Here is a 72,089-nt window from a genome sequence, read left to right on the forward strand (position 1 = left end):
TTATTTTTAAATTTCACACTTGAAATTTATCTACCTTTGAACATCTGTTATCTTACATCACCACTTATATCTCGCCAGAGGAATGAAGCATGTTTGGAGACAGAACAGTTCTACATTCTTAGCATAGGAGAGATTAGGAGTGAGATTAGTGTTAGCTGTTCAGGGATAAATGATAACTGCCATCTTCCTTTCTTCCAGCAACCAAGACTTTTAGTTTATCCTTTTGTCTATAATAACCAAGATTCTTCCCCAAAGAATAGGTTTGAGTAGGCATCTCCCTTGGTTATTTCTGTAGGTGGGATGGGGGTGGGACTATAGGAGTGGAACACTTAATTTCAGAGTTTTTCTGGGTATAGGTTAGTTTTGCTGATATGTTCCCTCTTTCCTCCTTTGTTATATGAGATGTCTTTCTTGTAGGGAAAAAAGTAATGTAATGTAGTGTAAAAATGAAACAAATGCAAAAACAAAAGATGATACAGTTTCATTTAAAAAAACAGTCAACACTTTGTCTTCCCTGGCGTGGACAAAGTTTATTCACTTTAAAGAAGCCTCTAGCCTAGTGGGAGGAAAAGTTATTTCGAAGTAAGAAAGAAGTGATGTAAAGAAGATGGCATGAAGAATTGTGCTGTGATGGGAAGAATGGAAAAAACATGAGGGAGTATAGATAAATGCAAATAACTATAGTCTAATATCATTTTACATTAAAATAACCTCACTATGCAATGATCAAAAATTGTATAATTGCTATTGTAGAGCAATAGAATGCTGAACTTGGTGTAGACAGACTTGGTTCAAATCTTACCATTGATGTATAACTGATAAACCACTTGCCCCTCACAGAATCTCAGGTGAGGAGATGGGGTGGGGGACTTGGACAGAACTCATCTAGTTCATTCTTTACCTGAACAAGAATCCCCTCTCCACTATATTCTTTGAGACTTATTTTTCTCTTATCTGTAAGATAGAAATAATATTTATATAACCTACCTGATAGAGTTGTGGCAATCATGTTTTGCAAACCTTCAATAGAATTCAATGAATCCATGATCTCATCTACGTGAGTATTTCCTCCAGTCATGCCAAATCATCAATAATCTATTCCTCCCCATGCTGTGGGGTTTGTGTCAGTGCTCCTCCCCACTCCCACCTACATCAGTCATTCATAAGGTTCTGCCGAAAGCACAAGAGACATTCCTCGATATTTTTCATTTCCTGAGTGCCAAAATAGCACTCTCACTACCCAGTTAGTCCACCCTCTTTCCTGATTAGACATTTCCTAAAAGATGACTTTTTAAAATCACTTCTTACACATAAGCCATCTTTGGAAATATTCTAAAGCTTACTTAAGCACATGATTTTTTTTCCTACTAGCCTTTGAGTAACCCATAAATTTGGTTCTTCAGTGATTACAGTGTTCTCTGACTTACAAGCATTTAGCATCACTAGATTAAAATCAATATTAAAAAAAATTGCATCACAGAGAAGCTTGGACAATTTCCCACATGCATTTGAGTTCACTGTATTCTTCCCATTCATTTCTGGGCTCAATTCACTGCCCATTTGCTGTGTTTGGTGAATATACATGTGTTGATAAACTGAGTCAAAGGAATGTTCGTCCAGAGTATTTTATAATCTGAACAAGAGAAATACTTCATGTGTTTGGCTTTTTCTTCTTGTACTGTTAAATAGATCTTTTCTGAGTGGTTGTGGGTATTGTTAAGAAGGCTTTATGGAATTCTAATGGAGCGCCTCACTCTCTATAGGAAATGTTTCTCCTAATTGGACTCTGATCTGGAAATGATACAGTACTTGCATACAACTTTGGTGAACATTTCTCTACCCTTATCTTTAGCTTTATAGGCATGTGCATAATAAAGCATTATTCAACAAACATCTTTCTCTCTATCATGGAATTAAATTTTTTTCCATTTTTGTGAACCATAATTGAAGGCCATTCCCCAATTGAAGGGTATTTGCTTTGTTTTAGCTATTTCGTACAACAAAAGGTGCTACTATGAATATTTTTGTATATTTAGGACCTTTCGTTTTGTCTTTGACTCCCTTGGTATATATATTAAGTAGTATCATCTCTGAGCCAAAAAATATAAATATTCCTATAACTTTTAGCATAATTCCATTTTAGCATCATATGAGCTGTTCTTCATGTTTCCTTTTCTAGATGTTCATTAATATCTGTAGTAATACATTAGAGAATTTTTCCAAGAATCAGTCATGCCTGTTGGCATATAGCTTGCAGATTCCACTTTCTTTTTTTTTTTTTGTCTTTCAAAATTGGGACATCTATTCCTGTGACACTACTGCCATTCTCCATGATCTTTCAAAGATCTGACAGCAACTCAGGAATCACATCTGTCAGTCCTTTTTTAGTAATTTAGGAAGTAGCTTGTTTACACCTGTTCACTTGAACTCAATGATGACAGGTTTACTCTTATCACATGTATTCTCACTCATCTTTCTTTGGATTTAACTCCATATTAACTATATTTGTTTTAACCTTTCCAGAAAAAAATATTTAAAAAATAAAAATTGAGAAATTCATTCTTTTTATCATTATATCTTCTCATCATCACATCCATCCAGCATAATGGCTCTATTCCTTCTTTGAACCATTTATCATCCACAAGGCATCTAAAAAAATCATCCACCAGTTGCTTTAATATTGATCACCTATCTCACCTTATGCTTCACCATCTCAGGATGTATTTACCTCACAGTGGCCCTGCTCAGCAGATAAGTATTCTAGACCCATCCCCTTTGTGATGTGATTCCTGACTTGCTGTCAGATCTTTGAAAGATCATGGAGAATGGCAGTAGAGATACAGGAATAGGTGTCCCAATTTTGAAAGAGAGAAAAAGAAAGAAGAGAGTGGAATCTGCAAGCTATATGCCAACAACTAATCTTAACTACAGTGATCATGAATACAGAAAGACTATCTTTAAGATAACTGTAATCTCCATAAAAAAAAAAAAGGGAAAGGACCTACATGTGCCCTTTTTGTGGTGGTAAAATATTGGGAATTGAGGGGATGTCCATCAACTGGGGAATCGTTGAACAAGCTGTGGTATATGAATGTAATGGAATACTATTATGCAATAAGAAATGATGAATAGGGAGATTAAAAAAAAACCTGGAAAGACTTATACAAACTGACGCAAAGTGAAATAAGCAGAACCAAGAACACAGTGTGCACAGTATCATCAACACTATGTGATGATTAACTATTAATGACTCAGCTGTTCTCCGCAACACAATGACCTAAGATAAGTACAAAGGACTCACAAAGGAAAATGTCATCCACATCCAGATCAAGAATGGATGGACTGTGAATGCAGAGTAAAGCATATCTTTTCACTCACTTTATTCTTTTTTGTGTGTTTTTTTCTCTTTTGATCTGTTTCTTCTTTCACAACTGTGACTGTATTTTATGTTTTACATGATAGCACATGTATAACCTATTTCAAATTGCCTAACATTTTTGGAAGAGGGCAGGAGAGAGAAGGAAGGAGAAAAAATTGGAACTCAAAATCTTGTAAGAATGAATACTTAAAATTGTCTTGACGTGTAATGGCAAAAAATTAAATACTATCAAAAAATTAAAAACATAACTGTAATCTCACTATTTTAGGCAATGGTATAAATTCTGCCCAAGATACTTCTGACACATCAAAAGATTCACAAAAGTAAGACAGGCCTAGACAAGGAAAGAGTACTAGAATTGAATTTAGAAGACCTGAGTGCATGTCCTGTCTTGACTACTTATTAGCTATGTAACTTGTAGCAAGTCAATTCATCCCTCCTAGCCCTTGGTTATATTCTCAATTATAAAATAGGGATAAAAATACTTATTTATGTCATGAGGCTGAGAGAATCAACTTATAAATTGCATATGAAAATGCATTGTAACCATAAAGCTCTAAATAAATGCAAGCTATTATTATTAAAGCTCTCAAAATTTCAGTGATGGTCCCTCATACAGCAGAGAGGTAGGTCAGATGTAGAAGCAGAGGATATTTCCAGAGCATATAGGGGACTTGCACACTAAGGCCAGGCCAAGTAAGCAGACAGAAGCTTCAAAACAAATAAATAAATAGCTAACATTCATACAGAGCTTCAAGGTATATAACTTTCAGGCTTTTATAGAGAGTTTTCAGGCTTTACAAATATCTCATTTTGTCCTTATATCCATCCTTAACATCCTCATTTTACAGATGGGGAAACTAAGGCAGAGAGAAGTTAAATGACTTGCCCAGGGTCACAAAGCTTAAAAGTTTTGGAGACTGAATTCAAACTCAAATTTTCCCGACTATGGGTACAGCACTTTATCCTCTCGTCACCTAGCTACCTCAAAATGGTACTTCCAATCATTGAAGGAGAGAAAGGAAAAGGTTTTGGTGAAAGATCATATTGAAGAGGAGGGACTATGAAATTTCTTTGCTTGGTGTTCAAACCGAAATCACATCGTCTGTTTATAAGTACTGATAATATAAAAATTTTGAGTCTTAGAAAAAGTCAGCCCTAGTTTTGCAGTAGTACTCAAGGAATGTTTTTAAAATGATGTAAAGGGAGACTTCTAGCACATTAGATTCTCTTAATGCTTTATAAAAAGACAGAGACAATAATTGTATAGGATGCAAAGGTAATTATCCATACTGAGATCATGGATTGATTGAAATGCATAAGTACAGAATGTTAGCTCTGGAAGAGACCTCAGGGAGCATTAAGTCCAGCCCATTCAGTTTATGGATGAGAAAGCTGAGACTGAGTAATTTGCCTGAGGCCACACAGGTATTTAGTGTCTGAGGCAGAATTCAAAGAAACCCAGAACTTCTTGACAATAAATCCATTAAAATTATTAAGTATAGAAGGTTCTCACTAGAAGGGGTCTTAGGGATCATTTAATCTAGCTGACTCATTTTAAGGGTATAGAAATGAAACTCAGAGAAGCTAACATCACAAAACTTTTTAACTTATGGTAGTGTTGAAATTAAAATCTAAGTTTTCTGACACCTGGTCATGTGTTTACAACAATAATCCCCAAATCATTAAAGTATATATTATTTTTCCCATGAGTTGCCTCTGCAACTTGTTGGTCCACTTTTAATAGAAGCAATGAAACACTTAACAGCAAGATTTTTATTTAATTTCATTATTATTTAATTCAAATACATAAATTATATGTGTGTGTGTGTGTGTGTATGTGTGCGTACACACACACACATATATACACATATTTTATTTCAGGGCAGCTAAGTGGCTCAGTGGATAGAGCACCAGGCCTGAGAGTCAGGAAGACCTGAGTTCAAATCCAAGCTCAGACACTTACCAACTGTGCTACTCTGGGCAAGTCACTTCACCCTGTTTGCCTCAATTTCCTCATCTGTAAAATAAACTGAAGAAGGAAATACCAAATCAATTCAGCTTCTCTGCCAAGAAAACCCCAAATGGGATCCCAAAGAGTGAGACACAACTAAACAGCATTTCTTATTATACTATCTTTATTTATTATTTTAATCAATTCATTACTATTGTTTCAAGAAGTTCTGAGCGTACATCCAATAAATCACTCCTCCCTTTATTATTGTTTCATTTTTTCATCTTCGTTTTTTTTCTTTCTTCTTTTTTTCTTCTTTCTGAACACTGGGGTTTTGTCTTTTTACTCTCTATTCATGCAAGTATCCTGCTAAGAAGACATCAGACTAAGCTCAGGAAACTTGGCAGCTCCTCATCATGGGCCTGGTGCCATGGCTCATGAATGCGTAAACTGTTAAATCATAAGATCAAAGAATGGAAAAAAGCTAAGTCATATCCCTCAGTGTTCCTCGCAAGCAAGCATACAGGAATGGCAATCACTGACACAGAAATGTGCCAGCTCAAATCATTTCACAAAAGCATCATGTGCCACCACTGTGGGTTAATTAGATTATTTCCTTTTATGGACTCAGAATCTTAGAGTTGGCAAGGCCCTCAGAGGTCATGGTCATAAAGCTGGAGTGTGTCTTCTGTATCACTCAATCCAGTCTCCTCATTTTACAGATGACCAAACTGAGGCTCAGAGAGGTAAAATGAATTTTCCAAAGTCACTCATTTAGTGTGTGGCAAAGTCAGGAACAAATTTGGAGTGCCCTGATTCTTAGAACAGTGCTCTTTCAACTATATTAAAGCTACTTCATTATTTTGTGATCCACCATTTTCCTTCTATTTCTGTTAAAATCCAACTCTTGAAAAGGTCAGTCAGTTTCTATAGAGCATAGCTGAATGATGAGATGACTCCTAGTCTTGCTAGGCACATGCTCCTTTGTTTGGTAGGACCCCACCGAACTAGGAGACCTAATTTCTATTTAAGAGCATAAACAGAATCCAGTCTGGATGGGCCTTTATCTGGAGGAGGAACCTACCTATTTTTGGTCCCTTCCATTAGAGGTCAGGGCAACTCAGTTTATGAAGGAGAAAACTAACTAGAGAAGTAGGGATAGAGATGGCTTTCTCTGCCCAGATGCCTCAAGGCTGGATTTTCATTTGTCAGGAGAGTTCCCTTTCAGAAGTCATTTAAGGAATTTCAGGGTCTCCTTTGACATCTTTGATTACTGAGAGAAACAACTGGCCATCAATTAATTGACTGTCAGCTAGCCTAATTAATACATTGATTATTAGTTATCCAGAAACTCTGTCTCTTGGGGTATTCATTTGTCACATTTGTAGAGCATTAAAACAAAAATAAACCTAATAAAGCAATAAGCAGGGTAACTATATCTTGCTAAAAGATGTCATAGACAATGAAGTAGTAGACATATATTCACCAGACTGCGTAGCATCCCAATTCTTAAAGAAAAAGTTCAGTGAGTTACAGGAGGAAATAGTAAAACTATACTGAGAGATCTCAACTTTCTCTTCTCAGAGATAAATTTAACCATAAAATAAATAAGAAAGAAGTTAAATAGATGAACAGAGTTTTAGAAGTTAGATATAATAGACCTCTGAAGAAAATTGAATGGCAATAGAAAAGAATATAACTTTTTCTCAGTTGTATGTGGCAGTTTCACAAAAATTAACCATGAATTAGGGCATAAAAACTTCATAAAAATGCAGAAAAGAAGAAATACTAAATATGCTCTTTTAGATCAGAACGCAACTAAAAAGTAACTAGAAACTAAATAATCTAACCTAAAAGGATGAAAAGGTCAAAAAACAAATATAGAAGTAATCAATTTAATTAAAGAGAATGAGAACAATAAAAACAATATTCCAAAATTTGTGGGATTCAACTAAAACAGTACTTAGTAAAAAAAAATATATAGCTCTAAATGCATACATCAATAAAAGAGAGAAAGAGTAGATTGGTGAATTATGTATGCAATTCAAAAAAAACTAGAAAAGAATAAATTAAAAATTCCCAATTATACATCAAAATGGAAATCCTAAAAATCAAAGGAGAGATAAACAAAATTGAAAGTTTAAAAAAAAAAGCATTGAACTAAAAAATAAAACTGGGAGTTGGTTTTATGGGGGAAAAACAATAAAAAAAAATAAAAGGTTAATTTGATTTTAAAATATAAAAGAAGGAAACAAAATTGCCAGTTCAAAAATGAAAAGAATGAATGTACCATTAATGAAGATGAAATTAAAGTAATTATTAGGAAGTATTTTATCCAATTATATGCCAGGAAAACTGACAATCTAAGTGAAATGGATGAATCTTTACAAAAACATCATTTGCCCATATTGACAGAAGAATAAATAGAATAGTTAGATAACTCTAAGTTAGAAAAAGAAATTGAATAAGCCATCAATGAATTCCCTAACAAAAAATTCCCAATATCAGTTGGATTTACATGTGAATTCTACCAAAAATTTAACTATCTGAAAAAAATAAGATAAAGAAGGAATCCTATCAATTTTTTTATGACACAAATATAGTTTTGATATTGAAACCAAAGATAGCAAAAACAGAGGTGGGTGGGTGGGGGGACAGTAAACTGTGGTCCAATTTCCCTAATGGATACTGATGCAAAAAATTTATATAATATATAGCATAGAGATTACAACAATATATCACAAAAATCATACATTATGACCAGATGGAATTTATACCAGGAACGCAGGGCTGGATTATTATCCATATTAGGAAAACTATCAGCATAACTGAAAAATATATCATATCATATCAGTAACAAAAACAACAAAAATCATATGATTATTTCAATTTATGCAGAAAAAGCTTTTGACAAAATGCAACACAAACTTATTTAAAACATAAAACACTAGAAAGTATAGGAATAAATGGAGCTTTCCTTAAAATGATAAATAGTATTTATCTAAAACCAAAAGCAAACATTACGCATAATGACAATAAGTTAGAAACTTTCTCAAATGATATCAGGGGTGAGGCAAGGCTGTGCATTATCACCTCTGTTTTTTAATATTGTATTTGAAATGCTAGCTATAGCAATATGACAAGAAAAAGAAAAGAATAAAAAGGAAGGAATAAAATAGACAATGAGGAAACAAAACTATCACTCTTTACAGATTAGATGATGGTATACTTAGAGACTCCCAAAGAATCAACTAAAAAAACTAATTGAAACAATTAACAATTTCAGCAAAGTTGCAGGTTGCAAAATGAACACACATAACTCATCAGCGTTTCTATATGTTATCAACAAAACACAGCATGAAGAGATAGGAAGAGAAATTCCATTTAAAATAACTGCAAATATTATAAAACACTGGGGAGTCTACTTGCCAAGACATTATATGAACACAATCACAGAACACTTCTCATAGGTAAAGACAGCTCTAAAACATTTGGAAAAATATTTAATTGCTCATGGGTAGGATGAGTTAATGTAATAAAATGACAATTCTACCTAGAAAAATGTGCCTTTTCAGTACCATGACAGTCAAAGAATGATTTTATAGGGCTAGAAAAAATTATAACACAATTCATTTGGAATAATAAAAGTTTGAGGATATCAATGTAACAGTTGATAAATGGTCAAAGGATATAAATAGGCAATTTTCAGGAAATTAAATTAAATGCAAATTAAAACAAATCTCAGGCTTCTGGGAGCCAAGATGGCGGAGTAAGCAGTAAGTCACTCTCATTTTCCCTTATTGATCTTGAAAAACCCAGAAAATACTGGCCCAGGAAAAATCCTGGAACAGTAGAGCCAGCTGAAGGATGGGGTTCTTTAGCTCATGAGGTTAGGAGGATTCACAGGAAAGGTCCCTCTTACTATGGCTGAAGGGGACCAGTACAGGATGGGAGGTGTCCCAGCAAGCCAGCAGCAAGCAGGAGATCCTGAGCCCCAGGAAGGTAGAGCAGGCAAGCATCAACACCAACAGCAGACCACCCCCATGCCCACACCCCAACCTACACACTTTAGTGTAACACTGGGGAAATACAGAAAAACCCCACCTGGCCTCGGTACACACCAGCCACCACCACCAGCTCCAGCCTAGCACCAAGTAAGCTACAGCCTCTACAGCCTCCAGTTGCAGAACCTGAAACCCCAGCACAGAAAGCCAATAACCAGGCCCTAGCCCCTAGCATGAGAAGTGTGGGACAGTGCCCACTGTGACCCAGAAGTAGAGATCAACTTTAAAAGCCAGGAAGAAGGTAAACACTGTGAGTGAAAAACAACACAGAAAAACTAAAACCATAGATTCTTACTAAGGGGACAGGGAAGATCAAAACACAAATTCAGAAAAGGGATAGCATTGTCAATATACCCACATCTGAAACCTTAAAGGGGAATATGAACTGGTCTCAAGCCCAAAAAGTCTTCTTGGAAGAGCTCAAGAAGAATTTTAAAAGTCAAATAAGAGAGGTAGATGAAAAATTGAGAAAGGGAATCAGAGGTATGCAAGACAGAGTCAATAGCTTGTAAAAGGAAAGACAAAAATTGACTGTAGAAAATGAGTCCTTAAAAAATGCAACTGGCCAAATGGGAAAAAAAAAGTACACTGAAGAAAACAACTCCTTAAAAAGTAGAATTGTCCAAATGGAAAAGGAGGTACAAAAGCTAACAGAAGAAAACAATTCATTAAAAATTAGAATTGGCAAGTAGAAGCTAATACCTCTATGAGACATCAAGAACCAGTCAAACAAAATCAAAAGCATGAAAAAATGGGGAAAAAACATAAAATACCTCACTGGGAAAACAATTGACCTGGAAAACACATCCAGGACAGATAACTTAAGAATTACTGGTCTACCTGAAAGCCATGATGAAAAAAAGATCCTGAACAGCATCGTTCAAGAAATCATTAAGGAAAACTTCCCTGAGGTCCTATAACCAGAGGGTAAAATAATCATCAAAAGAATCCACTTAAAATCTCATAAAACAAACCCAGGAATTATATAAACATGATTACAAGACACTTTTCACACAAATAAAGTCAGATCTAAATAATTGAAAAAAAAATATCAATTGCTCATGGGTAGGCCAAGCTAATATAATAAAAATGACAATTCTACCTAAATTAATTTACTTATTCAGTGCCATACCAATCAAACTATCAAAAATTATTTTCTAGATTTAGAAAAAATGATAACAAAATTCATCTGAAAGAACAAAAGTTTTACAATATCAAAGGAATTAATGAAAAAAATGCTAGGGAAGGCGGCCTAGTCATAACAGATCTCAAATTGTATTATAAAGCAGCAATCATGAAAACTACTTGTTACTGGCTAAGAAATACAGTGGTGGATCAGTGGAATAGGTTAGGTATGCAAAACACAGTAGTCAATGACTATAATAATCTACTGTTTGATAAACCCAAAGAACCCAGCTTCTGGGATAAGAATTCCCTATTTGACACAAACTGCAGGGAAAATTGGAAAATAGCATGGCAAAAATTGAGCATAGACCAGCATCTTATACCACATACCAAAATAAAGTCAAAATGGGTACATGATTTAGATATAAAGGCTGATATTGTAAGCAAAGTGGGAGGGCAAGGAATAGTTTACCTGTCAGACTTATGGAGAACAGAAGAATTTATGACTGAACAAGAGATAGAGAATATTACAAAATGCAAAATGGATAATTTTGATTATATTAAATTGAAAAGTTTTTGTACAAACAAAGCCAATGCAACCAAGATTAGGAGGGAAGCAGAAAACTGAAAAGAATTTTTACAACCAGTGTTTCTGACAATGGCCTTATATCTAAGATATGGAGAGAATTGAATCAAATTTCTAAGAATGCAAGTCATTCCCCATTTGATAAATGGTCAAAGGATATGAATAGGCAGTTTTCAGATGAAGAAATTAAGGCTATTTATAAATGTATAAAAAAGTATTCTAAACCACTATTGAGTATAGAAATGCAAATGACTCTGAAATATCACATCACACCTATGAGATTGGCTAACATGACAAAACAAGAAAATTATAAATGCTCGAGAAGGTGTGGGAAAATTGGAACACTAATGTATTATTGGTGGAGTTGTGAACTGATCCAACCATTCTGGAGAGCAATTTGGAGCCATGCCCAAAGGGCTATAAAACTGTGCATACCCTTTGACCCAGTAATACAACTTCTAGGGCTGCATCTCAAAAATATCATAAAAATGGGAAAAAAAAACCTACATGTACAAAAATATTTATAGCAGCTCTTTCTGTGGTGGCCAAGAATTGGAAATGGAAGGGATGCCGATCAATTGGGGAATGGCTAAACAAGTAGTGGTTTATGAATGTAATGGAGTACTATTGTGCTATAAGAAATAATAAGCCGGCCAACTTCAGAAAAACTGGGAAGGAATTATACGAACTGATGCTGATGCTGAGTGAAGTGAGCAGAACCAGGAGAACATTGTACACAGTAACAGCCACATTGTGTGATAGCTGACTTTGATAGACTTAGCTTTTCTCAGCAATGCAAGGATCTAAGACAATTCCAAAAAACTCATGATGGAAAATGCTATCCACATCCAGAGAAAGAACTATGGGATCTGAATACTATTTGCTCTATGTTTTTGTTTTGTTTTGTTTCTTCTTTCTCTTGGTTCCTCCCATTCATTCTAATTCTTCTTTACAACATCACTAATGTGAAAATGTTTAATAAGAATGTATATGTAGAGCCTATATCAGATTGCACGCCATTTTGGGGAGGGGTAAGGGGAGATAGGCAGGGAAAATTTAAAACTCAAAAATTTATGGAAGTGAATATTGAAAAATAAAAAATAAATAACTTAATTTAAAACTTAAAAAAAAAAACAACTCAGAGGTACCACCTCACCATCAGATTGGCTAATATGACAGAATAAAAAAATGACAAATGTTGGAGAGGATGTGAAAAAATTGGGACACTAATGCACTGTGGCTGGAGTTATGAACTGATCCAAATATTCTAGAGAGAAATTTATAAATTTATAGATATAAGAGCCATTCCCCAATTGATAAATGGTCAAAGGATATGAACAGGCAGATTTCAGAAGAAGAGATCAAAGCTATCAATAGTCATATGAAAAAATGCTTTAGATAAGTATTGATTAGAGAAATGCAAATTAAAACAGCTCTGAGATGTCACTTCACATCTTTCAGATTAGCTAACATGACAAAAAAAGGAAAATGACAAATATTGGAGGGAACATAGAAAAATTGGGACACTAATCACCCACATCGTGGGTGATTTATGAACTGGTCCAACCATTCTGGAGCACAATTTGGAAATATGCCCAAGAGGATATAAAACTGTGCATACCCTTTGACTCAACAATACCACTAGTAGGTCTATATCCCAAAAAGATCAAGGAAAAAGGATCTCTTTGTTCCCTTAATTCCCAATCATGGAAGAGATGATAGATATTAATTCTCCTAAGTCACATATGAAGGAAAGCAGGAGAGGGATAGACGAAATATTAGGAAAGGGCAGAAGACATGCTATGCATGCTCAGTGTCATAGATTGGAGGGAAAACCCTTCAGGCATGAAATAAATGGGACCAGAAATTCATCTGGGGCCAGTACTCCCCAAGAAGTTATTCAAAGTAGTTATCTTGCCCATCTAAACTCTGTTATGTCCCAACATTAAAAAATTAAATTTATCCACTAAACTAATGTAGGAAATCAAACAAATACAATAGAGGAAATCCTAAAATCAAACAGAAAAATGTATGAAATTGTCAAAAGAAAACCAAAGCTCTTCAAACAAATATAACATGAAGGAAAATCAAACACTCAGCAAGTGAAATGGACCGTGGATTCCTCATACAATAAGAGCTGTCAGAATCATAAAAAGAAAAAGAAAACTCTTAACAGAAGAAATTAGAAATCAATTTAGGATAGAAATCTGATATATCAAGATTTCTTTTAAAGCAGATTAAGAAAGATTAAATGTTACAAGGAATTTCTCAAAAGAAGAAAAACGCTGAGAGAGAGAATTGGAATATAGGCAAGTCAAATCAAGTCAACAAGTCTTTATTAAGTTCTTATTACGTGTCAAGTAGGGCAGCTGGATGTGTCAATTGATATAGTGCTGTTCCTGGAGTCAGACACTCAATACCTGTATAACCCTGGGCGAGTCATTTAACCTCTGTTTGCCTTAATTGACTAGAGAAGGAAATGGCAAACCACTCCAGTATCTTTGCCAAGAAAATCCCATGGATAGTATTATGGGGCCACAGGTGAGGAAGAGTCAGACATGACTAAATAACAACAGCACTGTGTCTAAGGCAATATATGCTAAGTACTAAGAATGCAGATAGAAGCAGAAAAACAGTCTCTGCCCTCAAGCTTACATGATAATGGGGATGAGGAGAGCCAAAATAACATATAAAAGGGAGTTGAAAAGGGAAGGTGGTGAAGGGGTGAAGCTACTTGGCCAGGGAATGGTAGAGAAAGTCAAGTAGACATAAGTCAGCAGCACAGACAGAAAAGGAATGTACACATGGTTGATCTGGGCCTCCTACGTAAAATAAGAGTTTTTGGAAGAAATGAGTCAACCAAAGGAAAAAGGAAGGGTATTTCCAATGTGAGTAGTCCAGAGGTGGAGTGAGCCTCAAGATTGAAAAGGTTTCAATGGCATTGCAGACAAAGTCCTATGAACATGAGTTAGTAATGCAGCATTACTGCTGAATGAAAACAAAAATATGAAGTGGAAGGGGAAAATAGCCAGGAGAGAAGCAAAAAGCAAAAATCAACAGTGACAAAGAGCACATGAATTACACTTCATCCCAGTGATGGACCTTGAAGACAGGATATACACAGATAACTTAAAGATCATAGATTTCTTTAAAAGTAACTCACTATATACATATTAAAAAAAAAACTAAATACAATCAGGGAATAATGCACGAAAAAAAACCATGTAGAACTTCTGAATACAGAAAATAAAAGCATTGATCAAGAAAATCTATAGATTGTTATTATAAAAGGGGGAAAGAGAATGTTTCAAAATGCCAGGGATATAGTGGTTAAATTTAATGGTTTCAATAACATACAATAAATTTGGCAAATATCCAGTAAAAATACTTTCAAAAATTAAGGGAAAAAATGAGAAATATAGGAGCTCAATAAAAACTAAGCTGCATACATTAGCCATTAGTAGAAAAAAAAAGATAGATGCTCACCAAAAGAGAGGTGTTTGGATCCCTTTGCTTCTTCAAAATCCATCTGAAGCCGATTATTCAATTTGAAAATACCCAAACAATAGCAGAAGAAAAGCAAGTACATTAATTAAGAGAAGATTAAGTAATGAAGTCAATTCTCTCCTCTTAATATTTAAAGAAATCAGGAAAAGAGAATCTGGGGAAATTGAGTTGATGTACCACAGACTAAATTATTTGACTTCACACCTAAAGCTTTTTTGACAGGGACACAGAGAGAACAGATGTCTAGGGTTTAGCCCATGAGTCAGGAATTAAAATTCAGAAGAGAAAGAAAAGAAAGAGTAATAATGAGGAGAAATGCAATGAAGAAAATATTCATTTTTTTTTACTTTCTAATATAAATTTATTTATTTTTAGTTTTATTCACTTCCATAAGTTTTTGAGTTCCAAATTTCTCACCCCTCCCCCCACCCCAAGATGGCATGCATTCTGAATACCCCTTCCCCTGGTCTGCCTTCTCTTCTATCTCTCCCCCTCCCTTCTTTTATCCCCTTCCCCCTCCAACCTCCTGTAGAGCAGGATAGACTTCTGTACCCCCACTTCCTGTATTTCTTATTTCCCATTGCACGTGAAAACATGTTTTTTTAAAATGTGTGTTTTTAAAACTTTGAGCTCCAAATTTTCTCCCTTCCTCCCTCCCCACCCACCCTCATTGAAAAGGCAAGCAACTCAATATAGGTTGTACATGTGCAGTTATGCAAAACACTTCCTTAGTAGACATGTTGTGAAAAACTAACTCTATTTCCCTTAATCCTATCCTGCCCTCCCATTTATTCTATTCTTTCTTTTGACCCTGTCCCTCCTCAGAAGTATTTACTTCTGATTAGCCCCTTTCTCAATCTGCCCTTCTCTCTATCACCCCCTTGCTCTCTTGTCCCCTTCTCCCCCTATTCTCCTGTAGGTTAAGACAGATTTCCATACCCAATTGAATGTGTATGTTATTCTCCTTAAGCCAAATCCTATGAGAATAAGATTCCTCATTCCCTCTCACCTTCCCCTGTTTCCCCTCCACTGTGAGAGACTTTTCTTTTCTGTTTTTTTTTGTGTGATAATTTACCCCATTCTACCTCTCCCTTTCTTCTCCAAGTATCATCCTCTCTCATCCCTTAATTTTATTCTCCAGATATGACCCCTTAATCTTCAACTCACCCTGTGCCCTCTATCTATCTATCTATATATACATACATATAATTTTTTTCCTTCAACTACCCTAATACTGACAAAGTTCTCATGAGTTACAAATATCATCTTTCCATGCAGGAATGTAAACAGTTCAATCTTAATAAGTCTCTTATGATTTCTCTTTCCTGTTTACCTCTTCATGTTCCACTGGAGTCCTGTATTTGAAAGTCAAATTTTCTGTTTAGCTCTGGTCTTTTCATCAGGAATGCTTGAAAGTCCTCTATTTCACTGAATGACCATTTTTTCCCCTGAAGGATTATACTCAGTTTTGCTGGGTAGGTGATTCTTGGTTGTAATCCTATCTCCTTTGCCCTCCGGAATATTATATTCCATGCCCTGTGGTCCTTTAATGTAGAAGCTGCTAAATCTTGTGTTATCCTGATTGTGTTTCCACAGTACTTGAATTGTTTCCTTCTGGCAGCTTGTAATATTTTCTCCTTGACCTGGGAACTCTGGAATTTGGCTACAATATTCCTAGGAGTTTTCCTTTGGGGATCTCTTTCAGGAGGAGATCTGTGGATTCTTTCAATTTCTATTTTGCCCTCTGGTTCTAATATGATAATTTCTTGAAAGATGATGTCTAGGGTCTTTTTTTGATCATGGCTTTCAGATAGTCCAATAATTTTTAAATTCTCTCTCCTGGATCTATTTTCCAGGTCAGTTGTTTTTCCAATGAGATATTTCACATTGTTTTCTAATTTTTCATTCTTTTGGATTTGTTTTACAGTGTCTTGATTTCTCATGAAGTCACTATCTTCCAATTGCTCTATTCTAATTTTTAAGGAAGTATTTTCTTCAGTAATCTTTTGGACTTCCTTTTCCATTTGGCCAATTTTTCTCTTTAGGACATTTTTCTCCTCATTGGCTTTTTGGACCTCTTTTGCCATTTGGGTTAGGCTATTTTTTAAGGTGTTATTTTCTTCAGTATTTTTTTGGGTCTCCTTTAGCAAGCTGTTGACTTGTTTTTCATGATTTTCTTGCATCACTCTCATTTCTCTTCCCAGTTTTTCCTCTACTTCCCTTACCTGCTTCTCAAAATCCCTTTTGAGCTCTTCCAAGGCCTGGGACTGATTCATATTTTTCTTGGAGGCTTTGGATGTAGGAGCTTTGATTTGTTGTCTTCTTCTGGTTGTATATTTTGATCTTCTTTTTCACCAAAGTAAGATAATATAGTCTGACTCTTTTTGCGCTGCTTGCTCATGATCCCGGCCAATTACTTGAGTTTTAAACTCTTTTTAAGGTAAGAATCTGCTTCCAATGTGGAGAATGTACTGTCCCAAGCTTCAGGGGTTTGTAGCTGTTTTCAGAGATACTTGTAGGGACCTGTAAATTTTCAGTTCTTCCAAGGTGGTATGATAAGGGGCGAGGTGTTTACTCCTTTCCTGGCCTGTGAGCACAAGTATTCCTTTCTGTCCTGTAACTGTGAGGAAGGGTTCCTCTCCACAGCCACTACAACTCCACCATGCCAGTGCTCCTCCTCATCCCAGCACCTCCGCCCAGAACTGTGACCCAGATCCACACGCAGGCAAAGCAAGAGATTCCTGCCTCAGCACTGGCAAAGAGATCCCTGCAGTCCCTCTGGGATCAGCCACTGGATTCCCCCTCAGTCTGTGGGCCAGAAGCTCAGGAGGTAGCTGCCCCCCCCCCGGGCCATGCTCTTGGGGAATGGAACTGAAACCCTGCCTTCCTCTCTGACCACCGACAGAAACAGACTTTTCCCACTGATCTTCTAAGTTGCCTTCGGCATTCATGGATTGAGGAGTCTGGAAATCTCCACAGCTGCCCACGATTCAGTCCTCTGAGCCCTGCTCCAGGTTTGCTGCAGCCTGCACACCCACGCTGCGCTGTGCTGTGCTCCCAGCCCAGCGTGATACACCTTTCTGATCAATCATCCAGGTTGTTTTGGGCTGGAAATTTGAATCACTCTGTCTTTTTGTGGGTTCTGCTGCTTCAGAATTTGTTTAGAGCCATTTTTTATGAGTATTTGTAGGGGTTTGTGGGAGAGCTCAAGCAAGTCACTGCTTTCACTCTGCCATCTTGGCTCCGCCCTGAAAATATTCTTTAAAAAGAAGTTCGATAAATGATTTTTTAAAAAACTTGTTAAAAAAAATTGGAAGTAGAGGAGGAAAGGAAAGATTTGGAAAACTCACTTGAAGTGGCCAGGAAAAAAAGAAATAACAAAAGAAGTGGAGGGAAAGACTACTTAATAAATTTAAAAAAAACTAGAAATGAACAATATACATAAATTAGAATAACTTGGAATAGGATAGGTAAATTGAAGGGGAGTGGGGAAGCCTGTCAGTATTATACTAAAGAGGACTAATCATAAGGACAATATATATTACCTTAAAAGAGGAAGGGGATTTTAAAAAAATCAATGCAAAATTAATTAATTAGAGGGCTATTCTCAATTAATTTGGGGATGTTTGACCGCTAACTAGAAAGAAAGGGTGCTGTGAGCTCAGCAGTATAAAACGAATGATTAGGAGAGTGTTAGGTAATACGAAGTTAGAACACAGAATGACTGTGAAACATTGTGGTGAGGCAAAGGTGCAAGTGTGGTACCTTAGGTCCCATCCTCATTTTGGCCAGAAAGAGGTTGAGAAAGAAAACGTGGTGATCATACATTCAGGAGTGATAAATGGAGAATCGAGATGAGGTGGAGTTTGTTATGGAATTCCTTTATCTGCATAGTTTGCCATAGGTATCTGGTGGGGGCAGTGGAATTAAGGGACCAGGGGGAAGGGGCTTGTTGATATGATCTAATGACCTAGTTGCTACGACAACCCAACATACTAACATACTCACATAGCATGAGTTGGCATGGTATGAAAAATGATGAGAATTGTAATATAGTATAACTTGTGGGCACATCTGAACTCACCTCCAAGTTTTTATATCCAAAAGATAGTGTGTGTGTGTGTGTGTGTGTGTGTGTGTGTGTGTGTGTGTGTGTGTGTGTGTGTGTGTGTGTGTGTGTGTGTGTGAGAGAGAGAGAGAGAGAGAGAGAGAGAGAGAGAGAGAGAGAGAGAGAAGGGAGACAGAGGCAGAGGTCATTAGTTAATCGGCTCTGTGAAAAATACTGAGTATTTGTTGCTCCATCTCTTCTCTCTCTCTCTCTCTCTCTCTCTCTCTCTCTCTCTCTCTCTCTCTCTCTGTGTGTGTGTGTGTGTGTGTGTTGTGTGTGTGTGTGTGTGTGTGTTTTTCCTTTGGCAGTTGATTTCTTAGACCAAAGTATTAGACTTTCTATTGTCCTTACTAAATTTCATCTTATTCTAACCTTCACAGAGCTTTGGGGAGCCAGGAGAGCAGGAGCCATGTGGACAAAGTAGTATTGAAAGGAAAATTCTTTGTTCAGCCTTTGACCCTGATTAAGGAGGCAAAACTCGAGACAAAGAATTGAAAGGAGTTTATTAAAATTACTCAAAATAGCAACATGTGGATGCACTGATCACCAGAGATCTCCAAGGGCTTCAAGATGGAGCCAGATTTTATGGATAATTTTCATGAGATAAAGACATTTTTGGGTAGGTCCAAGTCAGCCAAAGGAAATGTGATATTGCATCTCAGTTGCTCCTCAGCTGCCTATATGTGATGTTTATCAGGGGCAAACAAGTAGGGGTGACTTGCTAAGTGACGAATAGTCACACACAAAAGTAACACAAAAATACAGACTGACTTGTGTCTGCTGCAACACTGATTGACAACCAAGGTGAGAACAATGGATGACTGAGTCAGTATAACTTTGAATAGCAGGAATAACCAAGTTAGAACTAAAAACATAAATTGATCTCCAATTTGAAAAGTAATAAGATGCAAATTTAGAAAACACAGTTAATTCAAAATAAATACATTAACCTGAGTTACACAAACCAAAGAGAATGTGAAAATGGGCTCCAAATTTATCATTAATTATAATTCAAAATGCCTTGTATTTTTTCTTCTTATATACTGAAAGGTTTATGTGCAAATGAAATAATGATGAAAAAAGATAGAATACTGGACGTAGACTTCGGAGAATCTGAGTTTGAGTTCAGTCTCAGGCACTTCCTAGCTATGTGACTTTTGGCAAGTCACTTGGTCTCTGTCTGCCTGAGTTTCTTCACATGTAAGATGAGGATAATAATGTCACCTATCTCCCAGGATTGTTGCGGGTATAAAATGAGATGATATTAGTAAAACACTCTACAAATTTTAGAGCACTATTTAAATGACAGATGTTATATTATGAAGAACTCTGGACATCATTCATAGAATCACAGAATTTCAGACCCGAAAAGTACCGTAGAGCTTTTCTGAAGACAGAGAGTCAGATTCCTTAATTTTATAGAAGACAGAACTAAAGTCCTGAGAGATTTATAATACAGGATTTCTTTTAGGCTACATAGGCAGCAAATAGCTTAACCAGGATTGGAACCCAAGTCCCCTCATTCTAGTCCAGTGTACTTGTAGCTGCATTGTGCTATCTGTTACTGGACTGGTCAACTATTGGATCATTTGTGATCTATCAAATTCAAGGAAAAGAGGATCATGTCTTAGTATGTCTTCCTGAGATTAGGTACTAGAGTGATATAAATAACATTTGATGTGTGATGATTATAAAATCCTCTTCCTCTTTTTCCCCATTCCCTCCTATCCAAACAACTGTGGAAAGACAAGTCAAAAATGTATAAACAGTTTATACTGAGATGCTCAAAGGGCAATTCCCTCAATGTCGGTTGAATGTGTTTTAATTGGCTTCATGAAATCCAATCAGTATTGTTGATGGTTGTTCATTTGGATTCATGAGTTGAAAGAATCATATGTGTTCGTACTGTTTGTGTCTGCATGCCCTGTAGGTATAATTAGCTTTTCTCATTTGAAATATATGCAGTGTTTGAGCAAGCCAAATGAACCACTGTGAGCAATCATTGCTGACTACAGAAAATACTGCTTGCTAATGAAACACTTATTTATTCAAATACCAAATTCTGTCCAAGCGTGTCCACAATCACCTTTTTTTCTGGTCAAAGGCTGAGAAACTTTGAAGTGGCTCCAAAAAACATTAGATTCCAGGAGAGTGTCTGCCATATTCTTATATTTTTACAGCAGATTTTTTTTTCTCAAGACACATTTTGCAATAGATGATTAATGGTAAATGAATAGTTGACCTGATCAAAGGAGGACCTGAGGATCACAAGGGTCCTGAGAATGACAAATTGGCCTCCTAAGCAAGTATATGTCTGGGATGGGGAATGCCTCCTATTTCTTCTTTCTTTTGGAATCAATCAATAAGTGAATAAACATTTATTAAGTGCCTACTATGTGCCAGGCACTGTGCTAAGTACTAGGGACACAAAAAGAGGCAAAAGACAGCCCCTGCCCTCAAAGAGCTTCCAATCTAATGGGGGAGATGTCACACTAACAAATACATACAAAGCAAGCTAGATATGGGATAAAAAGCAAATTATTAACAGAGGGAAGGCATTAAAATTAAGAGGGGTTCAAAAAGCTTCCTATAAAAGATGGAATTTTATCAGGGAAGTCAATACTTGGAATTGAGGAGGGAGAACATTCCAAGTACAGGGGACAGCCAGAGAAAATGCCCAGAGCCAAGAGATGGAGTGTTTTATTTGTGGAATAGCCAGGAAGCCAGTGTCAATGGCCTTAGAACAAGGTCTTGTTAGTTTTTGAAAAGCAGGTAGCACCATGCCCTACTCTAGTGCCTAAACAGCAAGGTATTAGCTAATGGAGAAATTGTAGCAGAAACAGCAGCAGAGGCAGATCAGCTGAAGGTAATGAGTCAATATATATTTATTATCTGTTACATACCAGACTCTGTGCTAAGTGCTGGGGATACAAAGAAAGGCATATGACAATCCCTGTTCCTCGAGGAGGGAGATAACACATAAAAAGAAGCTGAAAAGATAGAAGGAAGTCCCTGGCAGGGAAAGAGGAAGTACCATAGCCTAATCTAAGAAGGTAAGAGGTTCAGAGTTGATATTATCTTACAGAATGATAAATTTCTGGAAATGATGAAGTTCAGGAAAATAGTCAGGTGGGCCCTAGGCATCAATCTGTTCATCTTCTCAGGGAGCCCCACTCCAAGCATCTCACACTTCAGGGTTTGCTGTGGAACTGAATTTAGCCGTAAGGAAACCAGAGATCCAGGCTTGTTTCAAAGGCAGGGAGTTTTGGAGGGAAGGGGGTGTACCCTCCCAGAAGGGATCTCCCTCTGGTGCCATTGAGCCCAACAAATACACTACCGAAAGAAATCCTCTCCACCAGATCTGCCAATTGGTCATTCCAGATTGTTTCAAGGCCTGGTCTCACTCTGCAAGAACTCCCAAGGAAAAAGGGAAAAGGAAAAAAGGGAAAAGTTCTCTTGGCTAGAATGTTTTCCCTTCTGTCAAGCCTAAAGTTCAGTTCTAGGCAAGGGCTTGGACCTCCCCCTCCCTCTCCCAGCTAGGAGTCTTGACCTCTATACGTTTGACTGCCTTCCTCTACTTCATACACTATGAACACATGTGGTCAGTATGCTGGGAAGCTCAGTGAAATGCAGGAGGCTGGCACCAATGCCCTGGACATTCATCTCAGGGCCTCACCGTTCTCACTTGTGCCACAGGATGGACCTTTACTCCGCCCCAGCAGATACTACCTTAACCTCCTTGATATCTGCTTGAATGACCTTTCCTCTGAACTTTTGAGTGGTGACATAGCCTTAAAGAATCCCTGAAATTGTAATATCAATCAATCAATAAACATCTATTAAGAGCTACTAAAAGGCAGCTTACTAAAAGATTCAGTGGATAGAATACGAAAACTGGAGTCAGGAAGACCTAAGTTTAAATCCAGCCTCAGACACTTACTAGCTGAGCAAGGCAGTTAACCACTGTTTGCCTAAATCCATTGGACAAGGAAACGGCAAACCACGCCAGTATCTTCACCAAGAAACTCTATAGACAGTATGGTCTATGGGGTCATGAAGAGCTGGATAATACTGAATGACTCAACAACAACATTGGGACCCTACCATGTCCCAGGCACTGTGATAAGTGTTAAGATGCAAAAAGAGGCAAAAGATGATCCTTCAAAGGAGCTTAGTATTTAATGGGTGAGATAACCAGCAAACAAATATGTACACACATACACACACACAGAGTATGAATGGTATTTATGTATACTGGAGAAGGAAATGTTAAACCACCAAAGGATATTTGCCAAGAAAACCCCATATGGGGTCACAAAGAGTCAGCCATGACTGAATGACTACAATAACAACAAATGTATCAGATATATATATATAAAAAATGTGTGTGTATGTATATTATATATGTATGTATGTGTATGTATGTATGTATGTATATATAATCAAACTATGTACAGGATCAATAGGAAACAACAGAAGGAAGGCATGGAATTTAGAGGGATTAGGGAAAGGCACTGGAATTTGGGGGTTCCTATAGAAAGTGGGATTTCAGTTAATATTCCTTAGAGGTTTAATTTGGGGTTTCTTTCTTGTGGATTCTTTCTATTTACACTTTGCCCTCTAGTTCTAAGAGTTATGGGCAGTTTCAATCATGATTTCTTAAAATATAGTATTCAAGCTTTTATTTTTGATTTTTAGGTAATCTGATGATTACTAGATCAACTTTCCTTAACCTTTTTTCCCCAGATCATTTGTTTTTGATATACTGATATTACATAACTTGTATTTTCTTTTTCAAATCTTTTGACTTTTTTAACATTTCTTGAAATATCATGGAGCTGTTTTCTGTTTGTCCCATTTTAATTTTCAGAGGTTTATGTTTAGGATAAGGTTTATCACCATCTTGTTGTAAGACATTAATTCTCCTCTACATGCTCCTATCCCTAATTTTTCATTTTTTTCTTTCTGACTTAAATTCTTCCAAGTCCCTTTCTGGGTCTTCTGGCCAACACATAATTTTCTCTGAGGTTCTGTTTGGATTTATTGCAGAGTTACTTTTTCTGGACTTCTTTCCATTTATAGAACTTTTTTCCATTGTGTTATAATTTTGTTTTCTGTTTATTCATATCCCCAGCCTCTGTTTCTGAATTATGGACTTATGCTTGTGTTAAGGTCTGATTCTGTGCTCCCAGATTATGTGGATAGGCCCTAACAGATCATGAGTTTTGTGACTAAAACTAGGCTCCATTTTATGTGGGAATTACCTGGTCTTGCCTCCTGTTATGGTTCAGGCCTAGACTGCCTAGAAGTTGGGTTGAGTCTTAGCTGCATGAGTTGGGCATAGATTGTTTATTTGCAGGGTTGCCTCAAAGCTGGGTCAGTCTCTTGTGGTTGAGAATGAGGTCCCTAGGTCACCACTCATAAATACTACCGGTGTTTATCTGGTCCCATCTCCTGCCACTGATGAATTAAGATGCCAATTCTCTGCTTGCCATTCAGAGTACTGGTAAGGAACCTTTTCTTATGGAGGATGGGGATGAGGACCTTAGGTCCTCCCTCCCCTTCCTCCCCCCTCCGCCAATACACTGCTTGTTATGCTAATCTGATCTATTCTCTTGCTGTGACACTAGGATGCATTGCATCCTTCTACCTCCCCTGGCTTGTTTCCATTCACAGCTTCCAGAGAATTCTGGCACTCTTTGCGTTTAATCTTAGACTAGATGCAAATAGTTTATAGCTGATGCTCTTTAGTTTTCTCTATTATTGTTCATTCTGGTGCATATTAAGAATTTTACTGAGGTGTTTGGACGGGGGTACTCCTCAAAGCTCCAATACTGCCATCTTTCTACAATAGTCTTTAGCCAATTACCTAAGAGAATGTTGGAAAATATCCAAAATAAAAAAAAAATCCTTTGAATCAAATTAATTTTAATTCACTCACATTTTAAAAATAAATGTATGTTCTAGCATATTTTGGGGTGAGATGAGGGGTGGGGAGCTTCCCATACTGGTGATCAGTTGTGAAATCCAACAATAATGTAGGATGTCAGAGGTGAAAAAAAACAAACAACCCTCCCCCCATTTGAACACAGTAAACCTAAAGAAACATTAGAGCACCTTGATTTGCAAAATTTCTTATTATGTAGTATAATAGTTTGTCCCAACACACCAGCTCAGGTTTTGTCTTGAGCCTTAAAATGAAGGATTACAATATGAGACACACAAGATTAGTTGTAATTGACCAGTGGTCTGTGAGGCAACAGATCCTTACATTACCAAAATAATGTCCCTTGCCATAACCACAGGAACTCCAACAAGAGAATAACTTGGCCAAAGAAAGTATTCAACGAGGGGTAAAAAAGGTGAGGATGGTCTAAGTAGCATTACAAAATTTATTTACCAACCTCAGTGATATTCTCATATTATTCAATGTACATGGATGAGTTTTCAGAAAAAGATGACTAGCTAAATAATACATTTTATGGGAAGATGATTCGAAAACTGGCGGATCTTTTGGGAAATATGATATCAAACTACTGATTTAACTTCTTTCTTTTTAAAACATGTTCTTTCCAATTTCTTCCACTAATGTCCTACTCCATTATGTCATCCTGGTATAGAAATGGTCATTGTTTACCTTTTTAAAAATAAATTATTTTTGATATCTTTTATTTTTTTCACCACCCATATTACAACTATTTCTCTCCCCTCTCTTCTAACCAGATCCAATAACAGTACAATTAATATACCTATTTTCCTATTTTCATACAGCCCCTCTAACATTTGCCATTTCCCTTTTTTGTCAACTTTGTCAATCTAATGAATGTGAGGTAGAATGAATGTTTTAATTACTCCAGAGTTATATATTACTCCCCTTTAGATACTCTATGGTCTGGCCAAACTGGATCCTAACTGATCCTGACACTTAACATTCTATCTTCCATCACCATGCCATTTCAAGCATGAAGGGGCTCTTCTCTATGTGTGTGTGTGTGTGTATGTATCTATGTATGTATGTATGTGTGTGTGTGTGTGTGTGTGTGTGTGTGTGTATATACATATACACACACACACACACACATACATACACATATATGTATGTGTATGTTTGTATCCTGTAGCCTGTTTGCATTCACCAAGCATCTCCCTACTAAAAGTTTAATTCTTTAGAGATTGTGGTATTCCAAAAATCAAACCTACATAACATCCCTTAAAGAATATTGGTACTACAAAGATGGGTTTGGGGTTTAGAAAGTAGTTTGAGATTATCAAGAATCTTACACAACTTTCAGACCCAATTCATTGTCTTCGGTGACTGTCCCAGCTGTGTGTACTGACATATTACTTCAGGGGAATGTCCTTCAAATTAAAAATCAGAGTCTAGATTAAATCCATTTATCAATCATTTGGTAAATTTCTTGCATGAATTGTTAGGCTGATTTGATTTGAAAGATCATGCATTTCACTGAGGAGACCATGATGGTCTGTGGTTTGATGCAAACAATACAACATCATATGCAAATAAAAGCAAGTGGGTGAATTTTAGCGTCCAAGTAGAACTTTTCTTGCAGTTGAACTTAATGTAAACTATTCTTAAAAATGGCAAATATCTTTGATAACATGGGTCCCTGTTTATGCAAATCTTGATAATAGTTTTCCCTACATTTGCATATATTAAAGAATATTGTACAATCCCATCACCATAATTTTTAAAGAACTCATAGGTTGCATAATCCAACTTCATCTTGCATATGACAAAATCATGGAACAAAGAAGTTAAATGATTGATTCTATTCACTCAAAAAAACTGCGCTAAGTAGTTATTACGTGCAAGGTTCTATGTCAGGGGCAGGGACTACAAAGACAAAAATTATGCAGTCTTTACTTTCAAGAGGTTTACATTCTATTGGTATAAACAACATGTATGAATATAAGTAAATAACAAATTAACACAAGGCAGTTTTGGTTGGGCAAGGTACTAACAAATAGGAGAATCAGAAAAGACCTGGTGTAGGAGGTGACCCTTAAGCCTCTAAGCCTTGAAGGAGACTAAGTTTTTCAAGTAGTAAAAGTGAAGAGACAACATTCCAGGCTTGGGGAAAAGAATATGAAAAACAAGACTATGGGAGATAGAATGCCATACTTGGAATATCAGCATGCCAGTTTAGCTGGAATTTATAATAGGTGAGGGGAAGTAATGTGTGATAGGTTTGGAAAACTTGAAGCCTGACAGGGTCATGTAGTTAATAAGTTGTGGAACTCAGATTCAAACCCAGTTTCTCTGACTCAAATATTTTTTTCAATTTATTTTTCCCCAATTAACAAAAATCTATTTCATCTGGCTCCTTCCACCTACCACCATTAAAAAAAAGGAAAAGTAAAAAAAAAAATACATGACAAATATACAAAATCAAGTAAATTCCTGTATCAACCATGTCCAAAAAATGTGTTCATTTTGCACCCTAAGTTCATTATATCTCTGTAAGGAGATAGGTAGATACTTCATCCTAAGTCTTCATGAATCTTTGTTGATCATTACATTAATCAGAGTTTTAACATTTTTCAAATTTGCTTTTCCTTATAATATTGTAGTTTTTGTATAAATTGTTCTCTTGATTCTGCTCATTTCACTCTGCATTGGTTCATATACTTCTGTCAATATTCCTCTGAAACCACCCCCTTTATCATCTTTTTTTTAAAAAAATATTTTATCTTTAATTCACAGAATAAAACAAACATTTCCATAACACAATACAATAAAAAAGATGGTTGCACGTGAAACTGCAAATCTGCCATGTATAACTTGCTACTGCCTCCAAATATACAACTATATTATCATGTAAATTGCTTTTTCCTCTTTTTTCTTCACTTTTTTCTTCACCTCCCCCAGAGATGACTACCATTAGACACAAATAGATATATATGTGCATGTGTGTATATATGTGTGTGTATAGACACACACACACATGTAAAATTATCCTATACATGCTTCTACTTATCAATTCTTTTTCTGGATGCAGATAGTGTCTTTCTTCACATGTCCTTCATTTTTAATTTGTGTATTTATAATAGTCAAAATGATTTAGTCACTTAAAGATATTCTTAAAACAAGATTCCTGTTACTGTATGCAGTGTTCTCTTGCTTCTGTTCACTTTACTCTTCATCATTTTGTGTAAGTCTTTCCATGCCCTTTTAAGATCATTGTGCTCATCATTTCTTATAGCACAGTAGCATTTCATGTCTTAATAGTATTCCATTAATATCATTAGTGGAATGCCATTAATAGAATAACAACATTCCATTACTTAAAAATAGTATTTCATTACATTCATATACCGTAATTTGTTCAGCCATAGCCCAGTCGATGGACATTCCTTTAGTTTCCAGTTCTTTGGCACCACAAAAAAGAATTATTACAAATATTTTTGTATGCATCAGTCCTTATCTTCTTTCTGTGATCTGTTCGACAAGCCTACTGATGGTATTAGTAGAGTTCAGCAACTTTGGGGAACATTGTTCCAAATTTTCCAGAATGGCTATACCAATTCATAGGTCCACCAAAAATGGATTAATTTACCTGCTTCCCCACAACCTCTCCAACATTTGTCCTTTGCCTTTTTCTTTTCATTTTTGCCAGTCTGATAGTAGTGGGATAGAACTGCATAGTTTCTTTAATTTTCATCTCTCTAAGTGTTAGAAATTTGGAAAACATTCTTTTTTATTTGACTATTGCTAGCTTGCATTTCTTCTTTAGAAAAATGCCTGTTTGTGTCCTCTTAGCATTTATCAACTAGGAAATGGATCTTATTCTTACAAATTTGTATCCATTTCTTACATATCTTGGAAGTGATGTGTTCATCAGAGAAACCTGTCAGAAAGACATTTTCTTCAGTTACTTGTTTATCTTCTAATTTTAGCTGCATTGGTTTTGTTTGTGGGGGTAAACAATTCAATTTTATGTGATCAAAATTATCCATTTTGTCTTCTGTTATCCTCTCTCTCCCTTATTTGGTTATGAACTGTTCCTCTATCCATAGATCTAAAGGTATTTCTTTTTTACTCTTCTAATGTTTTTACAATGTCACCCATGATATTTGTATCCTTTATCACTTTGGAGCTTACTGAATATACAGTGTGAAATTTTGACCTATACATTGTTTCTTCCAGACTGTTATTTCATTTTCCCAGTAATTTTTGTTGAAAAGTGAGTTTTTATGCCTGTCCAATTTGCCTGATGGGCTCTTTGGCTTTATCTAAGACTAAGCTATTGTTTTCATTTGCTTCTATATGTTTGTATCTAATGTGTTTCACTGATCAAGCTCTGTATTAACCAGTTCTAAGTCATTTTGATGATTACTGCTTTGCAGTAGAGTTTGAAATTCAGCTGTGATAAGCCCTTTATGCCACCCTTTTTATTAATTCCATAACTTTTGTTCCTCCAATGAATATCATTATTAATTTTTCTAGCTCTATAAGGTAATTTTTCAGTAGTTTGATTTTATGATCCTGAATAAGAATATTAATTTAGATAGTACTATAATTTTTATTATATGGGCTCAGCTTATCCACAAGCAATTTAGATTTCTCCAATTATCTACACTTCTTATTTTGATCAAGATTTCTAGTTGTATTAATATAATTGCTAGGTGTGTTTGTGTGTTGGTAAGAAGATTCCCAAATATTTCATATATTCTATAATAATTTTAAATGAAATTTCTTCTATCTCATCCTGATGGGTTTCATTGGTAACAGGCAGAAATATTGATAACATGTAGATTTATTTTATATCCTGCATTTTTCTTGATTATTAATCATTTCAATTCATTTTAGTTGACTCTCTAAAATTCTCTATGTAAAATATATCATCTGAAAGAAGTAATAATTTTGTTTCCTCTTTACCTCTGTTTATTTCCTCAATTACTTTTCTTTGCCTTTTTGCTATAGCTACTATTTATTGTAGTGATATCAAATAGTAGTTACAGTGATGGATATCCTGGCTTTAGCCCTGACATTATTTGAAAGGTCTTTATATTAAGCTAGTTCTTGAGTCTGGATAGATACTACTTATATTAACAAAATGGCTCCAAATTCAGGTATGCTGGGTTTTTTTCCCCCTAATGTCTCATATTGCTATAATATATACACGAGAGAGTCCTTTTCAGAAAGGAATGCATGAGAACTATATTTTACTTTGCTAAGTAAAATGTTTTATTGTTGTTGACAAAGAGAAATAAAATTTATATTTTACTCTATGAACCCTTCATTAACAGGGTAAGTATACAGATGTAATTTGCTCTAGAAAATTGTTTGCAAAGGCCTACCTATTCCCTTTTATGTTTTCATGAACCATATCTTTGACACATAAAGAGATCATTCCATAAAAATTTTATAAAGATGAATATGGGTCAGTAGTTATTGATAAAATTTCATCCATCGATTAAGAGTAGTAATATTGTCCATAACTTTTTTGATTTATTAAGTATCTTTCCCTCCCTGAGATATTTTACTTTCAAAATTGTGTTACTAACAGCACAAATTTCTTCTTTGTGTACTTGGCTTGTAGGAGCTTTCTACAGTAGTGTATTTACCTATATACAATTAAATGTTTTATGAAATTATAATTGTTTTTAATCTTCTATCTTCTTTCATAGTGTCTTTGTATGAGTTTGTATTGGTAATTTTTTTTCTGTTACTCCGCTTTGAACGACAATCACATATTTGCTGGATGAGACAGTTTTTAGGTTCTTTTCCCCTCCTTGTTTTCATGACTACTTTATGTCTACTAAATTTCTGGAGGAAATGATAATAATCAAATTTAACATTTTTACCTTTTCTAATTTATAGCATTAAAAACTTATCTGAAAATATCAGGCTGGAACTCTTGAAAATGTTGAATTATATGAAAAGAATTTTCACCTTTATTGATTTTTACCTTTGGTCTATTTCTTTGTAGAAACAGATGACACTGATATGATTCTCACATCAGTAATCAGTCATTTCCTGTTTCTTAAGATATGGTTAATTTTGGTTTTTGTAACACTGTTCACTTCTTACTTTATCCACTGTCTTCTGGATTTTCACTTGAAAGAAATATTCATGACACATAGATGTAAGACTTCTTAGCAATTAAAAAAATAAACTTTGGTCTTAATAATCTCTTAAATTTGAACCCCATTTCCCACCACAGGGCTTTTTGTTGTTTCTGTTGTTATTCGTTGCTTTTGGCCAATCTCTATAATCTAATCCTAATCTGATGTATTATCATGGTATGAAGGTAACCATGAGTATGCCAGTGAAGCATAAACTATTTCAATTCTTGGGAATTCTTGGAAATTCTTCAAATTCTGGAGTCTTCAAGTATAGTTCAGATAACAGATTGAGTCAGCTATACCTAACACATAGTAAGTCTTTAGTTAACGCTTGTTGACTTGTTGACTATCCAGAGACCAACTTAGCAAAGTACAAAGAGGTTCATAGCTCAATCATTAACTCAAATCCTGCCTGTGTGTGATCTGGAGCAAGTTATTTAACCTCTCTCATTCTCAGTTTCCTCATCTGTCTATGAGGATAAAAATGGCACCTACTTAACAGGATTGTCACAGAAATTAAATGAGATAATATAATAAAATGTCTTGCAAACTTTGAAGTGGCATAAAAATGTTTTTATCATTATTGTTGTTAATTATTTAGACTTAACTACCAGGAAACCACAATTTTTTGTTAAATAGTTTTCAATCTAATATGGTGGTCTTCCATTCCTAATGTTAGAGGTGGAGTGTCAGAAAGCAGGGCTAAGACTGCCAAGATTCACCCAGTATTTAAATCATCTATAAATATTAATTTATTGGTGGATATGCTAAATGTAAGATCTATGTCTAATAACCAATGAACTGATATATTCTTGAAAGAACTGTATCACAATGATATTGACAACCTTGATACAGTAGATGAAGGCAGAAGGCAAAGGAAAATTACAGTTAAATGGAAGTTATGACCCACAGCTTCTCCTTTTCTGTCTCTTCTTGAAGACGCAAATAAGAGTTGTTGAACTTAGACCAAAAGCAAAAGGAAATGTCATTTCGTGAAACATGGTGTGGTTATTGCATCTTGCGGTACTTATCATGAGCATGAGCAAAAATAACACCATAAAACTGGCAATTTATGCACCAACCACTTTGGAAAGGAAAAAGACATTGAGAAATTTTGTGAACTTAAGATACTCTAAACCAAGTTAACATCCATTCTAATGCTCAATAGATTCCAATGCAAAGGTGAGATGCACAACTACCCAAAATATTTTTGAAGAACCAGACTAAAACTCAACCATCCAGTGCATTAAACAGATCCTTTATGGAGTATGTCTAGAAATATGTGAATCTGAATTGTGTAAGGATGAAAAGCCTTAGAGGAATTGTAATTTGTACTAATAGAGATAGTAGATCCATCAAAGTATTAAAGAAACATTTCAATATCACTATAAGTTGAAATTGATTTTACTTTTCAGTCTCTTTTTTTCTTTTCTTTTTTTTTTTTGGCTAGGCAATGGGGTTAAGTGACTTGCCCAGGGTCACACAGCTAGTAAGTGTCATGTGTCTGAGGCTGGATTTGAACTCAGGTCCTCCTGAATCCAGGGCCAGTGCTCTATCCACTGTGCCACCTAGCTGCCCCCCTGATTTTACTTTTCAAATAATAGTAGTATGTTTTGACATTTTTGGCATAGAGAAAGATGAACCCTCAATATAATTGCATCTCAGATACCATTTCAAGTTAGCCTAAATTGAGCATTCCTGAGGCCATTAAAAAAAATTGGCTATTCCTTTTACTGCCAAATGCAACTCAGTTATGGAAAGAATCCAAGGAAATGACAGTTAATTTAAGACTAGAAATGCCCATTAAATCTAAGGAAGCTCTGCCTGCCAGTAATTCTGTGGACTGTGCTGTGCAGCTGTGGAATTTCTTTCAATAGAAATCAATATAAAACCATATCTCATCTGTTTGGGGGTTTTGAGATGTAGACTACATGAACTAGGAGTTAGGATTGGAAGGGACCACAGAGCTTGATCTAGTCTAAACCTCTCACTTTAAGGAGGAAAAAACTGAAGCACAGAAAGATTGTCATTTTCCCATGCACATACAGGAAATAAATAACAGATTTTAATAAATAACAGAATTTAAACTTGTCTTTTCATCCTAAATACCATGTTCTTTCTTCTCTATCACCTTATTATTCCTTTGGAGTTCAATAATTCCATGGTCATGTAATGATCATCTTGGAGGTAATGAGCTTTCATATAGAAAGAAATTTAAGAAGTCAGTGGCCAACATAACAACAGCATTTATATGATGATTCTCAAAGTGCTTTACTAATGTTACTTCATTTTATCCTCATGACAACCCTGTGAGGTAGATGCTATTATTATCCTCATTTTACAGACGAGGAATCTGAGACAAAAGGGGATAAGTGACTTGGCCAGGATTACACAGCTGGCAAGGGTCTGAGGCAGAGTTTGAACTCAAGTCTTCCTGACTCCGTGTTTAGTGTTCTATTCGCTAAGGCACCCAGCCGCATGTAATCTTCAAACTGTGCATACTCAGGGTCAAGACATGCACTCTTCAGTGTCTCTAAACCCACTCTTTTGCCTTTAAATTGTGTTAAGAATAAAGACATCTGTGAAATGTGGTTAGTTTCTCGCAATTCTTCCATCATCTACCTCATGATTCTCCTCATTTTCTCCAGCTTTTACAATGGAAAAGGTCCCTCATCAAAATATACAAAATTCCTGTCTGTGATATTTCTATGAACAAAGTTAATCTCAATTTCTGACTTTCCAAAAGATTTTCCTAATAACTCCAACCAGCACTGAACTCCTCCCTTCTTGGCTACCCTACTACATAGCATGTAATATGTCCATCACATTGACACTTAAGTGCATTAAATTTAGCAATTTAGCATATATTGTCTTATACATCTCACCTAGACAGCTGGGTGGCATAGTGGATAAAGCAGTTGGCCCTGCAATCAAGAAAAACCTAAATTCAAATATGGCCTCAAACACTTACCTGTTTGTGTCACCCTGGGCAAGTTGCTTAATTTAATTTAATTAGTTGAATTAGCAAAATGATCCTTCTTTCAGCACAAGATCAGACTCTTTGTATCCATGTGGACATGATCAACACAAATGTATGCTGTGGGCTAAAGAATCATTAGAGAATGGTTCAAAATCTTCTTCTATCCCTGTATTCACTTGAAGAATTATGTGGCACATGTGAGTCAAGAAGCTCAGTGAAGACTGTCGCTACAGCATCTCATATACAAGCCTAAGTACTGTACACACCTGAAATTTCTGCCAGTCACACAGCTATCACCATTGCACCAACCTGGTATTAGCATTTGTGTACTACTATTCAGGCAAAATGAATTAATTATAGGCCAATGACTCAAGAAGAAATTATCTCTGGAGAATTGATTCTATCTTGAGATGGACCAAGCTTAATGGGGGAAAAAAGTGAGAAAGAAAAGAAGAGTAATCTTCCCTACATACCCAGAGAGGGCAAATTACTTGGATCTGAAGAGCACATTCTGGAAGCTTTAAGGAAAGATTTGGGGGTCAACTCCAAGTCTATGATTCTAATGTTCAAGTTCGTGAAAAAAAAATAGATCAAGTTCAAGGCCCAGGATTGCAAACAATAGCAAGTGAAGTCACAAATCTACTTACACTACAAAGATACAAAATATCATCAAAAGGGCTATTGGCCCTACAGAAGTATTTCCACTCATAACACTTGCACATAGATGTAACAATAATATGATTGATTATGGTAGCATGTAAAAGACAGAGACACCAACTCCAGAGGCAAAGAGGTCTCAATTTCCCTTAGATAAAACACATTAGAAGGTACCAAAAAAAAAAAAAAGAGAGAGGGAAGGGGCAGAATCGAGGCATTAGGGAACACAAGGAGAATGAAGCACTTAGCAGGATGTATATGAGTAACAGACACATATATTCCTACTCATAAAGGAAGAGGGAGCTCCCTAATTTAAGCGGGTGACTACTGCTTCACCCTGTATTTCGTGGGAATTTTTTCTTGCCTTTGGGTGCAATTCCTTTCCCACAGTCACCACAATACACAGCCTTCTGTTTCTCCCCTTTGCTACCCCCAAAAGCAAAATCAACTTGAAAGCAAAGAAACTACAGTGAAAGGATTTAAACGGTCCCCTTTCCTTTTCATTTTATACTGAAATCTTTAAAACTATAAACAAGAATAACTATGAAGAACTTTAAGTTCGAAAATGCCAGTGCAAAGGTATAGAATGAACATCATTTGAGGGTAAAGATTATGCCTCTGGGATTAATATTTTAAGCCTTTTATTCTTCAAGAACATCTTTTCAGCCTCAAACTCAGAAGCTTCATTTTGAAGAAGGAAAAAAAAGTTCTTGGTAGAATGTGAGCTCTTTAACAGCAGAGACTATGTTTTTCTCGTCTTTTTATTTTTATTGCCTGGCATGGTACAAGCATTTAGGAGGGTATATGGTTAACAAATGCCTATTCAATTGATCTTAGATTAGAAATATGTTTTTGAAAATTGTTTTAATTACATGAATATTTCTCATTTAACAAATAGGAAATTTTTTCCTTTTTCATTTTGAAAATATAATTTTAGATTTTCTCTTACATTATCAACATATTTATCAGAGTATCTGGTCTAGCATTAATGTTAAAAACATTATTTAAAATCATCATACAATTAATTTAAACAAAGCAGTTCTGTAGTTTCTTATGTAGAATGTAGGTCATTACACAGCTAAGATAAAAGATGATCTTAAAGAATTAGTCATTACAGTGGGGCAGGAAGTTGTTGCTATTTTTAAGTTAATGAAGACAATAGACAGAGACTTGTACTGTTTTACATTACTTACTGTTCTACTAATCCATAAAAAAGCTACTTTATTTTATCAAATGGAAATTCTGCACTCAATTTTGCAGGCAATTATCTTTTGTTTTCTGGTAAACTACCATTGCTTAAAAACTGTGGTTGTAAACAGTCTAAAAGACATGTACTTTGTTGTTCCAAATTTTATTTTCCCAAATTACTACGAAAATATGAAGACACACGGGAAGAAAATAAACTTTTTACCAGCAGTGACTTCTAGCAATTGCCTAAATAAACCTAAGTGATAGACACATATTATGAAAAAGCTCCATAAATATTCTTGTTAGGAACAACTTACATATCCATTTTATAATATGTTTCTAGGACCATGCTTTTATTCCACTGAGAATCACAAGCACCAAGAACATTAAGAAAACGCATCTTGATTGTCCCCTCAGTACCCCTAAAATATTTGAGGGTAGAGAAGTCTATTTCATCCTCCTACCACTATCTTCTTCCGTCAAAGTTAATGTTACAACCAGTCTTATACTCTGTAGCCTATGAGTGTGTAAGAAGAGTGAGAAAGGGAAGAGAGAGGCCTAAGAGAACAAAAATCAGTGTATACAGTCAGCCTGGCCCCTACCATGTCCCATAGCATTTATTCCTTTCTATCTACAAATAGCATTATTAGATCATAGAATCACATGAACTATAGCTGGAAAGGATCTTAGAAGTCCAATTTAATGAAATTCAGCAAAACAGTTATTACATACCTCCTATTGCAAGGCTCTGGGGAAACAAACACAAAATCAAAAACAGTCCCTGACACTGAGAAACTTAAATCATATTGGGAGATCATCTAATACAATCTCTTCATCATTCAGAGGAGGAAACTGTCAGATCTTTCCTCCTATAAAATAGACAAACTAGGAATGGTGGCACATGCCTGTAATCTCAGGTACTAGGAAGGATAAGGCTAGAAGATCTTTTTAGGAGTTCTGAGATGCCATGGATCATGTAGATTGGCTGTCTGAACTAAATTCATCATCAGTATGGTGAACGCAAGGGAGTGGTACAGCCATCAGGTTGCCTAATGAGTGGCAAAATGGACCATGGCAAATTGGAAGCAGCAGGACAAAGCTCTCAGCAGAGTAATAGAATTAGGTCTTGAGTATCTACTATGCTTCTCATCTGGACAAAATTGGGAAACCCCATTTTAAGAACTAAATGCAAAAATAATCCAAACAAATAAATAGATGAATGATTGAAAGAAATGAAATAGAGAAGATTTAGTTAGTATATAGAGAGGATAAGTGCTAAAGTTTTGCATATAGGAAGTACTTAATAAACATTTTGCTGGATTTCAAATCCAACACTCTATCCATTACACCAGAAGTGTCAAACATGTGGACCCTCACATTCCTGAATGCAGTACAAACCAGATTAAAATGTAATTGGGAAATATTTTTTAAGGTCATTTCCAGCTTTAACATTTAATGACTCAAATTCATACCAACAATTCTGCTTTGAAAATAAATGGAAAATTCCTTAAGTTGAAGCAATTAAAAAGATTTTCTTTAAAAATTTGATATAAACATTAATTAATTAAAGATATTAATTAAAATAAATATTAACATAAAAATGGAAATTTTTTATATATTCTGATAAAAAGCATCACCTTCAGGTTTCTCTCTTTCATTTTAATATATAAACTTATTTTATATTGTAGTCAATATATGGAATGTACAAATTCTAAAAAGGCTTTTACTTTTCCATTTTATCTGCCTTTCACATTTTTAAAACAATTTTATTAATTTATTTTGATTTATCAACAATCACTTCCATATGCTTTTAAGTTGAAAAATTTTCTCCCCCTTTCTCGCCCCCACCCTCCCCAAGATGGCACACAATCTGATATAGACTTTACATTTACATTCCTATTAAACATATTTTCACATTAGTGAAGTTGTAAGTAAAAATTAAAACCAATAGGAGGAACCATCAGAAAGGTAAAAATAAGTGATAGAGATTCGACTTCCATAGTTCTTTCTTTGGACGTGGAGAGCATTTTCCATCCCAAGGCCTCTGGAGATGTTTTAGATCCTTGTAATGCTGAGAAGGGTTCAGTTTAACAATATTAGTCATCGCATAACATGGCTGTTATTGTGTACAAAGTGCTCTTGGTTCTGCTCACTTCACTCAGCATCAGACCATATAAGTCTTTCCAGGTTTTTCTGAAGTCAGCCTGTTCAGCATTTCTTATAGCACAATAGTATTCCATTACATTCATATACCACAACTTGCTCAGCCATTCCCCAGTTGATAGGCATCCTCTCAATTTCCAATTCTTTGCCACCACAAAAAGAGCTGCTATGAATATTTTTGTACATGTGGGTCCTTTTCCCATTTGTTTGATCTCTTTGGGATATAGCCCTAGAAGTGCTATTGCTGGATCAAAGGGTATGCACATTTTTGCAGCCCTTTGGGCATAGTTCCAAATTGTTCTCCAAAATGGTTGGATCATTTCACAACTCCACCAACAATGTATTAGTGTTCCAATTTTCCCACATCTTCTCCAACATTTCTCATTTTCCTGTTTTGTCATGTTGGCCAATCTGATAGGTGTGATGTGGTACCTCAGAGTTGTTTTGATTTGCATTTCTCTAATCAATAATGATTTAACGCATTTTTTCATATGACTATAGATGGCTTTAATTTCTTCATCTGAGAATTGTCTGTTCATATCCTTTGACCATTTATCAATTGGGGAATGGCTTGTGTTCTTATAAATTTGTCTTAATTCTCTATATATTTTAGAAATGAGGCCTTTATCAGAGAGACTGGTTGTAAAAATTTTTTCATAATTGGGAAATATTTAGCAAAACAAATAAAAATACAGCAGAGCACAAATAATGTTAATAGGTGGTTTTTGAAGTCAGTACAAAGCCCACAGGGATCCTCATATATGGTTTAGTGGCCTTGTTTCTATTTGAATTAATTTACCACCGCTGCATTATACCACCTAACTGCCTCTACACGTCATGCCTCCAGTTAGATTGTAAATTCTTTTTGTCTTTCTCTCCCTAGAACCTAACACAGTCCCTGGCACATAGGTAGTTATTAAATACTTGTTGATTTATTGATTTTCTTATGCAACCCATGCATCTTATAACCTAAAATCTTATGACCTAAGATCCCATTTATAGAAATAGTTCCATTCATTTAAAACCAGTGGAATAGTGTATGGGCTAAGTAGTCTGCTGGGTACTCTACTAGAGTCACAGAAGATTGTCTGTATCAGAATTTAGAACATCTGTTTTTACTAATAGATTCTTCTTTCCTAAATTCTTCTTTCCTAAATTACACAATGTTAAAGCACCACTAAAATTAAACACTGTTTATAAAGCAGGCTTGGAAGGATGCAAAAGTATATAAGTAGGTATATATAATCTAAATATTTAGGCCCAGCCAACTAGACCTAAGAAACACTTAATGGATTGATTTATCCTATTTATCCAAAATCCAATCATGGCCATCCTCAAGGTCACAAAGTTCCAACTTTACTTCACTGTAGTGCCATAGGACAAATGCAACCCAAAGCACAATAGGGTAGAAGAAAGGGCCCAGGATCTGGGATTCAGTGGGTAAAGGAGAGTTATAATGTAAGAGGTGTATCTGACCTGAGCCTTAATTGGAGAAATGAATTGCTCCAGTCGTGGCAGACAGCCTGCACAAAGGCAATGATGTGGGGGAAAGAATGTTTTGTTCAGAAAATAAAATAGACCAATTTGGCTGGAACATAGAGTATATGAGCAAAGCAATGTTTGAGCACAGTCTGGAAAGATAGCTTAAAACCCAGTTGTGCAAGGATTTAAAAACCAACTTGAGGATTTTTTTACTTAATTCTAGAGGTGATAGGGAGCCACCAAAGCTTTTAGAGCATGTTGTGGAACCATTCCATGGAGGAATGACACATAGAAGCAGTTAGATGGTATAATGTCATGGCATTTCACACCTTTCTCTGGCTCCCCTGACTTTCCTATGGCTGTTCAACCTAAGGAATAAGGTTTCTCCAGACCCTTCCAGTGCAAATGGTTGAAAAATATGTTGCAATACAACAAATAATAGATAATTCTTCATGATCAACTAAGGCAGAATAATGACATGACAGCCTTATACCAAGATGCCTCATATATATCATATCTTTCCCACTAAGTGCCTTCTTCTGAATTCACAATCTTTTAGTGAAACCACTATTCCCTTGATGTTATCTCTTACTCTACCCTCTCCCTCACCTTCTATATCGAATCAGTTGCCAAATTCCATCTTCAGCAGCTCTCATGCATGTGCTCTCTTCTCTATCCCCATTGCTACCTAAGGCACAAGCCCTTATTATCTCCCATTTGGATTTTTATAACAGTCTGTTTTCCTGTTCCCTTTCATTTCCTCCTCTGATCTCACAATCATATCTCTGCCAGAACAATCTTATATGTAATCTGCTTAGGTCATTCCCATTCTCAAAAACTTTTAATGGCCTTCTATTCAGTTGCCTATTGAGTAGTGTTCAAAATATATTGCCTGGCATTCAAGACTGTCCATAATTTGGTGCCTCTTACCTTTCCAGGCTTAGCTTATATATCTCCCCTCCATGTAACTGAAAAATGTCTTGTTCAAAAATAAGTAAGATTTGACAGTCCCCATCAATAAGGGCAGGGTTGTAGTACCATGAGAGGTAGCCTTAATTGATGGATAGATCTCAGGACTTGGAAGAGGGAAGACATGAGTTTAAAACCTGCCTCAAACACTTTACTAGCTATGTGGCCCTGGTCAAATCATTTCTCAGAGGCTTAGTTTCATCATCCATCAAACAGAGGTAACAATATCATTCACCTTGCAGGGATGTTGTAAGGCTCAAATATGATAAAGTATTTTATATATTTTAATTTAAAATTTAAAATACTAATATTAATTTAAATTGAATTATTTCCATTTAAGTTATTTAATTTAAATTAATTTGATCATAAAGTTAATATTAAATAAATTACATTAAATAAATTTAAATTATAGCCTAGTCAGAAGAAACTGGACTGACACTACAGTTACATTACAGTTATTACACAATAAAAACATTGCTATTCTGTAGGTGTAAGTGGGCAGCAGGGTAGCTAGGTGGGACAGTGGGTACAGCACTGAGCCTGGAGTCAGGAAAACCTCAGTTCGAATCCAACCTCAGACACTTACCAGCTGTGTGACCCTAGGCAAGTCACTTAACCCCATTTGCCTCAATTATCCATCTGTCAAATGAGCTGGAGAAGGAAATGGCAAACCACTCCAGTATCTCTGCCAAGAAAACCCCAAATGGGGTCACAAAGAGTCAGGCATGATTGAAACAACTGAACAACAATGACAAAAAGTGGGCAGCTTCCTATTCTCCTACAGCAAAAAAATACATTAAGATATCTTAGGAACAAAGAAACCCTTTGAAAAGCAGGTGAAGATGATAGGCTTGACAAGTCTGAACTGATTTTTCAGCCCTCTCCTTCCAAACAAAAGGGGGAAAGTAAGGGAAGCACACATCCCGGACCTCCAGGCAGGTTTTAATTTCAAACATAAGGCTCTGTGGTCAATCAGAATGTGCTCTGCAGTGTGGTAGGCAAAGAGCCATTCTGCAAAGCTCAAGGCCTTCTACCGCTTTAGGCTGTAATTGTGGGAACAGAATGTTACTGATCCATTGAAAACTAATACTGCATTTTCCAGGGTAATGTACATTGGCTAGTATATCGAATTCTTCTCCATCTGAAGCCAGAATGTTTATGTGTTTCAGCTTCACTGTTTGTAGAACACAGACTGGGCTGAGGAATCATAATCTGTTATTAAATGCTTTTTTAAACAGGGTTGGAAAAAAAATTGTGGGTCTCCTCCACTAGAGACATAAACAAGTGTTGTACTGTTGTGTTATGTTACATGTAATACAGTATAAGCAATACTTAATAAATCCTTGAACATTGTATCTCTTTTGAAGGTTAAGGATGAAAGATTTAAGAGTAAGTGGTGAGAACAAAAAAGATACTGGCAGATCAAGATAAAATGAAAAAGAAATCTCACTTCCTGGGCATTTTTTCATATTTTCATATGATAAATGTAATTATGCTGGTATGTAAAACAAACACCTCTGCTGGGTTCAGGTGGCTAACACTTTAAGAGTTTGCTTAATAAGCTTCTATTCCCACTGTACTCACTGGACAATCTCTATCCAAGGTAAAGTATGAGTCCAAAGCAGTTTATTCATTTTCTGTGGTCTAGCACAGTCAAACTTTTTGAATTGCCAACCACTAGCAGTTTAAACAAATTAATCACCCATCTGCAATATGCAGTAATTTACTTATTTATAAAGTGCATATATGTACTAAAATTCAATCTTCTCCAGGAAACCTTTACCAATTTCCTTTAATTCTAGTGTCTTCCCTCTTGGTTATTTCCAGTTTATCCTATATTTATGTTGTGTGTACGTAGTTGTTTGCATTCTGTCTCCTTCACTAGACACTTAACCCCATAGCTTATTCCCAGCTTCACACAGTGCTTGGTATATAGTATATGCTTAAAAAATGTTTACTGAGTGACTGACAAAAAAGTTAATTTTAAAAATAATGAAATAACATTTCATCCTGGGCCAATGGGGAGCCACTGGAATACAAGGACATTATCAGACATTCACTTTAGAAACATTATTTAGATAGCTGTTGTTGTTTGTCATTTGTTTTCAAAGAGGACCATTGACATGGGATGATAGGATGATGTCTTGATTTGCACGTGAATTGGATTTAAGTGAGACAAAGTTGTACAAAGTCATCAGACTCACTCCCTCTTCCAGAGTCATTGAAGTTCATAGCAGGATAAAAGTCAGGATGACTGGCAATGGCCCTGGATGTAGTGGATGATCATGGAGCCTTCAATGTCTGACCAAGCTCTAAACCTTCCACGACACCTGCTTCATCTGCCTTCATGGCCGTTGGAACAAATTGTTTTCATCTGCCCATTTTGCCTGGAGAAGTCTTCCCATGTTTAGAGTAAACATCCCCCTAATTCACTGATGGGTTTGTGGCCTGTCAGTTAAACTCAATCTGATTTAGCCCATCTGCCAAGATGGTTTTACCAAGGTATAGCCAGTATGCATGCTACAATTTCTTTCAAGTGAGTGTTGGGTGAAAGGTGGACACCAAAGGTGGATGAGCAGCCCTAGAAAGGGCTTGGCAAGCCCTTCCATCAGAGGTGCACTCTCCCTGACTACCCCACACAACCCAGCCTTGGGGCAAGAAGACCAATTAGAAGGCTATTTCAATAATCTGAGTGAGAGGTCAGGAGAATCTGAATTAGGGAAATGATTGTGTGAGTAGAGAGAAAGGAACAAATGTGAGAGATGAGGAGGAAGAAATAACAAGATTTGGCAGATGATTGGAAATATGGGAAGAGTGAGAGCAAGAAATGGAGAATGAAACTAAGGTTGCAAATTTGGATGACTGGGATAATAGTGCTATCCATAGTAATAAGCTAGGTGATGCAGGGGGTAGAATAATGGACTTGGAGTCAGGAAGACCTGAGTTCAAACCTAGTATCAGATATTTACTAACTATGTAACCCTGGGCAAGACATTTACCCTCTGTCTTCCTCAGTTTCCTTATCAGTAAAATGGGTATGATAATAGTGCCTACTCCCAGGGCTATTGTGAAAATAATATGAGGTAATATTTGTAAAGAGCTTTGCAAACCTTAAAGCATGATATAAATGCTAATTATTATTAATAAGGAAGTTTGGAAGAGGGACACATTTGAAGAGGAAAGATAACACAATCTGAGATCTGCAGTGATACATCCATTACTGTTCAACCTGTGCAACTCATCCTGTCTCGCACAAAACTAAAATAGGGGAAGCAGGGATCTTATTCATCTATCACAGCCCCAAAGCCACTAAGTTATTTGGCTGGAAAGTAGGGAACATTTTGGTATTTTGAGAAAGAAGGGGGAGTTTTCCCAATGGTACCTGAACAGCTACTCCTTTAGGTGTCCTGCTAGATTAGGTTAGATTATATATATCTATGCTGAAGGGTAACCTTGGAAGTGGAGGAAGTAGTTAGGGGCTTACACAGAGAACGAAAAGTCAGAGTATGACACTGTTGATAGAGTGTTATGGTCAAGCCCTACAATTTTTGCTGGGAGGACGGGATAAGATCCATCTTCTCAGACTCTAATCAGTTTATCACACACCCCTTGGAGTCAGTCCATGGGTCTTACTTTGGAAGCTAGCCAGCCTCTCAGTCAATAGTCAATAAACATTTATTAAGAACTTACTATGTTCTAGACAGTCAGCTAGGTGGTGCAGTGGATAGAGTGCCAGTCCTAGAGTGAGGAAGACTCATCTTCCTGAGTTCAAATGTGGCCTCAAACAGTTACTAGCTGTATAACACTTGGCAAGTCACTTAACCCTGTTTGCCTTAGTTTCCTCATCTGTAAAATTAGTTGGAGAAAGAAATGGCAAACTACTCTAATATCTTTGCCAAGAAAACCCTAAATAAGGTCATGAAAAGCCAGACATGACTGAAGTGACTGAACAACAACAATAAGAACAACACAGTTAGTCACTGTCACTGTGTCAAGTACTGGGGATACAAAGAAAGTCAAAAGATAGTCATTGATCTTAAGGAGTTCACAATCTAATGGTTGGTGACCTAACTGCTAGTATAGATCACCAAAAATCATCCAAACCTTATTCTGATGAGGTGTAGAAGCTAGGGGTGCAGGAACCCTGAAATCACAACATGTGGGGCCTGCCCAAATGAAGTCAACCCAAGTCTTCTTTCAGTCAAAGACAAAGTTTTATTAGAGATGAACCATACAGGCCAGACTCTTAAGGAATCTGAACATTAAGACACCCTTAAGGTGAGCGGGCATGAGGAAATCTCAGCATTTAAATGGGGGCCAGGATGAATTTTATATATAGCCAAATAATTTTGGGGTGTTCATAGGAAGGCCTGGGAGGAGGATCTGGGGTGACTGGGAAGGAACAGATTAGGGAGAATGGGAGTATCTGGGAGGTTGAAAAGGGTCATCTGGGAATAGGCAATGGTTTCATCAGGGTAACAAAGAACTGGAAGATAGGGAAGGAAGAGGTTGAATGGGGTCTAGATAAGACCAAAGATGGGAAATATACTGGGCTTCATTAGGGTATCAAAGGAAGATAAGGCCTAGGAGATAAGGCCAGTTAATAATCAGGAGACAAACTTATAAGTGAGTTCAAAGAAAGTTTAAGGGTTTTCTGGCATCCATAGACAAATGGGACCCAAATTCTTTTTGGGGTGAGGAGCAAAGGTCTCAGTTAGGCTCATATCCCCATCAATTCTACATCATTGAATCAAAGAAGTTTAGAGCTGGAAGGCACCTTAGGTCAATTAGTCCAGCCTCCATGTATTACAAATTAGGAAATTGAGGTCCACAGAAGCAAAGTCCCTTGTTCATTAGAGCATACAACTAGTCTGTGGCAGAGTCAGAACTAGAATGCAGGTGTTGCTGTATTGCTCTTTGGACCACATGATGAGCTGAATTGGATTTTTACAGTGTGTTCAATGACTCCATGCAATTACAGCTTCTATCATATCAAACATCATTCCAAATGTTATACTTTAAGATTCACTTACATTTTTACTATATTTTCCAGATAAGAAGATCTAGACTGAAAACATTTATCATTACCCAGGATCAATATAAAGTCAGCTATAAGAGCCGAACATTTATTAATCAGGAAACTTAGAAAGAAGAGATATTTTTCCCTCTCTGTCAATCAACCATTATTTATTAAACACATACCATGAGCTAGCATAGTGCCAGGCACTGATGATACAAATAAAAATTAAAAACATGGCCTCTGTCCTCAAGGTTTTCTTTTCTATTAAAGAGAGAAAACATGTACATATTTAAGTACATACAGACTAAACATATAAATACAAGAAAATTCTAAGGAGAAGATACTAGCATATGGAAAGGAGAATTAGGAAAATCTTCATACATAGAAAGTGACATGAACTGAGTTTTAAGGAAGGAGAATTTTGTAAGTATATTCATGGAATGAGATATTGTCCTTATGGAAGGAAATATCAGGAACTGACTAGGCCCTTTACCACACTGGAGACTCAATAAATAGTCAATAACATTTTTTAAGCACCTAGTATATGCCAAACATAGCTGCAGAATAATAATGACTAACAATAGTGATGATAGTTAGCATTTATATAGTGACTTGGGGTTTTCAAAGTGCTTCAGAAGTCACAAAATAGCTTCAGAGTACTGGTCACCTATAGGGTGCTGCCAGAGGCAAAATCGTTCAGCAGAAGAAGCACTAGGCTAGAAATCTGCAACATATGCTTGCTTCACCATTGACATACTGGTGTAACCATTGGCTCAAAGGGCCAATTTTATGGATGCTCTCCTCATTCATGCAAATTGATTACACCATGCCCCAACTCTGCATAAGAGTCAGGTAGCTGGGTGAGAGCTAGAGAAAATATAAAGCCCAAGGTCTTCTGGCTTCCAGCTTCGAGAGAGAATGCACAATCCCAACCTCTCTTTAGGTTTCTGAAGGGAAAGAAAGACTCTGGGAAGAAGCCAACATTAAAGGAGATAACACTCTCTATCATGTTCCTACTATTAGGATGATAGACTAGAGACTTCAGGGAAATTCCACTTGAGTAAAAGCTAAGACTTTCCTTCTCTCATTTGAGATGAGTTATCTCACTTCCAGAGAGAGAATTCATTTGCTCTATGTGTTGCCTGGAATGTATTCTCATAGGCAAACTTTCCCTGATTACTGTTTCGCTATAGACTTAGATAAATGGGTTTGTTATTTGCTATATATGTTCATTGTGGAACTGACATTTGGTGGGAAAGCAGTCAAGCCTTGTATATAGAGCTCAAGAAAATCTTACTCCTATTAAGGAATAGCAATGATGAGTTTATCAGGAACTTGAAAATTATCCCCTACACTAATAATTTTAGGGAGCAGATAAATATAATTCTAGCCTAGTAGCCTCCCCCACTCCTCTCTCCTCTCTGTCTCTGTCTCTGTGTCTGTGAATGTCTGTCTGTCTGTCTGTCTTTGTCTGTCTCTCTGTCTCTCTCTCTTGTAGAATGTCCAGTCTCTGGCTCCAACCTCCTGCTTTCCCTCCTGGCAGGAATCAAAATCTCCCTAGGAGAAGGGTGAGGTGCGGCACACTAATGATGTCTATTCTTGCCTCCCCAGAACCAAATTCAAATAGATCCATATTGACAGGCATAATCTATACTATTCTCAAAAACATATTTTATTTTGTTTTGGGTTTGGTGAGGCAATTGGGGTTAAGTGAGTGGCCCAGGGTCACACAGCTAGTAAATGTCTGAGGCTGGATTTGAACTCAGGTCCTCCTGACTCCAGGTCCAGTGCTCTATCCACTGCACCACCTAGCTGGCCCCCAAAAAAATATTTTTTAAAAACAAACCATACATGTCTATTATACTCGTGATCATGAGTAAGTCACATTGAAGAGGTCTAGAGGTTCGGGGTGCTGCTGGGAACCCCCAAGATTGTGATGCTGGGCCCTGCCGGAATGAATTCAACTCAAATCTTCTTCCAGCCAGATATAAAGTTTATTAGCAATAAATCACATAGGCCAGGTGACACCCATAAGGACAAGCGTGTATGAGAAAGTCTCAGCCTTTTGGGCATGAGAGATTCTCAGCATCTGAATGGGGCCCACTGTGGATTTTTATACACTAAAGTAACTTTGGGTGGCCAGAGGAGGGGGTTGGGAAAAGGTTCTAAGTAAGAATTCTGATTGGAAGGTCTGAGAGATCGAGGGACAATGGGAATAGATAATGAAGGGAACTGGAAGGTAGAAGTTTGAAAGGCATCTGAATAAGGTCAAAAGGTGGGGCTAGGGCTTTCAAAGGGGGCTGGGGCCTATAGACAAATGGAAGCCAGATTCCCTTTGGGGCAAGGGGCAAAGATCTCAGCTTGGGCCCACACCTGATCAATATAACCTCTCTATGCCTCATTTTCCTCACCTATAAAATGAGAATTTGGAATTAAATGGTCCCTAAAGTTGTTTCCAGCTCTAAAATTCTGTTTCTATGTTTCCTCTTGTTAATAATACCTCATCCTGTTCTCCCTTCACCATTGTTATAGATACACTTCCCACATACACTGTACCTTCCACCTATTGCTAATTATGCTCACATCTAGAGTCTGGGTCCCTTGGTTCCTTCCTGAGCACTCACTCTTCTTCTACAGCACAGATCTTCACCAATCATAAGTTCTTACTATCAGGGCTCCATCATCAATGTCTCCAATAAGTTCTTATTGCTCTATGGTGATCAGCATAGGGCAGGCCCCATGTCTTCTCTGCTCAGCTCCTTAGACCAGTGTTGTCTCTCACCTCCCAGCCTGGAATTGGTTCCTAGGATCCACTCTCATTTTCATATCCTGAATACAGAATTAACTCTGAAGTTCCATATTAGGAAGTTGGAGTCAGATGACTTGAGTTTGAACCCTAGGTCTGCTACCTTACCTGTGTGACCTTAATCAAATAAGTGTGCTGATTTTAGAGTCAGAAGACCTAGGTCAAAGTGCCAGCTATTCCACTTACTGACCTGTGGGATTTTAAGCATGTGACTAAACCACTTTAGTCTGTTTCCTCATCTATAAAAATGAAGGTGTTGAACTATATTTCCTCTCAAGTCCTTTCTAGCTCTAAGTCAATAAAACTAAATTATTTAATCTGTCTCATTTTGTCTCAACTGTAAAATGGGGGGTAGCGGCTAGAAACCTCTAAGTTCCTTTCAGCCCTAAATGTGGGATCCTATGAGCCCTTTCCCATCTTTCATTCCTTAAATCCATGGCTCCATATTCAACAGCCTCCTTAAGAAATAAATAGTAACTAATAAGCTCTATTTTCTCATCCTCTGAGTGGTTCCATTCTCCATTGCTCGTTTAATTTACTACATTGCTCACTTCCATTCAAAACCCACCAGGGGCCAGACCTTGTACCCACCACACCCAAATATCCAACTCATCCCTGGTAGTCTGGAGAGGGCTCCTTTTGTAGATGAAGAAATAACTAAAGGGGAAAACTCCACGAACACTGCATCTCAGAACGTACACAGACTGTCTCCACCCCAGATTCCAAGCTCTAACCATGCCATTACACATGCCCACATTTACCTAAAACCCCGAGTAACAGTGTGTGCCTGCTTACTCACTGTCGAGATATTATTTACAAATAGTAAGATTATTCTTCACAGCACAATCCCAAGGAAGTTAAAAGCATTTTCTCTGGATTCCATGCCTTTTGAAACAACACAGTTTGTCTGAAGCGTAACTAAGGTAATCAATCATTAATTAATATATAATTTATCAAGTAAACATAACATTTCTGAGGGCCTATGTCATATAAGGCACTGAACTTGACACAGAGAAGTGTGATATACGGTCCTAGAAACCCCCAGTCTAATAGAGGAGAGATGTTGTTATTGAGTTGTTTCAGTCATTTCTGACTCTTTGTGACCCCATTTTGGGGTTTTCTTGGCAAAGACACTGAAATGGTTTGCCATTTCCTTCTCCACTCATTTTACAGATGAGGAAACTGAGGCAAACAGAGTGAAGTGACTTGCCCAGAGTTACACAGCTAGTAAGTAAGTAAGTTAGTAAGTAAGTACGATGAGTCTTCCTGGCACTCTATCCACTGCACCACCAATCTGCCCCAGAGGAGAGAAGACATGCATACAAATAAGTTCACTTAATTCCTGCTTCTATGGCACTTCATTAGCCACAAAGCTAATATCCCTAACTTTTTTCTCATATCTGTGGAACTTTTGGAAACATCTCTTTCCCCACACATATAATTTCATATGTTTTCACAGACTCTTAGTTCATGGGAAAGAGCACTAAGACACATGCGACCCATTATGGTGAGAAAAGAAAAAAAATGTAAGTTGTAAGAGTTGCATGTGTGTAGAAGACAAGAGGGGATGATCTCAGCATTCCTGTATAAAATGAAATTACAGTTCCTTCTTGTGTTTATGCCAAATCTTCAGAAGGAAAATAGAAAATTAGAGGAGTAGATTTGCTATTATTCTTTCAGGTAATGGTTAAATGGCATGGAATCATAAGCATGGCTAATTGGCTGGCATCCACTAAGAAGACACAGCAAATTCCCATGATGCCAAGGCAATGGGAAGAGTTTCCAGTGGAAGCCACCACTCCCCTCCCACCCATATTGGGAAATTTCAAGTTACCCCAGAGAACATTAGGAAAATCCCTGCTAACCCTCTTGTAGCAAATGATCCCCTTCATCACAAAGTCTAGACAAGCAATCAAGACTTCTTTGACTCTGCCTAATTCATGCCCCCCAAAAAAATTAGCAACCATTTTTAAAGATTCTTAAAGACTGCCTGAGAATGTAAACTCCCTTTCATCTGCCACAAATACCACTCATAGAGTTGGTCTTCTTTTTTTCTAAAATGTAATTAGTGTATTCCATTGAAGGGAAAATAAACAGTTGTGGCATATATTTTTGAGAGAGCATAACTAGTTTGGTAGGTTGGACTGATTTGTTGACTGTTCACAAGGCCACAAATATGTTACTTCTCTGTTATCACTTATCAGATATGTTTAGCTGTAGCCCAAAGGAAATCACGCTAATACCTTCTTCAGAATGATTATCTTTAGTTAGATTTTATTTTTTGTTTTTTAATGTCTGTTGGTACATTTACTTGCATATGTCTTTCTATTGAAATAATTAGCGAGAGTAGAGGTTTAGGAGGGACATGGGTATTTGAAGTATTTGAAGGGCTGTCATGGAAATAAGATTAGCCTTATTCTCATGGACTCAAAAGTCAGGACTAGGACCATGTGGTGGAAGTTACAGAAAAGCAGAACTTGAACTGACATAAACAGGCAGTCAGATAATAAATATTTATTAAAACCTACTATGTGCCCAGCACAATGAGAAGTGCAATGGATATAAAGAAAGGTAAAGACAGTCCCTGATCTCAAGGAACTCCGAACCTAATGGAGGAAATAACATGAAAACAACTGTGTTCAACCAAGTTATATAATACAAAATCTGTAAACATTATTACTGTCAAAAATAGAAATTGCCAGTTTGGGAGCTAATATGTACCTGTCCTTGGAGCTGAAAGCTAAACTTTGAGGGTGTTTTTAGAAATAATTTCTGCTTAGGTGTCCTGGGACTAGATGACCTCTCAGGTCCTTGCCAAGTCTAAAATTTCATGACTCCACTATCCCATTACTATCAGGAATGTGTTTCTCATTATTGAAAATATTCACACAGAGCCTGGACACTGTCAGAAATTCTATAGAAGGGATTTTTGTATTAGTTGCACACAATGCCTGATTAGTTCCCTTCCCTCATGAGCTGGTAAAATGGAGGCAGGTCTTATCTTCTGTGACTCAGGGAAAGTAGAAGCAATTTTTGCTCTCTGTGTCTGCCTGTGGGTGCCAGGAGGAAATTGGGCAGCTTGTAGGAGTAGATCAGGTCACTAGGGGCTTCTGGCCACTCCAAGAACCATGCTCAAGGTAATGTGGCCAGGGTAGTAGATCTCATATCTTTAATACCAGCATAAAGGTGTGCTATTCTGACATAAACAAGGCAAATCAAGGGACTCTGATACAAGTGTCTGGAAATAAATGACTTGACATGAGATTTCTATTCTAATCAAAAGACATTTGGTTCAGTCAATGATCAAAACAATTGCCTAATAAACAAGTCACTACATTTCTCACTTTGGAAAATGTTTTTAATTAGTTTCAGACACCTTCTGTGAGGAAGTTACTGTCTTATGTGGCAATTTGTCCCAGTCAACTATCATTCTAATGGTGTTTCATTTTAAAATTATGCATGAAGCTCCAAAATTTTGACACAGATGTCCCCCATATTTTCTGGTTTGGATCTCTATGAAGCTTACTTGTACAAAGGGAGGAGGCTCTTCATGTCTAACATTTTAGAACAGCATAAAAAAACCCCTTGAAGACAGAACTGAATGAATGAATGAAAATGCATTTATTAAGTGCTTATGATTAAATTCATTTCACAGATTGAACAAAATGGCTTCCATAATATATTAGGCCTGGTAGATGTACTTAGAATATTTAAAAATTGAAGCCTTTCAGTTATGATAGAAATACCCTCCATATTGATACTTTTGTTTATGCCCAATTCTCCACTAAGCACTGGGAATCTTATGATCCTCAAATAGAGAAAACTGATTATCATCCTCTGCAATTCCTTCAGTATTTCATCCCTGGGCCCAAATCACTGACTCAATCACATGGCAGTCCATTTCAAAATCTAACAGTCCTTCTTAACCTTTTATTTTTATGCCTGGTGAAGCCTGAGGACTCCTCAGAATAATGCACATAAACAAGTAAAATAAAATAAATAAAATTACAAAGGAAAAGCTTTGTTGAAATATCATTACCAATATAGCAACAAAACAAGTCTATAAACTTCAAGTTAAGCACTTTTTGTCAAAGACTTAAGTAGAAGAAGCAACAACCAAACGTCAAAAGGTTATTTCTCTAACCCTACAAAAATGCTCAAGGACACCCATGATTCCCATACAAATAGTTAAATAGCAAGTCAATCATTTAATCAAAAAGTATTTATTAAGCACTTATCATGTGCAGGCACTGTAGTAGGCACTTGGGGATATAAAGACAAATATGAAACATTCCCTGCCTTCAAGGAGCTTACATTCAAACAAAGGAGACAGCATATATCTATAAACATATTTCACAAATATGTTATATGTTGTCACATATGTATATCTATGTGTGTGTATGTATGTGTGCATAGGCAAGTAGATAGGAAATGTAATTCCACGTGTGAGAAATTGTAAGAATGCCAGTTCATCTGGGTAGCAAAATATGTGACAGGGAATAAAGCAAAATAAGTCTGGAAAAGTTGGTTAGAGCCAAGTGATAAAGAGCTTTAAATGACAAAGAAAGTGACTCTGTATTTGATCATAAAGGTGATAGGGAACCACTAGAATATAATGTGGCAGGGGAGTGATAAGATCAAACCAACATTTTAGAAATATTACTTTGGCAGATGTGTGGACAATGGATTAGGGAGCAGAAGGACAATGCAAAAAGACTGATAAGACGTTATTGCAATAGGTGATAAGGACCTAACCTAGAGTAGTAGTGAGTGTGTAAGTGGAAAGAATGGGGCATATATTAGAGATGTTGTGGAGATAACAATGTAATCATTAATAAGATTTACAAGTCACACAATATATGGGGTGTGAGAGAATCATTCAGCTCATCATTAAAGATTTATTAAGCACCTGCTATGTGCCAGGCACTGTGGTAAGTGCTGAGGTACAAACATAAGCAAAAAAGAGCATTCTTCCTCAGGCATTTTACATTCTAATTGGGGGAAGACAACATATAAAACAGAGCTGAAATGTAGGGTTGGGGGATGAGAGATGAGAAGGTAAGCACAAAGGCACATCCTGGATGATAAAGCTGCAGAGTCAGAAGTGGATGTAGGAGGAGAGTCACAGCTGCCTGGCATGGGCCCTTCCAGGAGGAATGTACCAGCAAGAGGAGAAAGAGAGCTACAAGAATGAATGGATCTTCCGAGGTGAAAAGGCAGCTGAGGCACAGTGGCCAAGTCTGAAGAGTCAGAAACAGAGTTGGGAGAGGAGTGAAGGTGATCATGGGTTCTGAAAAGCTAGAAGGGCATGGATATGAGTCAATATTAGAACGCCATCTGAGGACCAGTCTACCTCTGTACATAAAGATTTATTGCCAAAGAGTTGCCTGTTAGGTGATACCTTTTCTAGTTCTACAAATTAATGAAACTTTTTACAAAGTGATGGAGGGGTTGTTACCTGCACAGGTAAAGAACATTGAACAAAGTCTACATTGAACAATCTCTATATTGAAGAAATCACGTTTGTTTTGTTAGTGGTGTTTTTTTGTTTTTCATTCTTAAAGTATTATTTTTAGTAGGATAGATATTATTTTCAGCGAAAGTCCCCAGTGAAGTAGTTTTCAGATAGATTATATTAACTGGTTGTACTCAAAATTAGACTCATAATAGAGAATTCTCCTACTCAGTATATAGATACTATCTATGAGAATTACTCATCAAAATATGAAACAAGGAGAAGAACCAGTTACAACCCAAGGAAGATAAAGAACCTTTGATTGACCAACCAATTGATATGTTTCCCCTAGTGTTAACAAAATCTGATATTTTGGATTGGCAGTTACGAAATACCTTCTGTTTTCTGGAAGAAAGATATAGACATTTATGGAAACAGATATGCATTAAATGATCTTCCAGGGGTCTGAATTAATTCATTTCATTTAGTATTTAATATATAAGTGAGGAGTTAGGCTCTGTGCAGGCTCTGGATAAAAGAAATTGGTTCTACCATATTTGTTCCAGTGCAAATTAATTAAATTAATTTCAGGTATTGGGTGGAGGGAAGGAGACAAAGGCAATATAAACTAAACTGTCATAGCAGTGTACTTCCAATCACCATACTTTTGCCCCCATGTAGTTCTAGAGAGTTCTCATCCCTTATGATAAATCTATTATCCTTTTGTCTGCCCTTGTTCTACTTGTTCTCCCCGTGGCGGCTGATGTTTACATCCACTTCCCTCCATCCTTCCAAGACAAGTCTCTTTGGCTTGAGTGTCAACTGTTCTTTTTCTGCTTTTATGACAATTGCTTTTTTTTTTCTCCTTTGATCTAGCATCTTTGATCTTTTGTCAATTGAGTGTGAGTGTTTTCCAAGGCTTTGTTGTGTAGACATTTCTCTTTTCTCACATACCCTCTACTTTGATGAGAAGGAAGCTCAGAAGGCAGGGGATTGCAAAAAGGAAGGAGTGCATGCATTCTCTGTTTTGGGCCTGCGGCTCCCACAAATCTAGGCACACACTGGGGACCCTTTTCTGGGAATGACTGTCTACTTTTTCAAGCCTATGGCTTTTCCTAAGAATAGAGTATAGAGGAGGAAAAGGAGACAATCAAGACCCAGGAATCAGTACAAAGAAAAATAATCATAATCCAATTTACATTCTAACTGGGGAAGACAATACATAGAAGGCAGCTGACAAGGTGGAGAAGGAGAAGGTACACATACAGGGGCATGGTCATTAAATCTACAGAATCAGAAGCAGAGCAAGGAGAGCAGTAAAAGATGGCTTCAAAATGGAAGAGAAGGTAAATGGATCTTCCATAATGAGAAGGCACATTAGGCATAGTGATGAAGTTGAGAGACTCAGAAGGGGAGCAGGGAGAAGAGTTAAGGGGCTTAAGCCAATCTAAGGTGCTTATTAAATGTTTTTAAGATGTTCGAAAATTGAAAATAGCATTAACAAATTATAATTCTTAGTTTGGATGAAATAGACAATGCAGTCTTAAATGTGGTTCCCAAGGTACAGAGTCACAGCTGGTAGGAAGACATAACTTTAAAAGTTTTTTATTTTCAAATTCATGTTTCCAAATTAATTTGTAATCGAAGGGTTTGATTTTATATACAACTATAACAGAATGCTCTAATAAGGGAAAATACTTCATAATGATACAAGACTACAAAGCAGAAAAAGGAGAAAATAGAGTTACTGTTAAACTATAGGATTGTTTGTACAGGAGACCTCTAAATATTCTCAAAAACAGAACGTCTTCTGGATGAGAAAAAGGACTTGCATCAATATTATTTCAACTGAATAATGATGAAGAGAAGAAGCCAAAGTTGGTTGACCAAGGGTGTAAATATGGGAGGAAGACAGGGAAATTTTGTAGTCTCTCTTGCAGGCTACCTACATGTGTGGATTCATCCTCCACGTATGCTAATTAATTTGACAATCAATAAAATTCTCAACTTGATTTCTGCTTCCTGATTTTTACAACCCAACATACCTCTAAATTTAAGGTCTTTTCTTACCTCTGCAAATAATACCACCAGGAGTGGCGAGATTAAAATTGACATCCAAAGATGTCATTTTTTTTTCATGCCGTCTCCTGACATCTGTTATTATTTTGTTCTTGCGTCTTTCTGGCATTTTGTAGACGTAAAGAAAAGTGATTTGTGTTGGGGTTTTTGTTTTGTTTTTTGGCAGATGCTGTTGAATTTAAAAAGAAAAAAAGGTCACCATTCAGTGAGAAAGCTTCCAAATTGTAGTTGTTGCATTGGCATTTAAACATAAAGGCTGTTATTATGGGCAATTTATTGAATTGCATACAAACAGAAGTCAGAGTCAGCAGAGTGGTGTCATCTGATTCCACTGATTAGGGGGGAAAACTTCACTGAAGGTTGACTGTACTTGATTTTTTTTTCAAACTATGTCCTAGATATTCTTTGGCAATGTTGCCTCTCAAGGATCAAAAATTCTTAACACTTCACAAATCTCCAAACTCCTTCAAAACTAAGTCCTAGGAACCAAGGCAGCCAAGTACAGGCTAAGACCCATCTGAACTCTTCCACTATTCCCCTTCAAATAACTTTAAAATAACACCTTAAATCTTATTTCAGAGCAGTAAAGCCAACAAAAGGTTAGAAGGACACATTTTTTCAGCCTAAGGCAACTTAGAAGGTCCACAGGAGAGATCTGTAGGCCTAGAACATAGCAGGAACATTAGTGGTGGGCCTTGGAGGTACCACAACATCAAGAGCTACTGTCTCTTAGCCCAGAGACAGTAAAGGAGGTTGGAAAACTGATCAGAAAGAGAGTAAAGGGGACATTTTGCAGGCATTGGGTATAGCCAGTGCTGATTGAGAACTCCATTGCCCACAAGTACTTCTGGGTCCCAGTCCCAGCACAGAGAGGAGCACTTGTGACGGGTCACAAGAAAGTAGGGGCCCTGGTGACAGATGCAGAGCCAAAAGTATTGCTAGCATTTGTGGATGCAGGGGACCAGGGGCCTTTACTGGGTAAAGACCAGAGAACAGACCAGATGAGCAGTGACTGCACCTCTCCCAGGATAATACCACTTTGGAAGAACTGAAAATAGCAGACCCCCACAACTAGCTCTGAAAACAAAAGCACTAAAGAGCCTGAGGCTTGGCCTAGCACCTCCCTACCCCAAGGTAAGCAAAACCCAACTTTAACATAAAATTTAAAGTGAAGAAATAGACTGGGAAGATGAGCGAGCAACAACAAATGAACTTGACCAAGAAAAAAAAACTACTATGGAGGTAGGGAAGACCAAGACACAAACTTGGAAGAATATAACAATGTGAAAACAGCTACTAAGCAAAGCCTCAAAAAAAAAATGCTAATTAGACCCAAAGCCAGCAAGAATTCCTGGAAGAGTTAAAGAAAGATGAAAGAGTAGTAGAGAAAATAAAATGTGGGGGAAATGAGTGTGATACAAAGAAAAATAATTATGAAAAGAAAATTAATTGCTTAGTAAAAGAGGGACTAACTAAAAATACTAAAGGAAAAATACTAAAAGGACTAACTAAAAAAACAGAGTTGGTCTAATGGTAAAAGAAAAGCAAAAAAATCACTGAAGGAAAGAACTTAAAATGCAGAATTGGCCAAATGGAAAAAAGAGGTACAAAAGCTCACTAAAGAAAATAATTTATTAAAAATTAGAATACAGGAGCTAAAAGCAAATGACTTCATGAGACTTCAAGAAACAATACAACAAAGTCAAAAGAATAAAAAAAAAGAAAATGTGAAATAGCTGATTGGAAGAACAACTGACCTAGAAAACAAATCAAAGAAAGACAATTTAGGAATTATTGGACTACCCAAAAGCCATGATCAAAAAAATAAAAAAGAAAGGAACTTAGACATCACATTTCAAGGAATCATCAAAGAAAACTGCCCTGGTATCTTAGATCCAGAGGGTAAAAAAGAAATTGAAATAATTCACCAATGACCTCCTGAAAATTCCCAGAAATATTACAGCCAATTTCCAGAACCCCCAAGGAAAGGAGAAAATACTTCAAGCAGCCAGAAAAAACAATTCAAACATTGTCAAGTCACAGTCAGGATCACACAAAATTTAGCAGCTTCCATGGTACAGAGGGCTTGGAATATAATATTCCAGAAAGCAAAAGAGCTAGAATTATAACCAAGAATAACCTAACTAGCAAAACTGAGCATAATCCTTCAAAGAGAAAAAAGGATATTTAATGAAATAGAGGACTTCCAAGCATTACAAGCATGATAAAAAAAAAAAACAGACCAGAGCTGAATAAAAAAATTAACATTCAAGCAGAAGACTCAAAAGATTAAAAGGGTTACACCCTAAAGCGTAATCATGAGTGACTCAATGAAATTAAACTGTTTAAATTCCTACATGGGAAGATGATACATGTAACTCCTAAGAACTTTATCATTATTATGGCAGTTAGAAGGAGTTTGCATAGACAGAGGACACAGGTGTGAGTTGATTATGTTGGGATGATCTCTAGGAAAATAACGTAGGGATCAGAAAGAAGGATGGACCAGGAGAAGAGGGAAAGGAGAGTTCATATGGAAAAAAATTCTCACATTTAAGAGGCCCACAAGACAGAGCCTTTACAGTAGAAGGGAAAATGTAGAAGGGGATGGGCAATGCTTGAACCTCACTCTTATTGTAATTGGTTCAGAAGGAAAAAATATATATGCACACTTAGTTGTATATAGAAATCTATCTTACCCAATAGGGAGATAGGAAGGGAAGGGGATAAAATTTACAAGGGTAGGATAATAAGAGGAGAGGAGATTGGAAGAGGCAAAGGTTGGAAGCAAGACAGACTTTTGAGGAGGAACAGGATAAAATAAGAGAAAGAAAAACAGGAAACTGGAGGGAAATGCACAGTTAGTGATCATATTTGTGAATGGGATAAGCTAACCCATAGAATGGAAGTAGATAGCAGAATGGATTGGAAACCAGAATCCAATAATATATTGTGTACAAGAGACAGACTTGGGATGGAAAGACACACAAAGACTTGGAACGAAGGCTGGAATGGAGTCTATTTTACTTCAGCTGAAGTGAAGAGGCAAGAGATGGCAATCATGATCTCAGACAAAACAAAAGCAAAAATATACCTGATTAAAAGAGATAATGAGTGAAGCTACATTTTGCTAAAAAGTATCATGGACAGTTTTGTTGCTGTTAATTCTTTTTGGTCTTGTCTGACTGTGACCCCATTTGGGGTTTTCTTGGCAAAGATATTGGAGTGGTTTGCCATTTCCTTCTCCAGCTCATTTTGCAGATGAGGAAAACTTAGGAAAACAGGGTTAAGTGACTTGCCTAGGGTCACACAGCAAGTGTCTCTGGCCAGATTTGATTTCAGGAAAATGAGTCTTCCTGATTCTCAGCCTAATACTCTATCCACTGTGCCACCTAGCTACAATGAAGTAATATCAAAACATTTTATAGCAAGTTTCTTTGATAAAGGTATTATTTCTCAAATATGTAAGGAACTGAGTCAAATTTACAAAAATAAATCCATTCCCAAACTGATAAATAGATAAAGGATATGAACAGGCAGTTTTCAGAAGAAGAAATCAAAGCTATCTGTAATCATATTAAAAATGCTCTAAATCACTATTGATCAGAGAAAATCAAAATAAAACAAATCTGAGGTGCCACCTCACACCTATCAGAAATGACAAATGATGAAGAGGATAAGGTAAAATCTATCTATTAATGAAGTCTTGGTAAAATAGTGAACTGGTCTAACCATTAATAAGATTTAAAAAAAAGCAAAGCCCTATATGGGCAGGTAGGTGGAGCAGCGGATGGAGTATGGAGCCTAGAGTCAGGAAGACTCATGTTCCTAAGTTCAAATCTGGCTTCAGGCACTAGCTGTGTAACCCTGGGCAAGTTACTTAACCCTGTTTGCCTCAGTTTCCACATCTGTCAAAAAGAGCTGGAAAACGAAATGGCAAACCACTTTCATACCTTTGCCAAGAAAATACTTTCCAAAAAGAGAGGTCACAAAGTCAGACACAACTGAAAATGACTAAACAACAACAAAGCCCTATGTTAGTTTCTTTAAAATAAAAACCACATATTTTATTTTGTCTTAACATCAGTTATTTCCCATTTTCCCTATAGGAAGAACACACTTCTCTAACAACAACAATAAAACAATAAAAACCCAACCCAAATCAGTATTCTACAGAGACCATATCTGCTAATGTATGCAAAATTCTGTGCTTCTTCCTCAACTCTCTGCTGTGAGGGATGAAGTATGTTTCTCAATTTCTTCTCCAAGGATTTCAATGATTGTTTCACTACTCAAACTTCAACTTCCTTTCAGCGATTTTTTTTTCATTGACGTTGTCTTGTCATTGTGCATATTGTTTTCTTGGTTTTGTTTATTTCTCTTTGCGTGACTTCATACAAGTTCACCCATGTATCCACCATTTTGTCCTGTACCACTCAGTCTGGGCTATTCCTATTATAGTTTCAATTCTCAAGCTAGGTGCCCTGAAGGACTTTTTTTCAGTTTCAAGGTACTCTACAGATCTATATGCCTAAAATGGAAACTCTTTAGCCTCCATTCATACACTCATCTATTCTTTTATCAGCCAAAGGATACAATTAGTTCCAGACAAAGGTATTCTTAAAATGACATAGTATATAAACCATAGTAACAAAACATGTTCCCCCACAAACATGGGGTACATTTTGTCAGGAATATACACAGAATTAGTGGGAAGAGTGCAAATCCATCGAATAGAGGAGAAATAAACACATAGGGAAAATATGGCCAAGATAACATACATTTATGCAGGACCCCAATGTCTTTTTTCTTCTCAATGTGTCCTGGTCCTTCTCTTTGCTGGATGTAGTCCGTGGATTTTTAGCTCTATGTTAGGCTATGGTCTTCATGGTCTCCAGCCTTTGGCTTCAACTTATTCACGACAATTCACTACAATCTACTCTTTCGCAAACTCTGCTTTTTGGCCTTCCATCTACCAAACAGCAGGGTTCTGGCCCCTAGAGCCAGACTCTTTCTCTTCTCATAGTTGGATTGAACCAACTGTGTAGCTGCACTGCTACACTATTGCCCTCTTTTTTTAAGTGTGTTTTTTTTTTTGTTATGAGAGATGCCTCTCTTGGGAGGAGGACATGGCAACATAGGGCTTCATTTTTCTTTTAAAAAAAAGGAATTTCATCGATATCTTAATATTGACATCATCTAAATTTTTCCCTGTGTCCCCCTTCTATGAAAGCCATCCCTCATAACAAAGAAAAAGAACTTAAAAATGCAAAAGAGGAAGAAGAGAACAAATTTTAGCAAAACTGGCCAATAGAGTTGAAAAACTCTATCATTATATGTAATATTTTGCACCTGTGGACTTTGAACATTTGCAAAAGGGTGAGGTGAGTTGTTTTCTCATATCACTTCTTTGAAGCCAAACTTGTTTGTATTTTATTGGGTTGTATAGGATCAGAGGTCCCCACTAAAGGAGCTGCTATTATTTGATCTACATTAGACCTGTATTTTGGTCTATGTTAGACTTTTGTTTTTGTCTGATTTCCTTGGGGTATACATCCAGTCATGGCATTTCCAGGTCTCTGTATCCATTTCTGTGAACATGCTTAAATCAAATTTATTATCCTATTAGAAAGATTTTAACTTTCCTACCATTCTAGTTTATTGAAGAAAAAAGAACCCTAAAATATTAAGCATTTTCTAGAGGATTAGAGTAGGTTATAATAAATGGGAAGAACACCTTACATCTGAAGTCCATTATTACAGGAAATATAATGATACTATTTCTATACATTGAATGCTAATCTACCATAAGATCTAGAACTGGAAGAATACTTAGAAATGATTTAGTCTTATACCCCTCCTTCTCAATAAAAGGGAACTGAGACTCATAAATATTGTAATTTGCTTAGGGTCACAGAAATCAAAAGTAATGATAAACATTAGGTTCAGGTTCTCTGAACCCATAATAGATTTAACGCCATAGTAGTCAGGGTCCTAATTCAGAGTATGACTAGCATAAGCCACCTACTGCTGGAAATTACCTCTTCAGTGGTGCCAGTGTAAATATCAGAAACCATCAACTATATTAGTTGGGTGAGTAAAATTCCCTTGTCCTCTGTGTTCAAGCCTGGAATCACCCTAGATAGTGAAATATGATGAGATGAGCTGCTATCATGAAGATATTTTAGATTTAGCATAGTGACAGTCTGATAAGTTAGAACTATAGGAAGCAGATATCCAAAAAAAATCAACTATAGATGGTCCTGAACACTTTCAAAACATGGGGTTGAGTACAACAGATTAGTTGAATTATGCTGGGTCAATACAACCTTGAAAATCCATTACAACTGCAATACTTTGATTTAGAAGTAGCCATGCAATCATGTTTTACACAAAGTCTTCAATTTCATTCCAAAATGTAAAAAAAAAAAACAAAACATGTCATGAAAGGTCCAAAAGATATAACAAAAACAACTAAAATTAATTTCAGATTTATTTTTATGAATTGCTGATCTTGACCTGCCCCACTTAACATGAAGCACAAGAAATTATGTTTCCAGATACCAAATCTTAAAACAGAGATAATCAAACCAGTTAGTACATTAAAACAATCCATACATAAAAATGGCCATTGTTTCCTGGCTCCTGATGCCAAAGTTCCTCCCCCTGCACTATTCCTGAGCTATTGTTGTAGAAGACCCTGCCCAGTGCACCCTCACTACCAGAACTTAGTATCCAAAGGCCCTGCCTTCAACCTGCCACAGCCATTCTCTAAAACATCCATCCCCTTGCCAATGCTGCCATGACAATGGCCCATATGTCTACTCCAAAGAATTATAGAAGCATAGGATATTGGAGTTGTCACATAACAATATTTTATCCTTCCTCCAAGTACTAAATTATTAGTTGCCAAGTCTTGTTGGGTCAATCCCCACAATATATTTTCCAACTGTCTCCTCTTTTCCATTTCAACAACTATCACCTAAGTGGCAGCTAGGTGACATGGTGTTTAGAGCATTGGACTTGGAGTCAGGAAGACCCAAATTGTAATTATGCCTCAGACACTAACTACCCATATAACCTTTGGCAAGTCATTTAACTTCTCTTGGCCTCAGCTGCCTCATCTGTAAAATGAGAATAACAATTGCACCTATGTCCCAGAATTTTTTTAAGGATCAAATGAAATATTACATGTAAAGTTTTTTTTTTGCAAACCTTAAAGCATTACATACATGTTAGTTATGATGATGATTATTATTATTCATTCCAGTCATCATTACTATTCATCCTGGCTTTCTTCTTACTCTTGCCTACTCCAATTTGGCTACCAAAGTAATTGTAATTCAGACTTATTCAGGTCATTAATCTGCTAAAACACTATTAGTTAGCATATCCATCTTTCAAATAAAATATAAGCTCATTAGCCAAAAAATTCAAGGCCTTTCACAATCAATTTCCATTCTATGTTTCTGACTTGATTTCCTCCTATTCTCCTTCATGCACTCTACCTTGCAGCTATTCTGGATTATTTCAATTACCAGCTCTCATTCTTTCCTTTCCTTTCCCTATGAATTTGTTCATGTGGTATATACATAATTGTTTGCATGTTGTTCCCCCTCCCCCTTTAGACTGGAAGCTTATGAGGGCAGGGGCTTTGTTTTTTGTTATTTTGCTTTTCTTTGTATCTCAAGGGCTTAGCACAGTGTCTAGGACACTAAGCACAGTAGGTGCTTAGTAGATACTAACTGGTTGGTTGATTGATTGCCTACTATGGGCAAAGTATTGTGCTAAGTTCTGTATATATGAAGACAAAAGAGAAATAGCCCCTTCCTTCAAGGAGGTCCCATTCTGTTTGGGCAGATGGCATATACATATGTAAGCATATAGAGAAAATAAACAAAATGAATACAAAGAAGCCAAGAAAGGTAATGCTTTGATCAACAAAGAGCACTTTGGGCTTATCATCTCACTAGTTATATGTAGTACTACTGAGATGATAGTCCCAATGTACTCTTTGCTGATCAAATCATAACTAGAATATTATGTTTCATTTCAGGCATTATATTTTAGAATACACATTCATAAGCTGCATTATATCCAAAGAAAGACAACCAAACTGGTGAAAAGCCATTTCGATGGCTTAATACCAAGTGATACCCAACTACGATTTAGAAAAATAAAAACACAAATCTCTCTTTACTACCCATGAAATGTCAGAGCCAGAATGGACGATGGGAATCATCTACTCTAATTCTTTCATTTCACAGATAAAGAAACTGATGTTCTGGTATCTTAGAAGATACAAATGATCTTTTCACAATGTAAGCTGTGACATTGCTTCCATTTCTTCTCCCTCTATTTGCCTGGAAGTGATGTGACCAGCTGCCAAGATCTTAGTTTTCACTTGTTTTTTTATGTTGTGCTTCAACACAGCTTGTTTACACTCTCCTCTTTCACACTCATCAAAAGTCTTCTTAATTCCTCTTCACTTTCTGCCATCAGAGTAGTATCATCTGCATATCTGAGATTGTTGCTATTTCTCCTGGGAACCTTAATTGTGGCTTTTGATTCAGCCAGCCTGGCATGTCACATGATGTTCTTTGCATATAAGTTAAATAAGGTGACAATATACAGCTTTGTTGAACTCTTTTTCCAATTTTAAGCCAATCAATTGTTTGGTTCTAACTGTTGCATCTCAGCCTGCATCTAAGTTCCTCAGGAGATAAGTAAGATGATCTAGTTCTCTGTTTACCTTTTCACATGATTTTTTTTTTACACAGAGCTAGAGAAGGGGTCATATCAAAGTGGGAACCTGAAAGGGTATGGCCCATCAGCAGCCTTAATTAGCATACTTTTCCCAAAAAAGTTTCTTTAATAAAAGGGTTGGTGAAATAATTTATATGACAGAACAACTTTGAAACAGGAACACTTAGAGAAGTTAAAGTCACATCCATAAAAAGTAAAGTGTATTTTCAAATATTTATTTGCTGTTATTAGTCCACAGCTTTAGACTAAGTCCACAAATATTTGACCACTACTTTTCTTTTTGTGCTAAAATTATTGAACTCAATCAAAGAACCAGTTAATTTAAAAACTATCATGGAGCCGGTTTTTGTTTGCTCACCCCCTCACTTTTTCTTCTAAAGTTGGCCTTTCAAATTTGCCATTTTTCTTGTTGGCACCACAATCTTCCCAATCACTCAGGATCAAATAACCTTGACTCTGCTCTTGTATAAATCCTCTACATTTAATCAGTGGCCTAGCCTTGACAATTTTATCTCCACGATGTCACTTGTATCTTTCCCCTCCTCTACAGTCACACTACCACCTTAGTTCAGAACCTCATTGCCTTTTGTTTTAGGACGTTCATGTCCCTTCCTTCAGTCTCTCCCTTTCAAGTTCATTCTTCACATAAGTACCAAAGTAATCTTTCTGATGGCACAGATCAGATCCATGTTTCACATGCATATATTATATCCTGACCTGTATTATAATTTTGTGTACAATAAAATAATCTCAGAGTTATAGGAGACCTCAGAAGACTATTCAAACAAATTCACATAAGTTGTAGGGTGTTAACAGACAAACAATGATTGATTAATGACACAGGAATCAATCCATAACATGCAGTCTGAGAAGTCAGATGAGCTGTTTGCATTAAATGATTCAAACAAAGATATGGTAAATACCAAAGTTAAGAAAGGGAAAATATGAAGAAACATCAAAGAATTAAAATGCAACCAACCTGAGCCATTTAAATGAACTATCAACTATGAAAAATGAAAAACTAAAAAATTGAATTGGCTCCATTGCCATTTCTAATGGAAGTCCAACATATATAAAAGAGTCTTCAAAGGAAAGAGGCCAAAACAGTCCAAAAGCCCTTCAACTGGCAAATTGACATCCTGCCAATTGAAAAAGATACGATAACCCAAAGAAACAACAGCTTAGAGTACAAGACCACCTACAAAACATGAGGAAGGATGATGTCACTTAACCAAATAACAAAAAGCAGTGGATGTGTAAGTGAGCCTATGAAAAAGCTTGATGTGAGAACTAGGCCAGATTATAAACAGAGAATTTGTAGGAAAAAAACTACAAAAACTAAGAACTATTTAGCAAATAAATACAAAATACAATTATAAGCATTTCTGCAGAGGTCTACAGATAACACCAGTCAATCAGTAAATATTTATTAAACACTTGCTATGTGCCAGGCACTATGCTAAACTCCAGGGATACAAATAAGAAAAAGAAAAGACAGTTTTTGCCCTCAAGAAGCTTACAATCTAATGGGAAAGATAACACAAAAAAGGAAGCTGGAAAGTAGGAAGGGGGCATTGGGAGGACCTGGCACTGAGGCATCATGTTCCTTGGGATTTAAACTAAGCAGAGCTGCAGATGGAAAGTAGAGAGTTAGCTGCAAAGTCTATATCTAGCCCCTCTATAAAGCAAAGTTTTGAGAGTAGGATGCAATTTCAGGTAATCACCTTATCCTGGGAAGGGCATCAGGTTCCTTGGAGTTCAAACCTAGCAGAGTGCAGATGGAAAGTGGAGAGTTAGCTATAAGGAGCTAATGGGGGAGAGGATAAGCAAGCAAATATGTGTAAACAAGCTATGAACCATTTAAATAAGAAATAATTAAAAAGAGAGAAGGCATTAGAATTAAAAGAGGTTGGGAAAGGCTTCCTGTAGGAGGTAGAATTTTAATTGGGACTTGAAGGAAGCCAAGAAAGCCAGGAGACACAGATGAAGAGAGAAAGCATTCCAGGCCTTGGGGACAGCCAGTGAAAATGCCTGGAGCTGAGAGGTGGAATGTCTTATTAAACCAGTGTCATTGCAACAGAGTCCAGAGGGGGCTGAGGAGCAGAGTGTAAGGAGTAAGAATGGAAAGGTTGTAGGTATGGATTAGGTTATGAAGGACTTTGAATGCCAAAACAGAGGATTTCATATTTGATCCTGGAGGTGATATATAGCGATGTAAACTTATTGAATGTGGGTTGGGGGCTGGCATGGTCAACTCAGTAATTAGATATTGGTGACAATAGAACTCTTATATTTGGACTCTTAACACGTCAGTAGCCAGTGCCCTATGTGAGGATGCTAAAATAGTACATAACAAGATGAAGTCTGGAAGATTGCCTAGGTAGGAAGCATATGTACAGGAAAAAATCCCTGCTGGGAGCATTACAACTTTACAGGCAAAGGACACCAATATAATACAAAAACTGAAAGATTTTTGAATCTAAGGATTATAGGCTGTATCATTGCCAAAAAATAAGAATAATAACAAACAAGAAGTCTTAAAATATTAAACAATATAGGTCTACTTTTAGCTCATGTATGTGAATCCAAGCATTTTTTCACGTGTGAAAAAAACATGAGAAAGGAAGATTAAGGGTTTACTATAATTTTCCATATCTTCATAGTAACACAATAGACTGAGAAGTATAGGGAATACAAGATTTATACTTCCAATGTTCCCCATTGTTTCCAAACATCTGTTTGTATAACGAAAAACATTTGACTTCGTAGAGGAAAATACAACCCTGATAGCTCTTTAAGACAAGGCTCATATGTGGATGTTAAGATGTTATGCTTTGATAGATATAACTACAGAGACTAGCTAAATGATCTGAGTACCAGTTTAAAGTGAAACATAAAACAAGGAGCAATCATCAACACGATGAACATGATACATGTTCATCAGTGTCATGGTACAAAATACAAGTACAAACACAAATAGTGTATTTGTTGCATACAGATGATAAGATTCTCCAGATACTCCTGTTCATAATGTCATTATGTTAATTTCATCAAGCACCGGACCAGTCCATGGACTTCTCACAGAGATCCACAGCCAATCAAAAAGAAATGGTGGACCAACCAACACATGAAAACACATATGGATGAAGATTGTCTATTGCACAGAGTGGGAGAGACAGCCCATTGAGTGAATCCATCATTACATATGTCCTGTACTGACATTGTAAATGTACAAGCAACTCAATCCAGAACTGGAGAAAATGAAATGTGCAGGATTGAATTTAAGAAACCACATGTGTTTTCAGTGTTCCAAAAGTCACTAGTTGCTTCCCTAAATTCAAGCAGTCAGGGTTTTTTTTTCTTTCAAATAGCTTGTGTCTAGGGATACCACCACTAATGGATTTAGGTCTGATTACTTCAGTTTGCAGTCTAACCCAGTCTTACAATCACTTGGATCTGGTGATAGTAACAAAGGCATCATTCCAAAATCATGTAAAGATAAAGGAATTTTTTTATTGCTCCAATAAATCTCAGTAGGAGCTTAATAAATGTTTGTTGAAATCAAAATAGCATGCACATAAGGTAGAATATGTCTCTGAAATATTGAAAAAAACTTTAAGCAAAGGAATTTTAATGCGCTCTAAATTGTCAGTCAATTATAGTTATAGTATTTCCTCTCAAAAATGGACCATGTGTTTTTTCTTTAAATCCACTATTGCTTAAATTTTATCATCATCTTTTACACATTTTACTGCATATGTGAGTTTCATGGGTTTGTTTAAATTGAGACAGCATGGGACTGGGGGAAAAGTGCTGTATTTTAAATCAAAAGAAATCAGGGTTCAGATCTCATTTATTACACCTACTATTTATGTAGTCCTGGACAAGTTTAGTGACTTTTCTTAGTCTCACTACTGAGTTTCTTCTGAGGCTCACCTCACTTAGCCTCAGTTTCCAAATCTGTAGATTTGGAGGGGATGGTAATGTTTCCACTATTTTCCTTGTAGGGTTGCTGTAAAAAAAACAAAATAGTCTATAAATGGAAATTATTATTATAGCATACCAGAGTGAATAGACTGATAAAGTCTGTTTGACAGAGATAAGTGACCCTGGTCAAATTACTTAGCCTCAATTATCTATAAAATGAGAATAATAATGCTGGCACTGCCTTCCTCACAGGGCTTCCAAAGGTGAAGTGAGATAACCTATAAAAGTTCTATGTGAACCTTAAAATACTATATACATGTCCATTGTTATTATAAAAGGATACCTATGAATTCCTGTTAGGGGAAAAATGTTTCCAGTGAATCTGAGAAGCTACCTTCTTGTCTTTGGACCTTGCTACAGCTGTATTTGAATTTAAAGTCATTGGGCTATTTGGAAAACTTTCAAACTGATCTTTAGGGTCCATCTATGCAATGATACAACCTGGGAAATTTTTTAGAATTCCAGGTCACTAAAAGATCATAATAGATCTACGTAGATTACATCATGTTACCAACAATAACTTGTGTACAAGGACTGATAAAAAGAAATGAACATTGGCAGAAAAAGAGCCAGGTTGGTCATATAGCAAGTATGAAGGATAATAGATGATTATGACACTGGTCTCTGAGACATAATAAGAAAACCAGAGCAACCACTATTACCAAATGGAAGAAAGATATAAATGGTTTATGAGCAATATTTACTTGGGCAATATTTGCATAAGATGACAAGATATGGGGTGATTGCCATTTGTACCTGATGAGGTCAGATTGCCACAGACATATCAAGATAAAAGTCACCTTCCCCTAACAGACAAGATCCTTAAGCTCTAAATGTTTTATACCCATTAACTTGATAAATTGTTTTTTATTGTAATGAAAGCACTGGATTTGGAGATAGAAGACTTGGGTTTGGGTCACAGGTCTGACTAGTTGCATCACCCTAAGAAAGAAACTTGATTTCTCTGGGCCTTAGCTTCTTTGGTAAATGAAGGCAATTAGATTAAACAGCCTTCAAAGTTGACCCTTCTAGATCAAATGATTTGTGATCCTGAATGTATGTTACTATCCCAATATACCACTATAGTCAAAATAGCAAAAATCTCTATAAACATTGGCATCCATGGTTTAAAGTTAACTTCTGTTTTGTACAGAGAAAAAATTCACTGCTATCTACCTTTACTTTGTTTCTTCAAAGAATGGGAAAAACCTGAGGAAAAAACTTAATATCAAAACAAACAGCATCTCTTCATAGAAATAAAATCCAACTAATATACAACCCATTTGTTATTTATATTTGATTTCAAACTCAAAGGAAAATGCACTAATTTTGTGCAAACTTGAGCATCAACATGGCAATAACCTCTTGCTATTTCCAACCACAACCTTGAAGTAGAGGAGGAAGACTAATGTATAGAAGAGACATGTGTCTAATATTGGACTCCACTATTGTATAAGCCTGAGAACAACTTAAATTTGAGAGCTAAAAAGAAATACGATGATTATTTTTCCAGAAGAAGAAAAGCTGGATGACTCAAGTCATTGATACAGGCAGTCAGAAAATCATGATGCTAAGACAACAACACCAAATCAAGCCTATAGAAATTACTAAGTCTAAAATGGATCAAACCACATCTTTCTGATGTCCTTTATTTAAAACAGTTGATAAAAGAATTTCATATAGTATAATCTAAATATCAGAATTTGAAAGTAGAAAGAACTATTTATCGTGACTATAAATAGAAGTTGGTGATCAGCTGTCTCCATCTGTATGATGAGAAAGCAAATTTTCTTATATGACAGCATGGAAGGTATTAATCCAACACTAATGAAGATGTTCCTGATGATGTGGTTGGTTTCTGGACATTAGAAAAAAATCTGTGAAGGTCTTCCCTACGGTGTCTTTTATATAGTTCCAATACTCATTTATCTAAATAGCTTAGAAGTGTTTGAAGTGCATGATGGGGACAATATCTACAGATCGCTTCCAAACCTAAGATGCTATATTCTTTGCTCAGGACCAATGCCTACTGTACCTATTAAGTCATTCTTTTCATCTTGTTTAATTATATTTTATTTTTAATTGGGACTTAAGTTTTCCCCACCACAACAATAGCTACAATAAAAATTCAAAAGTTCCTTGATGCATAAAATAGTGAAAAGACTATTGGGATTTAGACCTATAATTCAAATCATAAGTCTGCCATTTGCTTCCTGTGTGACCTTAAACAAGTCACTTAATTTCTCTTGGCTTTAGTTTCCTCACATGTAAAAGGGGAGGGGACCTTCGAAGTGCTATCAAGTTCCAAATCTATAATCTTTTGGTTTATAATAGTATTGTAATTAAATCAAATTTAAGAATAAGAAACTTACACACAAGCTTTTTAGTATACTAAAAATATACAATGGGAAAAAAAATTTCCTGAGATAACATTTTTGGATAGTTTCTGCAATGTCTACATGATTTATTTTTCCTTAAGAAAGAAGCCATGTATTCAATTGTATAGTGTAAAAGTCAGTGGATTTAAGAGAAAATCTTAGATCCATGTTTTAGTTGTGACACATGAAAAGCTATCATTTAATGAATGCTTTAAGGTTTGCCAAGAATTTTGCAAATATCATCTCAATTTATACTCACAACAACCCTGGAAGATATATGTCATTTAAATCATTTAACCTTTGCCTCAATTTCCTCATCTATAAAGTGAAGATAATAATATCACCTATCAGCGGGGCAGCTAGGTGGCGCAGTAGATAGAACACCCACCCTGGATTCAGGAGGACCTGAGTTCAAATCTGGCTTCAAGACACATAACACTTACTAGCTGTGTGACCCTGAGCAAGTCACTTAACCCCATTGCCTAGCCCCCCCAAAAAAAAATATATATATATATCTCCTATCAGCCCCTAAGTTTGTTGTGAAGATCAAATGAGATTGTATGTGCGCGCGCACACACACACACACACACACACACACACACACAGAGTGCCTTACAATCCTTAAAGTAATATATAATTGATGATGATGATGACAACGATAATGATGATAATGATAATAATGATGTGACCAGCCCAGGGTCAAATAGATTGTAAGTGCCTGAGGCAACAGTCTAACTCAGGTCTTCCTGACTTCAAGTCCAGCATTTTATCCCCTGAGATACCTAGCTGTCTACAACTGTGTAACCTTGAAGAAGTCTCTGATTTGTAAAATTAGGAGCCTAGACTAGATGAGTTATAAAATGCTTCAATTTCTATGATTCTATGAAATATCCCATACTCTTACTTTACACATGAGTTCTTGTTGAAGGAAAGTAGAAAAAGAGAAATGTTATTACACTAGCATTTCTTTTCAAATAATAGAAAATTAACTATAACTTCAGTAAGAAACCAAAATGTACCAAAGTAAAAACATCACAAAACCTTCTGGGAAAATGTCTTTCTTTCCTTTAAAATGTGTTTCATGGTAATAAGCACAATTGGACACATATGTCAGTATGTATTAAAATAATACATTTTTCCATATTGCTTCGCATCACCGTGGGGCATTCATTATATTTACCAGGTCAAGCTCAAAAGTTCAGAAGATTCAACACATCTGCTCAGTGTCTGTCTTAGAAAAGCAATAAATTATAATCCTTTCATTTTTTTCACCATGGAATATTTGCTTCACATGGATGATATAACTAACCCTTTCTCCCTATCCAGAGTTTTTCATAAGCACAAGA

The sequence above is a fragment of the Phascolarctos cinereus genome, unplaced genomic scaffold (assembly GCF_003287225.1).
Source record: "Phascolarctos cinereus isolate Bilbo 61053 unplaced genomic scaffold, phaCin_HiC Scaffold_726;HRSCAF=1367, whole genome shotgun sequence".
Classification (NCBI taxonomy): Eukaryota; Metazoa; Chordata; class Mammalia; order Diprotodontia; family Phascolarctidae; genus Phascolarctos; species Phascolarctos cinereus.